The 59,133-nt window shown below is 45.3% G+C and overlaps 4 protein-coding genes across 7 annotated transcripts; 3 read left to right on the top strand and 1 right to left on the bottom strand.

Annotated features, from left to right (window-relative positions):
* Positions 1 to 893: 893 nt before the first annotated feature.
* LOC117860335 (ABC transporter A family member 8) lies at positions 894 to 6,625 on the top strand. Its single transcript, XM_072294642.1, has 17 exons — positions 894 to 1,383; positions 1,615 to 2,142; positions 2,259 to 2,400; positions 2,541 to 2,660; positions 2,763 to 2,887; positions 3,167 to 3,325; positions 3,440 to 3,602; positions 3,682 to 3,807; positions 3,918 to 4,001; positions 4,087 to 4,439; positions 4,520 to 4,720; positions 4,918 to 5,027; positions 5,129 to 5,213; positions 5,387 to 5,515; positions 5,649 to 5,754; positions 5,911 to 5,999; positions 6,097 to 6,625. The coding sequence occupies exons 1-17, from the start codon at positions 1,303 to 1,305 to the stop codon at positions 6,394 to 6,396; spliced, it is 2,901 nt and encodes a 966-aa protein (XP_072150743.1). The 5' UTR covers positions 894 to 1,302; the 3' UTR covers positions 6,397 to 6,625.
* Positions 6,626 to 25,028: 18,403 nt separating this feature from the next.
* On the top strand, positions 25,029 to 29,059 carry LOC117861024 (hypersensitive-induced response protein 1). Of its 3 annotated transcripts, none has more exons than XM_034744481.2 (6): positions 25,029 to 25,348; positions 26,895 to 27,090; positions 27,263 to 27,383; positions 27,567 to 27,658; positions 27,738 to 27,834; positions 28,389 to 29,059. In XM_034744481.2, exons 2-6 carry the CDS (start codon positions 26,902 to 26,904, stop codon positions 28,742 to 28,744), a joined length of 855 nt encoding a protein of 284 aa, XP_034600372.1. In that variant the 5' UTR covers positions 25,029 to 25,348; positions 26,895 to 26,901; the 3' UTR covers positions 28,745 to 29,059. The 3 variants fall into 3 exon arrangements, with proteins under 3 accessions (XP_034600372.1, XP_034600373.1, XP_034600371.1); XM_034744482.2 differs by lacking the exon at positions 25,029 to 25,348 and adding an exon at positions 26,110 to 26,325; XM_034744480.2 differs by lacking the exon at positions 25,029 to 25,348 and adding an exon at positions 26,111 to 26,337.
* A 3,410-nt stretch (positions 29,060 to 32,469) lies between these two features.
* On the bottom strand, positions 32,470 to 34,420 carry LOC117861842 (monooxygenase 3). Of its 2 annotated transcripts, XM_034745373.2 has the most exons (5): positions 34,384 to 34,420; positions 34,200 to 34,271; positions 33,542 to 33,704; positions 33,127 to 33,355; positions 32,470 to 32,892 (listed from the first exon to the last, which is right to left on the bottom strand). In XM_034745373.2, exons 2-5 carry the CDS (start codon positions 34,268 to 34,270, stop codon positions 32,645 to 32,647), a joined length of 711 nt encoding a protein of 236 aa, XP_034601264.2. In that variant the 5' UTR covers position 34,271; positions 34,384 to 34,420; the 3' UTR covers positions 32,470 to 32,644. The 2 variants fall into 2 exon arrangements, with proteins under 2 accessions (XP_034601264.2, XP_072150727.1); XM_072294626.1 differs by lacking the exon at positions 34,384 to 34,420 and having other exon boundaries at positions 34,200 to 34,355.
* Positions 34,421 to 36,505: 2,085 nt separating this feature from the next.
* LOC117860940 (aminopeptidase M1-B) lies at positions 36,506 to 45,225 on the top strand. Its single transcript, XM_034744375.2, has 19 exons — positions 36,506 to 36,782; positions 36,894 to 37,039; positions 38,146 to 38,248; positions 38,452 to 38,638; positions 38,755 to 38,848; positions 38,970 to 39,123; positions 39,216 to 39,320; positions 39,425 to 39,541; positions 40,441 to 40,554; positions 40,932 to 41,114; positions 41,772 to 42,066; positions 42,149 to 42,270; positions 42,382 to 42,479; positions 42,662 to 42,839; positions 42,915 to 43,029; positions 43,122 to 43,189; positions 43,702 to 43,779; positions 44,614 to 44,691; positions 44,784 to 45,225. Exons 1-19 carry the CDS (start codon positions 36,573 to 36,575, stop codon positions 44,967 to 44,969), a joined length of 2,631 nt encoding a protein of 876 aa, XP_034600266.1. The 5' UTR covers positions 36,506 to 36,572; the 3' UTR covers positions 44,970 to 45,225.
* The last annotated feature ends 13,908 nt before the right edge of the window (positions 45,226 to 59,133 follow it).

Genomic DNA, 59,133 nt, shown 5'->3' on the forward strand with positions numbered 1-59,133 from the left:
TGATTCAGATCTTGAGGTCAGAATTGAATGGGAACCTGATTGTGAACTGTGGAGTAATAAGTGGCGATTTCTTTATCTCGGTAAGCGTGCTCGGATTCAATCCATCTTTGAAATCGCAGGTACCAATAAGGATTTGATCATCCTATACCGATCCCTTTCGTGCAGACTAAGATATGGTGACGAACTGGCATGTGTCATGGAGGTAGCTCCAAGGTAAGTAGCACGTAGTTCTCATCAGGAAGCATCTAAACACCTACACATTGTTATTTTTTTACTATCAATGAGACGGGGAGATTACAACGTAACTTCTGTTGTGTAACAGAACAAAAAAGAATCAAATTTATACTGAATAAAAGGGGATAATGTTGTGGCAAAAAAACTGCATTGCTTGAATGGTGAGTCACGAGAAGAACTACAGCCACGAAGGTAATCCGGGATTATCGACCGGTTCGTTGCCAGAAAGTTCTGCTCCTCAGTTCTGAAAATGTCACACTCACTGCATCAGAGTTACCGTTCTATATATGCGCCTGCGACGAACACGAGGTTTGTTACTTATTTAACTCTCTTCATTTGGATCTCGCTTCTTGATCTCTCAGCATGACTTCAGAGATTACTCGAAGTTGTTGCTATGCTTAATGACGCAAGGTAGCAGATGGTATGCTTAACGACATGCTTGGATTTGTACCAATAGCCATTTATTTATATATATACATATATCACTCCAAGCTACTCTACTGCTAGCACTCTCTCTCTCTCTCTCTCTCTCTCTCTCTCTCTCTCTCTCTCTCTCTCTCTCTCTCTCTCTCTCTCCGTGTGTACCTGTAACAGCTGGTTGTGCTAAACAAGCAATGCTCCCGTAACACCCGGCTGAGGCAACGGCCGCAGCAGCATCGATACGGGCACAGGTTCCTTCAGGCGGACGCCATGCATCAGCTTCCATGGAGCAACTGACGAACGCGTCACCGGTAAATCCTCCGCCGCCGCGCTCGCGCCTGATACCCGGACGCGGACTGGCGGCACGGCGCGCGTGATGCTCACGCCGGGAGGCGCGCGTCTCGAGGCATTCGCGGCGGTCTGAAGCCAGCTGCCTGACAGAGCAGCTAGCTGGACTCTCTACTGCTTGCTTTCTCACTCAAGTCTCTCGTGCTCGTGCTATATCAGGAGCAGGTGAGCTCGGTGGCGTGACACGGACGGAATGGTGTGAGCCGTGAGGTTTCAGTGGAGAGTAGAGTGGACTGATCAGTCGCTGTTCGTGGCGTCGTTCTTGCTCTGCCAGAACTCAGAAGGTGCACAGAGACGCTCATGGAATCTCGGCGGTCGCGCGGGCTCGCGAGGTTTTTCAGGCAGGTCCATGCCCTCTTCCTCAAGAACCTCTCCTTCCAGGTAAAGAATTCCCAGCGTCAAGCTGGATAGACCGAAGACCAGATCAAGATCAGACTATTTTTTTCAAAAGAAGTCACAAATTTTCACTTGCTTTTATCACTGTCAACTGTTTAAACCACTACTATTTCCTGAATTGAACACATTTTTGGCACTTCCAGATCATGTTACCATGCCATGCCATTTCTCAAGAAACGCTAACCTTACATGTTTGTTATGCTTTGGTGCTCGCAGAGGAGGAACGCGAGGACGAACACCGCCATCGCCGCGTTCCCGGTGCTCCTCTGCGTGCTCCTCGTCTCCATCCAGCGCGTGGTGGACAGCGAGCTGGCGAGGCCGCCGTTCCAGTGCGGCTGCCAGGGGACGCAGTGCGGCGTCCAGTACTCCACGCCCATCCAGGCGCTCAGCTGCGCGGTGCCGGTGCCGCCGCGGTGGCCGGCGCTGGTGCAGGTGCCGGACCCCGAGGCGCGCGCCCTGACGCGCCTGCACCGGCGGCCGTGCAACTCGTCGGAGAAGAGCTGCCCCGCCGCCGTGCTCCTCACCGGCCGGAACCGCCAGCTTGCCCAAGGTACAGTACAGATCACCATGTCAGATTTTGCATCGAAATCTTGTGCATTTTGGTTGCTAATTACTCTGTTTCTTGGTGAATTTTTGGAAGGCCTTGGAGGGCTGCTGTTCCCACCTGTCCCTGCACAATACGCCCTGGCGCCTGATGCTTCAAATTCGTCGGATTATCTTGATGAGTTCTCGACAGTAGTCACTGTAAGTTGCTTGATCAATCATTGTTCATCGGCGGCATTTTACGCGAAAGTGTGCGTGCGATTTTCCTTTTTCTTTTGTTCTGATGGAAGGAATGACTCTGAATTTTCGGCTTCCAGGGTTCAAACTCGCTGCCAGCACATGTGCTGTTCGTTGAACCGGGTCTTGTTCCACAGGAGACCTTGTATGTGCTCCAACCGCAGTGCCAGTTCGATTCACGCAATGTTTCAGAAAATTTTGATGGGATACAACTGGAATCTGGTAAGTTTTATTTTTGTTCAGTTGGGGAAGCAGTAGAATGCATAATATAGCTTTTTATGCCTGCATTTTGTTCTTTATGCAAATTATTGCATTTAGAATAGCTTCCTTCAACCCAATATATTCTCTGTGATATAGAACAGATATGCAGTGTGTCCAAGCTTTGCCGCTGTGGTGCGATAATTCGTCAGTGATAAATCATCATATGTTCAAGGGTTACAAGGGTGGAAATAAGCGGAGAAGATCAAATGAATTCCTTGCTGGTAGCCTTTTCTGCATTCAGTGTATATATTGTTTTCAGTTGTGATAATAGAGTGGAGCTGCCTATAATGCTAAGTTGAGAAAATATCAAAATATTTCTGTAGGCTATGACTTCCTAGATACGAACAAGAGGCGCCTCCATGTATATGTTTGGTACAATTCCAGCTTCAGCAGGGACAATGGACACCATTCAATGACAGTTTTGCGTGTTGCACGGTTGGTTAATATGGTACTTACACTTGCCAACATCTTTTCTGTTAAGTTTAGATCAACAAATAGCTTATTGAAGTAAAATAATTCTTAATGAAGATATGGTTGCATAACTAGTTTACTACATCCAAAATGACTTTTTGTATATGACAGCTCTGTCTATCATTCACTCTCCTGATTTTTCTGCCAATTGTTTCCGGATTCTGTTCCATACAATAACTTTTCCGATCTTTATGTTATGGTACGTTGAGACATACTCCATACTTTTATGAGTACTAATTATGTGTTTTTATTGTAGGCATCCGCTGCATATTTGAACCATTTTAGAGGACAAAATGTGGAAATGCGTCTCGAGTATTTAAAGGAAATGCCCAAAGCTGCTGTCCCGATGAGGCTGGACCTCACTACCCTCCTAGATGCACTATTCTTCACCTGGACGGTTCAACTCCTACTTCCAGTAAGTTTACTCAATTTTTTTCCATGATGACAAACCGAGTTCCAGTGAAGGACCTTAGTAAATCTAATGATGTTCACCGATAAATAAGTTACGGATGACTTCAATCTAATACAGGTAATGTTAACATATCTTGTTTACGACAAGGAGCGGAGACTAAGACTGATGATGAAGATGCATGGGCTGAAGGATGCGCCTTATTGGTTGATTTCTTATGCCTATTTCTTATCACTTTCAACAGCTTACATGATGTTCTTCATGATCTCTGGGTCCGTTATAGGTACCAAAATTCCTGGATTCCATACGAGCAGCTATGCTATTAATTAGTTAATTACTAAACCATGAGTTTGGTTTTGCAGGGCTAGATATCTTCAGACTAAATAGCTACAGCATACAATCTCTGTTCTACTTCATATGTATCAACCTACAGATCGTGCTTGCCTTTCTGCTGTCTTCGTTCTTCTCTTCTGTCAGGATTGCTACTGGTCAGTAAATGAATAGAGCTCTTTTATGGTGCCTTATACTAGGCTAAAAATATTATGTGCCTCATTGGATGGTCTAACCTGGGTTGAGATGTATTCTTATTGTGTTACAGTAATTGGTTACATATATGTCTTTGGATCTAGCCTTCTTGGAGAAGCTCTGTTGAAGATATTCATCGAGGATGCTACCTTCCCAAGTAACCTTTATAGTTCTTCTGAACAAAGAAATTCTGCAAAATAAAACTTCGAAAGGCGTCACGAACCATTGTTTCATTTGTTTAGGGATGTGGCTTGTAGCAATAGAGCTTATTCCTGGGTTCTCCCTCTACCGAGGAATATACGAGCTTTCTGAGTATGCTGCTGCAGGAAGAAATATGGGAAAGCCCGGGATGAGATGGGCAGACTTGAACGACCCCGTTAACGGGATGAAAGATGTTATGATTCTAATGTCTATTGAAGGGATAATCCTCCTCCTTGTGGCATTTTTACTGGGCCATAGACCTGCATGGCAGCCTCTATTTGTCTTCGGATTTCTATCAACAAATCATTCCTCACCTTCAGAGAAACCAAACAAATTGAAGAGGGGATCCAGGAGGGTCCATGTTGATATGACAAAGCCTGATGTGTTCCTAGAGGTTAGTTAAGCATATAACTGATAACTGATAAATTCAACAGGCTGTCTTTTTCTAATTTTGTTATTATAAAATTATTTCAGCGCAAGGTGGTTAAACGATTATTAAAGGATATGGACATGAGTAATCTGATCATCTGCCATAATCTAAAGAAAGTGTACCCTGGAAAGAATGGTAATCCTGACAAGCATGCTGTTAGAGGATTGTCGCTAGCTTTGCGCAAAGGGCAGTGTTTCGGGATGCTCGGTCCCAATGGGGCAGGGAAGACATCCTTCATTAACATGGTAAGTAATAGTTACTAGTGTTCCTATGTATGTTTGTGCCTGTTTCTGAGAACAGGGTGAGGCTCTGTTTTGTGAGAAACAGAGTGATCCTATATTTCCCAAGAAACAAAGTGATCCTATCATTAGCTCTTCAGCTTCTTCCATAGTGCACCAATAAAAAAAATTATTTACGCATTACTTATGGGATGCATGTGCAGATGATTGGCCTAGTGAAACCGACTTACGGAACTGCTTACATCCATGGAATGGATTTGAGGACAGATATGAAGGAAATATATGCAAATATTGGTGTATGTCCACAGCATGAGTATGATCACAAGAGACTTTGTCAGTGGTGATATTTTATTTTTGGAATGTGATTTTGTCTGTGGTGTGATGCTAACCAAATTATGTTCATTGTGTGTGCAGCTTACTTTGGGAGACTCTGACAGGAAGAGAGCATCTGATGTTCTATGGCCGAATGAAGAATCTCACAGGTGCTGCTCTAACACAGGTAGTTTGAAGCCATGAACTAAAACAAAGTTTGTAATCTACAATCTAGCTACCTTATACTACATTATTCATCTGAAAATGTAGTCGTTAAGAGCAGATCATCTGATTACACCATTATTGCATATAATCACCAAATCTTTTTTGTTGGATCATGACATACATTCCCTGATCCAGGCAGTTGAACAATCCTTGAAGAACGTAAATTTGTTCCACAGTGGTTTCGGTGACAAATCTGTAAGCAAGTACAGTGGTGGCATGAAAAGAAGACTCAGCGTTGCCATTGCGCTCATCGGCAATCCTAAAGTACTCCCATCTGTCGTAGCTCTAGTTCATTCATTTCCTTTCCGAAGACACCCCAACATATACACACATAGACACATAAGATCGTTGAAAATTTTTCAGAACTAATAATCATCATGAAATTCATTATTTGCAGGTTGTTTACATGGATGAACCGAGTACTGGGCTCGACTCAAGGTCTAGGAATGATCTGTGGAGAATCATCAAGCAAGCAAAGAAGGATTGCACCATATTTCTTACCAGTAATCCTCCTTTTATTACTCTTATATCATATTGAGCTGCATGCACAGACCTGTTGTACCTAAAAGACTAAGTTCACGGGGGAAGACAAGCAATTTACTTGTACTACAGTAAGCCAACATAATCTTACATGTAAACCTTCACACTGGATGTTTCAGCACATTCCATGGAGGAGGCTGAGGAATTGTGTGACCGTATCGGCATCTTCATCAATGGAAACTTCCATTGCATTGGAACCCCCAAGGAGGTACAAAAAACAAAATGCTAGAACTCATCTAATGTAGATTCCAGTTTTTAGGAATACTCTTTTGCAGCAAAAACATTATTACATTTGGGCAATGCAGTTGAAGGCTAGGTATGGAGGCACTCGGATCCTGACGATCACAACATCACCGGAGCACGAGGAGGCGGTGGAGCAGCTAGTGAGCTGGCTCTCACCGAGGTACACAAGGATCTACAGCGTGTTGGGCACGCAGAAGTTTGCGTTGCCTCAACAGGAGGTAGGGTTGGGCTGCGTTTTCGGTGCAGTAGAGGCGGCGAGACGTGCATTCCCTGTGCTAGGGTGGGGTGTGGCAGATGCAACGCTAGAGGAAGTGTTCGTCAGGGTGGCAAAGGAGGCCTGTGCGTTCGACGTGCTATCATAGTGAGTGAGTAGCCAGTTGGCTCTATTGTAAGTTGTAGCTAGCTGCTAGTGTCGCTCGGTAGCACCAGTTAGAGGTTTTCTTTCCTTAGGGTTAACATTTGCAAAATGTACAGATTTTTTCAATGGAATAGAGTGATGGATGTGTTAATATGCATTGTTGGGTTAATGTGTATGTTAATATTTCTGAGCTGTGAGAGTTGGTATCATTTTAAAAATTTATTAAAATTTTACGATGACTGAATCTATCTAATAAAATTTGAGGAAGAACACACCATTATACTCATTTTTTCAGGTATCATCTTGAGCTTCCCACCAACTTAAATAGTTTATCCTACATTTTTATCCCACAACATGTGCATTTGCTTCTTTCTCCAACCTATTTGATTATTTGTGCAATGATGCTCAACGATATCTAAACATTCAATCTAGGTTTTGGAAAAAAGAAAAATCAAGCTGACTACTGCAGCAAAAGTTTCTCCATCAAACACATATTCTACCAACTTTAATTAAGACTTGATGTCTTTGCATCTTACTTTCTAGTTTTCTATTTTTGTTTTCTAAAGTTTGTGTCCCCAATTTATATCTCACCCTCCCCCTTCAAATTCAATTCTCTCCACAACAACACCAACATAAGCTAAGAGGGTGCATCACCGAGATATTACTTCTCTCATTACCACGAAATGCCACCTGAAAGAAGGCTATTAATCCAACTTAAGATGCTAGGCACTAAAATAAGGCCACCTGTAGATGGTAAATTTTGGTTGCTCGATGGATCTCCAAAAGGTTGAAATTGAACGGTCAGTGAGAGCAAATTTGAGAAGATAAATTTGCAGAGGTTCATAGTTCATGAAATATTCACATGGATGAAAATTTTGGTGTTGTAATGTGCAGTGTTTGTATCTTGTTGTTAGAAGTATTGGTTGTTATCCCATGTAACTGAGTGCAAGGTTATTGAATTCGGATTGTATCTCTTCGAGACATTGGTTGTTGTATTCTGGTTTGGTTGATAGATTAGTTAGAGATAGATTACTTCTTGATGTACAAGTACACCAACCGAACCAGATCACAACAACCTCCATTGTAATTTGTTGGGACTTCTCTCCTATATAAACATGCAACCGTGGCAATGCCGAGATAGGCAACCACGTTCTATTCTTTTACATGGTATTAGAGCGTCTTCTTCCACAATACATCTACCCGACGTGTTTATCCATGGCGTCTTCCTCAACATCATCCTCGGCGCACCTTGGAACTCCTATAGCTGAAAAGCTCACACGGGAGAACTACGTCTTGTGGAAAGTCCATTCCTTCCTGTTGTGCGTGGTACACTGCTTATGAGGATCCTAGATGATCTATCAAAGAACCGACTAAGACCATGGAGGTGGTGAAGGTCAATGACAAGAAGGAAATAGTGGCCAACCCTGAATATGATTCATGGGTAGCCAAAGATCAGCAATCGCTGAGTTACCTACTCAACTCCATCACCAAAGAAGTGCTTGCACAAGTGGTGGTGGAGACAACCTCGGCAGGAGCATGGAGCGCGCTACAGACAATGTTTGCAGCCCACTCAAGAGCACGCATGACAAATTTGTGCATGAGGCTGTCTACTCTCAAGAAGGGTAGCATGACTTCGTCAACCTATTTCACAAGATGGTGGCCATCAAGGATGAGCTCGCTGCAGTAGGTATAATCATTGATGATGGTGAGATGGCATCTTATTTACTTAACAGTCTTGATTTTGCGTACAATCCCTTTGTTTCTTCGATGCTTGGCCATGCGGATGCTATTCCTCTTTCCGAGCTATACTCTCATCTAATGTCCTATGAGCTGCACCTTGAGGCTTACAATGAAGGTGGTCAGTACTCGTCCTCAACAAATTCAGCAAACCGTGAAGGTTTTCGAGGATGTGGCAATGGTGGCCACAACTGTGGTCGCACCAATGGTGGCCATGGCACTTAGGGCTGAAACAACACCAATGGTGGATTTCAGCCCAAGCAAGGCGGCCAAAGTAAAACTACCTATTAGATATGCAAGAAGGTGGGTCATGAAGCGTCAAAGTGCTGGTATAGATATGAAGATGATGATCATCAGAATACCAAGATGGCCGGAGCTGCAGCTACTCGCTATGGGTATGATACAAACTGCTACGCAGATAGTGGTGCTACATATCATATTATTGGAGAACTTCACAAGCTAACGGTCAAGGACAAGTACAATGGTCGAGAACAAGCTCAAGCGGCCAATGGTTCAAGTATAAAAATTAGTAATATTGGTCATTCAACTTTACCTACCCCTAGTAGAAAGCTGCATCTAAATAATATTCTTCATGTCCCTAGTGCACACAAGAGTCTCATTTTTGTTCACAAACTAGCATTTGATAATAATACCTTTCTTAAGTTTCATCCTAAATTCTTTTTTATTAAGGATCAGGAAACGAGGAAAATTCTCCATCAAGGGAGATGTAGAGGAGGTCTATATCCCTTAGAACCCATCTCTTCGGAAGGAGGAGTTAGGAAAGAAGTCTACGGAATCAATAAACCATCCACTTCTAAGTGGCATAGTCAGTTAGGTCATCCCGCTTTTCCTATTGTTGAACATGTGCTTAGCAATAATTATCTCCCTTGTGATAGCATTGCTAGTTCTGAGTCAGTTTGTGATTCATGTCAAATGGCTAAAAGTCATCAGCTTCCTTATTCTACTTCAATAAATTAATCCAATGCACCCCTTGATCTTGTTCATTCAGATGTTTGGGGTCCTGCACCTATGTATGTTGGTCGTCACTCTTACTATGTGACCTTCATTGACGATTATAGCAGATACACCTAGATTTATCTTCTAAAAAACAAATCTAATGTCTTTCAAGTGTTTCAAAAATTTCAAAGTCTAGTTGAGCCAAAGCACAACAAAAAGATTATATCTATGCAAACCGACTGGGGAGGAGAATATGAAAAATTAAACTCCTTCTTTCAAAAGATTGGTATAGCACATCGTGTTTCTTGTCCTCATGCGCATCAACAGAATGGTTTGGTTGAAAGAAAACATCGCCATATTGTAGAAGTTGGTCTTGCTCTTCTTGTAAATGCATCTATGCCTCTAAAATTTTGGGATCAAGCTTTCTTGACTGCCACCTACCTTATCAATTTGCTTCCTAGCAAGGTTATCAATTTTGAGACTCCTGTATAACACTTGCTTCATGAGAAACCTAACTACTACTCCCTTCACATTTTTGGGTGTGCCTGTTGGCCGAATTTGAGATCCTTCAATATTCGCAAGCTAGCTTTTCGCTCCATTAGATGCACTTTTCTTAGATACAGTTCCATGCATAAGGGGTTCAAGTGCTTAGACCCTACCACTCTTCGGATCTACATATCACATGATGTAGTCTTTGATGAATCTTATTTTCCCTTTGCTCATCTGCATCCAAATGCAGGAGCTCTTCTTAGGAAAGAAATTCTTCTTCTTCCTAATCACCTTCGTAACCAGGGGGATGTAAGTTGTACTGACAATATTACTAATGCTCCTGATCATTTGGATGTTAGCAATGTGCAGGACAATTTGAATGTAGATGCTCAAAATAGCTGGATCCTGGCTGGCACAAAAGATCCATGCAGCAGTCTCCAGGCTGATTCACTCCACACTCCAAGCAAATCAGGCTTGGATCCCGATTTTGCTCCGCCTACGCCTGCCCCGTCCGTCACTACCCCGACAGCGCCCGTCTCCACCGCTCCGAGTTCGACGCGTGGGAGGGAATCCATTGCGCTCGCGCCTGCCACTTCTTGTCCGGCCGTGATGGAGTCTGTGCTTGGCACACCCAGTGCGCTCGGATCTTCTGCGAACCCCGGATCCGCTGCGGATGTCTCTCCGGATGTTGTTGTGCCATCTCCTGTTCCGTCGCCTTCTACTGCATTGGCTCTAGTTTTTGACACAGCTCCTCCCACACCTATTGCAATACCTTGATGATGTACCAGACTTCAGAGTGGGATAACAAAACCAAAACAGTTCAAAGATATGATCAGGTATGGCATGTTTTCAGCTACTGGAGAGCCACAAGATTTTCATGAAGTGTTAAGTGATCCAAGGTGGAAAGAGGCTATGCAAGATGAATTCAATGCTCTCATCAGGAACCAGACTTGGCATTTGGTTCCAAAAAGGAAGGGTAAAAATATTATTGATTGTAAGTGGGTGTTTAAATTTAAAAGAAAATCAGATGGTACTATAGATAGATACAAGGCAAGGCTTGTTGCAAAGGATTTTCGACAGCGGTATGGAATTGACTATGAAGACACATTTAGTCATGTGGTTAAAATTGCAACTGCAAGGCTTGTTCTCTCTATTGCCATTTCAAAAGGATGGTGTCTTAAACAATTAGATGTACAGAATGTGTTTCTTCATGGTGTTCTAGAAGAAGAGGTATATATGAGGCAACCCCTAGGTTTTGAGCATAAAGAAGGTTCACATCTTGTGTGTAAGTTGGATAAAGCCATATATGGGTTGAAACAAGCACCTTGAGCTTGGTATGCTAAGCTAAGTTCTAAACTTATTTCTCTTGGATTTACAACATCTAAGTTAGATACTTATTTGTTTATTTATCAAAGTGTGGCATCATGATTTATATGTTAATTTATGTTGATGATATCATTGTTACAAGTTCATCTAGTGAGGCTGTTTCAGCACTACTTATTGATTTAAAGAAGGACTTTGCTCTAAAGGACTTGGGGAACCTTAGTTATTTTCTGGGAATAGAAGTGCAAAGAGAAAAGGATCGGCTGCTGCTGACTCAAGAAAAGTATGCAAAAGAAATTCTGACTCGAGTAGGTATGATTAATTGCAAACCATCCTCTACGCTGTTATCTACAAGTGAGAAGCTCTCAAAACATGAAGGTTACTTGCTAAGCTCAGGCGACAGCACACGGTACAGAAGTGTAGTAGGTGCATTATAGTATCTTACATTGACTAGACCTGATCTAGCCTTTTCAGTAAATAAAGTATGCCAGTTCTTACATGCTCCCACTACTGCTCATTGGACAGCCATGAAAAGAATACTTCGGTATATCAAAAATACACTGGATATTGGACTGAGTTTTTGTGCGTCTAGTTCTACTTTGATTAGTGCTTTCTCTGATGCTGATTGGGCAGGAAGTATTGATGATAGAAGATCTATAGGAGGATTTGCGGTTTATTTTGGGTCTAATTTGATTTCCTGGAGTGCTAGAAAGCAATCAACTATCTCAAGATCAAGCACAGAGGCAGAGTACAAGTCAATAGCTAATGCTACTGCTGAGATAATTTGGTTAGAATCTATGTTGACAGAACTTGGTATAGTTCCTGATCAGACACCATGTCTATGGTGTGTTAATTTAGGTGCTACTTACTTATCTGCAAATCCTGTGTTTCATGCGAGAGCTAAGCATATTGAAATTGATTTTCATTTTGTTCAAGAGCGTGTCGCAAACAAACAACTGCAGGTGCGTTTGATTCCTTCTAAAGATCAGCTAGTAGATGGCTTTACTAAAGCATTGCCGAGCAGGATGCTTGAAGACTTCACGAGCAATCTAAATCTCAAGAAGAAGAGAAGTTTATATTGAGAGGGGATGTTAGAAGTATTGGTTGTTATCCCATGTAACCCAGTCCAAGGTTATTGAATTCGGATTGTATCTCTTGGAGATATTGGTTGTTGTATTCTAGTTTGGTTGATAGATTAGTTAGAGATAGATTACTTCTTGATGTACAAGTACACCAACCGAACCAGATCACAACAACCTCCATTGTAATTTGTTGGGACTTCTCCCCTATAAAAACACGCAACCGTGGTAATGCTGAGATAGGCAACCACGTTCTATTCTTTTACACTTGTGGATCGGTGTTTGACTCAATAAATTTGTTATACTTGGTGAGTTACATCAATGGCCACTGGGTAAAAACTTGTATTTATGTATGACTCTAACCTGACTTCTTTTGCTGTGGTTCAACCATGGGAGTTCCATACCGCATCTAATCTAAATAAAAGTACATTAGAAATCAGTATAGTATAGTGTAATGATAAATAGTTTAATGGTGATGCAAGGATGACAAGTACTCCCTCTGTTCTGATTTACATGAAGCTGGTTAGCTCAAATTTGAGCTAAGCAACGTCAAATAAAAAAAGAACGGAGGGAGTAGAACGGAAGTTATAGGAATACTAGCGAAGATATAAGCAATATTGGACCTGAAACACATGTAGGCAACATAATGAACATACCAATTAACGATTTTCAAAATCTTATAGCTTTCCATACTCACTTCTCACCTACAAAAATGGCATTCAGGGACTAGTGACAATAAGTCGCTGCCATATCACCACAAGTGTGTTTACACTCTTGTTTGGTGCCAAAAAAAGAAACTAGGACTTAGTTTTAGTGGCAGACACAACCAGGGCAGGGACTTATTTTGATTGAAGGAATTATATAGGTATTTTGGGGGAATTACAAACCCTAGGGTTTGATCTTACCCTGCCATTTGGAATGCAAGAATAGGTTAACAAATTCCTAGGTGTTTCGGCAGGATATCAAAGGACGTACGTGTATGGAATTTGCGAAATGATTAATTAAACTTTTGCGAATATCAGATATGATGCGACCGGAGAATGTCAGACAACGTGACAGGAAGCTGTAGCTTTCTCAAACAAGCGCTATCTCAACACATCCGCAGTTGTCCGCACCATCCGACAGTAGAGGTGAGTGGTGAAAAGAAAATGAATAGGAGGTGGAAGACAGTATAGTCTACGGATTGACCGTCATCAGCATCCTAGTTCCACATTTTCTTTCTTTCTTTCTTATGGTTGTGTATCCTGGTAATGCAGAGTTCGGAAATGTGGTTTAAGGAATATGCATGATGTAAAAATCTTGAATTTAATAAAATTGTCCTATCAAAAAAGTATGTACCTATGGTCCTTCATGTTTCATTATTCCCCTATTGGAAAGGGCAGTCCGTCCGCGCTGAAAGATTTGCCACAGGTGCTACTAGCCTAGGTTTGGCCGGAGAGCAGGTCACCATTGCTTCAGCAAGAACACAGACTTGTGCTGTGCAAGCATTTTGTTTGCATTGTTTAGTTGACTCCCCAATCCCAGCTGAACAAGCCATTAGCCGGAGAGCAAGTCACCGTTGCTTGCAGGCTGTCTTCAGGGAACGCTTTCTGGGCATTGGTGCAGCATGAGGCAAAGGAGACCATCCGTTCAGCAAGCTTGAAATTGTAGGAGATTGCGATGGAGACATTCGCACAAGAATGCATGGAGAATTAATGATAGATTTTGTTTTTCTTAAATCTTTTACAATTATGCGTCCCTTTAGTCTGCTGGATAGCTGAAAACTTTGTAACAAGATAATAGCTGTGCGTATTTTTGCAGAGGCTGGAGATGCCTCCATTTTCTAAAAAACCGTGCCTTGTTTCCCGACACGTACGCATGAGCCATTCCTGGTGCTTGGTAGCAAACGGCCGCGGCAAATAAACCGCGAGATGCTTCTTTGCCATCCTTTAATTTTCGCAGAGAACAAAATGTACATTCGTGCTGCAGGCAGTATCTGGGCAGTGGGCAAAACGTATGGCTAAAGCTATCGCTACAGCCTACAGGTGAAACTTCGAGGCGGAGATATGCGAATCACGTGAGCCGTACGGGTCACCGTCAATCTTTTGCCCAAGCATATCCTGTTTGACATTTTTTATGCTCAAGATACATGTGCAAAAATCTTGTAAGCATGCACCGGCTAGCTTTCAATTTCGTAGAAACTGACTGGTGTTTGGTTCTTAGGTACATGGAAAGTTAATTAGCCGTGTGCCAAAAAGAAAAATAGTGCATATCAAACCAACCCAAATGTATCAAGGACCAATGTGCAACTACTTTGGGACCATGTAAAATCACATCTTCCACCTAAATATATTATCCGTCGCCAGGTAAGCTAGTGGCTTGCAAAATTTTCTATCCTTAGTTATCACCCGAGTGAACTAACGTTTGATTCCAAGTAACTCATGCTTGTGGCTTGATTCTAGATAGGATCCCTCCAACCAAATACATCCTAAATAGGTGACAGTGCACACATTTTTCTCTGGTTGTATGCATGTGCTCTTGATTATATGTCTTCACACTTTCGTTCGAAAGCCTGATGATTCTCTCTGCGATGATTCACATATGAACGAAACCTATAAGACTGCAAATTCGGTTCATTGTGCTTCCCCTATCTAGTCCAGTAGTTGGTTTGATGCTCAAAAAAAATAGTTGATGTATTGTGTCTATGAGAGTGGGCGTTGAGCTGAGCCTCAGCTAGTGGAATGGTAACATGCACTGCTAGAATGCTAACAATAGCCAACAGTGTTTAAACCATCGACCATCTATTTGTACGTTCGGAAAACTAAATTGCCCAGGGTATACCGTCGGCCATCTCCCCTTGGCCATTCGACCAATAGCCCAGCGGATGTCGGCCATTAATTTCCCAACGGTGAAAGCCCGACGGTCTACTCTCAGCCAATGGATACACGCTAACAGGACATATGGACAGCCATTCCATTCCCCGACTGTTTTGATACTCTTAGCTATTGGTTTAACTTTTGCAAAAAAAAAATAATTCTAATATTATTTTTATAGTTATTTTCTTTGTTTTTGTATTTGGGGAAAATCCTGGTAGAATTGTACGTATATGCCTTTCACGGCTGTATGGATTGCATTCTGACACGCTTCGAGGTAGCCAAATATTAATATAATACATATAGCTCTAGAATATGCTTCTCTGTTGCATTTGATAAATAATAAAACTTTGATAACATGTACACGGTTTCTCATGTTCTGAGAAATGAATCAGCACATAGTTGATACGTACATGTTCTCACATGCGGCTATACAAAATCTACAGAAAAAAAGCTGCAAGCCCATCATTTCGCGTGCTCCTTTCACGAATTGTGAATGCTTGACATGATCATTGGGGACAAGACTGATCTGGATTAGGAGAAAATTAAAATTAGATTCCAAATCTGAACACTGATGTCAGAGAGAAGTAATGGGAACAGAACTGGATTTTTAGTAATACCTATCCGGAAGGTAGAAGATCGAGATAGATTAACCAAATCTAATGCCATGCACGTTCTCAAAAGAACACTATTCTAAAAAGACAAACAAAAGATGATTAGTTTAGATTAGAACAAAATAATATGTATTCAAGTCGTTCTCACCTTTGATGAATATCTGCGATGTCTTGTGATTCTTGTCCCTTCCGTCCATGCCGCATCTCTTGAAGGAGATGACCAACAGAGCTTCAAACATGTAAAGGAAAGTGATACATGCGCGGATCGGGAGGGGAGTAGGATGCACACCGCTGCAGAAGGATGCGCCGCCTCGTAACCCGTGTTGCCACGGACTGCGAGGGTCGCCAGATGCATGCTCGCCGCGGGTGCCCGTCTGGTTGCCTTCAGCGATGGCTCTGGGCGGATCAACAAGGACGAGGTGCTGTGTAGAACGGATTTGTTTTGATGGAGAGATGGATTTGACGTCTTGAGCCTTGGTCATTATGTACTGATAACCACCAGTACATATCCTTTGAACGTGTCATTGAGCCGGACGTGTGTGCCTTGCTGCAGAATTACCGAGGGGAATTTGCTAATCATGTACGTTTATGCGCATCTGTCACATCGGATGTTTGATACTAATTAGAAGTATTAAATATAGATAAATTATAAAACTAATTACACAGATGGAGTCTAATTCGTGAGATGAATCTAATTAAGTCTAATTAGTCCATGATTTGACAATGTGATGCTATAGTAACTATTTGCTAATGATGGCTTAATTAGATTTAATATATTCGTCTCGCGAATTAGCCTAGGAGTTCTGCAATTAGTTTTATAATTAGCTTATATTTAGTGCTCCTAATTAGTATCCGAACATATTGACATGGCTAAACTTTACCTTATAGATAGCCAAACGGGCGGCCCGACCCGACCTGGCACGGGCACGAATAGGCCCAGCCTGTTTAGGCCCGCCTAACTGTCGTGCCAGGCCGGGCCGGCCCGCGTGCCGAAAGAGCGGCCCAGGCCCGGCCTGCTACCTTCTTACGCAGGCCGTGTCGGCCCGCTGGCCCGACGGGCCTTAATAGCCTAACCGTGCCCATGCCAGCTTGTGATACGTTTTAAGAAAAACCCCTCACCAGAATCTAATTTATCAAAGTAAGATATTTTCACATTTTCAACATATTCACAGAAACTTACTTTCAATATATTCATAGATTCAACTGATTCACAAAGATTCACACATATTCAAAATCACAATAACACAAACAAATATGAATATTATTTTGAGTTGTTTGTATTGCTGCCTCATTAAAAACCTTTGTAGGTAAAAACTCACACCTCGTGAGAAAACCCTACAAAGGAAAAAAGAGTACAGCCAGCTCATAAGTTCATTGTTCAGATACACAATCACACAAGTTCACAACTCAACTGACAACTCACAACTCACAAGTCACAAGATCTACACAAGCACAACAGCATGAGGCTTCTCACTTCTAAGTTCTAACTTGCTCCTGAACACTGACAGAGCACCAACAGGGCAGCAGGCATCTAGCTTCTGCAAAAAATGATAGGAGGATTAGAGATCTTCAAGTAACAACTAACAAGTATGCTGAATAGAAGTAAATGAGAGTAGAAAACTTACTCATCAAGATACAAATCCTCAAATGACTCTTCAAGTTCGGTATCATCGACGGTATGCTGCAGTCTTGCATCTCCTTGCTCCCAATCCTTGATCAAAGCCAAGATCTCCACCATCTCAGGGGTCAGACGACGTCGCCGCTCCTCAATGATCCTGCCAGTGGTACTAAATGCAGATTCTGAAGATATAGTAGAGACAGGCACAGTCATAACATCCCTAGCTAAGATAGATAGAACAGGATATGATAACTTATGCTCATGCCACCAGGTCAATATGTTGAAGTCATCATCATATTGATTGATAGTGTCACTGTCTAGGTAAGCAGACAGTTCAGAAGCAGCAGCAAGAGAGGCACCAGTTTGAGCAGCTTGCAACAAAGCACTAGCAGATTGTCTCCTAGACAGGGAGGAGGAAACAGAAGTAGAACCCAGACCAGCACCAAGGCTAGCAGCAGAATAAGTAGATGAAGCAGCCTGGGAACCAAAGATCTTACCCCAAGCAGTCTTCTTCTTACCTGCAGGGCCTGGCTGAGTGGCCCTCTGCATCCTCACAGAACCATACTTAGCTTCATATTTGCCAAAGATTGTAGACAATTCAGCTCTTACATCAGTTAAGTAACTAGAATAATCCTTACCAGTTAGCTGAGACATCAGCTGAAGCACATTGCTAAAACCAATAATCTTAGCTCTAGGATCCAATATAAAAGCAAAGGCATAAAGCATAGGTATATCAACCCAATAATCTAAGAACTTAGACTTCATGGGTGCAACAACATGTTTCAGATCAGCATCATCAGCATAGAAATTAAGGTGCCCAGCTATCTCAAGAATATGATGCAAGATTAATGGAGCAGTAGGATAGTAAACACCAGACAGAATAACAGTAGAATCATAGAATTGTTCAAGAAATATCAGAATCTTTTCAGCAATATACCAGTGTAATTCTGTCAGAATTGTTTGACCTTCAACCAAACCATATTGAGTGGTTATGAACTGATGGAATGTGGTCTTATGGGGCAATAGATTCTTCAACGTGAGATAAGTTGAATTCCATCTAACATCCATGTCCAAAGCAAACTTACGAGGATGGACACCAACAGCAATGCAATATGACTTGTATGCCGCAATACGTTGGTTAGAACAATTCAGGAATGAAATTGCAGTTCTAAATGAACTAAGCATAGGCTTGAAAACATCAAGGCCAGCCTTAACAATAAGATTAATGATGTGACAAGCACAACGCTGATGAAAAAAAAGTCTACCCATGTAACCAGTCAGTGAAGGATGAAGCTTACCAATGGCGGCAGTGTTTGCCGATGCATTATCCAGTGTGATAGAAAATATCTTATCATTTAAACCATAATCAGTAGCAACAGCTGTAATGCGCTCAGCAATATTATCAGCATTATGAGAAACATCAATTAAACAAAAGCCTAAGATCCTCTTCTCTAGTTGCCAATCAGCATTCACATAATGAGCAACCACACTAAGGTAATCTTCCTTAGCATTACCAGACCATATGTCAGATGTAAGAGCAACAAAGGAAACAGATTGCAAAGAAGCCAGGAGTTTAGTACGATGCTCATCAAAATACTTAACAAAATCTCTGGTGGTAGTTTGCGTAGACACACAACTGAATCTAGGATTATGAGCAATATTAATATACTCCTCAAATGCATCAGACTCACCAAAGCATAAAGGAAGGTCTAGTCTAGCAATCAATCTGCACAACTGGATACGAGCAACATCAGGATTGTACTCCCACATATGGAGAGAGCCATCAGGATTGTACTTGAGTTGGGACTGAGCCATACGTGAAGCACCTAGCAAGACTGGGCACTTTGGAAGGTGCCTATGCAAGTGTCCAGTACCACTAGCAGACTTACCAGAATAAATTTTCTTGCAATGTAGGCACTTAGCACCAGTTCTTACCCTCTTGTTATTCTTTACCTCGTACAGAGGCTCAAAGTCATCCCACACCTTAGAGGTGCAAGAACGAGTCCTCTTGCTGCCCGTACTCTCTGAGCCCGGACCAGCACCAGAGCCAGCAGCAGCAGGTGGTGGAGAATCTCCAGGACCTGGCTGAGCATCGGGGACGGCACCACCGAGCAGCGCCCGCTGATCCGCCTCCAAATCAGAATCATCACCTCCGGTCTCCCCCATCAACCGCAACTCATCATTGAGGCAGGTTGGATAGTCGTCGTCCATCCTCGAGCACACCCGGAACACACCCTCGAGCCCTCCACCATTGACGTCGTCGCCTCGGCGGCTCCATTCCTCAACGACGCGCGGCCCCTGTAGGAGACCTACACGATACAAGAGAAGAAAGTGAGGGAGGCGGATCTGCTTGGGGTCGAAGAAGAAGAGGAACGAGAGGAGTGAGGATGTTGTTTACCTGCGCAGCCGGAGCCTGGAGCCGGAGAAGACGAACCGCAACGGTGGGGAACCAGGGAGTGAGGCGGATCTGCGAGGGTCGTGGGGAGGAGGCGACTAGGCGAGGAACCGAGGGAGGCGGAGGGCCGGAGGGGCTAAGGGAGAAGCGGGGTTACGAGGAGGGAGGCGGATGGGTGACCGGCGAGCCGGCGGCGGGCGAGGACGCCGGATCTGAGAGGGGACTAGGGGAGGAGCAGTTACAGGGGTAGGGAGGCGAAGCCGGCGGAGGGGCCACCAGCAAGCCGGCGGTGAGCGAGGATGCCGGATCTGAGAGTGGAGGAGCAGTTACGGGGGGGAGGGAGGCGGAGGGGCCACCGGCGAGCCGGCGGCGGGCAAGGACGGTGGAGGATCTAGGGGAGGAGGCGAGGAGCCGGGAGGGAGCGGGGAGGAGGCGAGGAGCCGGGACCGGGAGAGAGCGAGAGAGAGACAGAGGCGGCTCGATGCGGGAGCGGGGGCCGGGGGGTAGGGTTTCGGCCGGGGACGGGTTCGCGCCGGCCTTATATACGGCCGTTGGCCGGGCCGAGGCAGGCCTGGCAGGCCTTAACAGGCCATGCCGGCCGTTGCTGGCCCACGGGCCAAATGGGCCAGGCCGTGCCGGGCCAGCCCACGTGCTGAGGTAGCATACCAGGCCCGGCCCGTGATGTAGGCCGGGCCGGGCCTGCCTGCAAGGCCGTCGTGCTGGGCCGTGCCTGTACCGGGCCAAAATGTCGTGCCATGGGCCGGCCCACGGGTCGCGGGCCAAATGGAAATCTATACTTTAGCTCCTGATATCCAAACAAACGGCCCCTCCATCTAAACCATCAGCCATTGCAGGAACGGTTGGCAATTCTATTAAATAGCCGAAGGGATTTGATTCCGTCAGGAACTACGAAACTATCGGGCAATGATATTTTTTCCAACGGGTCGTCGGCGACTCCTACAAACTCTTGGCTAAATTAAGTTAGAATTAAGTTAGGATTCTAGTAGTGATGGAACCATGTATATTGTCTTTTGTTTCTACTGTTCGTCTTCTATTAAGGTGATGATGTCGTTCCGTGGCTGCGTTGATGTTAGAAATCTTGAATCGTATTTTGTGTTAATTAAAGAATGAAATTAGGTGGAGATATGATGCTCCATCTAGTTGTCAAAAAAAATGCTAAGCACACAAGTACAGCTCTTGGACTACAAACGTTTCTTGAAAAATGAAAACGTCAAAAAATGCTAAGCACACCAGCACAGCTCTTGGACGACAAACATTTCTTGAAAATGAAAAACAAAAAAAATTGTCAAAGACAAAACGCTAAGCACATCATTTATGTGCTCGATGATTTTCCAAATAATTCATATTTGAGTTTGAAATTGCCAACCACATCTTCCACGCGGTCTGATGACAGTAGTTGCACGATGACATATAACCTCTGCTAAACCCATTCCAACGGCCGATGTGGTACAAAGTAAAAGTATATATATACTTGAGCAAAAAAAAAAGTTCATTGAATTCAAGGCTGCATTGTCGGAGTCCAACACGCAACAGCCCACGTAACAAAGCCTTGAAAGCCCAACAAGGCAACACAAAAGCGGCCGATGTTGAAACATTGGACACTCGTGGGAGCATTTTGTTTTGTAAACGGTAAAACGTAATAACAAACGTAAACGGTAAAACTCAGTCGTTGTCTTCCCCGGCACGGCGGCACGCATGTCGCAATGTTTCCAAGCCAACCGCAAAACGCGTCTTTCTTTTTCCGGGGAGCTAGTATGAAAGAGGCTTGCTTTCCCCAGGCAGGCTCTTGGCAATTTCCGGGCAAAACGAGCTCATCAGGGCACGCCATCGTCTGGACCCGAAAAGTGGAAATCGCCGATCGCTAGCTATTGCGCGCAGCGATCCGAGGAATTTCGGGGCAGATGATGGCGGTGAGGCAGAGACGCAGAGTGATGGATCATGACAGTCACGTCTTAATCGCACTACAGGCTTACTGCCCTTGCTCGGCCGCTGCCCGGCCCTCGCGCCTCCTGTGCGCCAACGCGCGGCCGCCACCGGGCCCACGCGCGGCCTCCTCCGAGCCCGCGTCGCCGCCTCCTCCGAGCCCGTGTCGCCGCCGGTTCCGACGCTCGCTGGTGGCACGTGAGCGATACGAAGGCTGCGCGAGGCGGGATGCCACTCCGTTTGGGGCAGCCATGGGCGGCGTGGCTATCGGCGGTGGCACAACGAGGATGCGGCTCTGCGCCGCTTTGGAGGCGTTGTGGTGGTGCAACCAAGAGTGGCTCGCGCGGGTCTCGCTAGCGACACCTTGGTGGTATGGCTGGCACCGGTCCTGCACGTTGGCGTGCCAACAGCACTATGGAGGCGTAGTTGGTAGCGTGGGGCCATCTTTGCGGCGCAAGCGTGGCGAAGACGGCAGCAGAGGGTGCCAGAGTGGCCGCACGCATGGCGGTAGTGACCGAGAGTTGACGTGCAGCAGTAATGGTGGACGGTGACTCTGGAATGGATGTGGTGGATGCCATGTGTGCGATGGGTGGCCGATAGTGTTTGTCTTGGGGGTGTTGGGGCTGTGACAATTGTGGGATGAGGGTTTTTCCATACAAAAGTCTTGCTCGGCCTCAGGCCGGGTTGGCAACGACAACGTTCAGCGGACACCGTGTTCCCTCTTCGGGGTGTTGTCGAGGTGCCCTCCTCTCCCTGGCAGGTTTCTCCTGGTGAAAATCTTGCTTGAGTTTTCTCAAGCGAGCGGCAGGGGCGCTCTCGGCGTCGTTCCTTCCTTGGAAGTATCGTCTTTGGACAACCTGTCCCAGCCTCTTCTGGCGGCTCCTCTTTGGCATTGTGGTGCTCTTGGCTATCAAGATAGTGGGGTTCTGCATGGGGACCAACGGATTTCCCTTCTCTCTCGCCCTCTCCTCCCGCAATCTTTGCCTGTGTTGACGTCCGAGATCCGCATGTTTCGGGGGAGTGCTGCCTAGTCGGAGTTTGGCAGTGCGTTTGCAACTCCACGTTGACCTTGCGGCAATCCGTCACGCATAGCGGCGGCTGGCTCAGTGCTAGGTTCTTCCCCTCGGCGGATTGTCTGTTGTCATCGGCGTATGGTGTTTTCATCCTTCCGGACGAGTTGTTCGTTCAGGCCGTTGCGAGTTGGGATCCAACCGGCCAGGTCTTGCGTTTTGTTGTCGAGTTTCGAGCGTTGAGACTGCGTTGACGACCCAATCCAACCAGTCAGGCTTGAGTGATGCCGTGTTGATATCCCAATCCAACCGGCTAGTTATTGCTGAGTCATGTATTGTGGTCGTGTTGATGTCCTAATCCAACCAGTCGAATTTTAGTTCTTAGTTGTCTTTCCTTTCCTGGCTATAGCCTCACAGGGCTATAGACTTGTATTTTCTACTATATCAATAGAAACTTACACTATCTTGCGCGGTTCGCTAAAAGGAATTGATCGTTGTTGAAGAATAACACAGCTTCTGAGTTGGACAAACTACGGCGACAACTCTAGCTCTGAAAATGCGGATGACCGAAAAAAGAAAAAGAAAAAAAAGCATACAACAAGGCTTATTTGGTCAAATACGAAGGTGGTCCGTCATAATTCAAGTACATGGCTAATGGAAAAGGTAGGCATATTACAATCCTTCACGGAGAATCTTGTCCACACAATCTTTTTTGTGTGGGACTCATGTTCACATGAAGCATCACGCATCAAACATTGTTCGTTGCGTCCCCACAAAATCATTGTACCCGCTATATCTTCACCCTGCTATCTATCTTAATCAACACCTTTGAAATTATGATTTGACACAATTTGGAGACTTTAACCAACCGAATCCAAGTCACGATAGACCACCTCCGACGGGTAACTTTGGTAGAGCTGATATGATATCCACTGCAAGATCATAGGGGTACAATTTCATTCTTGTGCCGTTAAACGTAATTCTTCCGTTGATGTCATGTCAACTCATAATATGCCACGTCAGCCAAATGCCCAAAACCACACTTATATGTGGGTCGACTCTCTTAGTCTCTTTTTATGGGTGGTTCCTGTGTGGCAGCTCAACAACATTCTACGTTGTAGATTCTTCTTCCCTCCTTTTCCTGTGAAATCCGATGGATTTGTATGTCCGATTTGATATTTTTGTACTCGATATAACTATGTTAATTTGGCAGTTTTGCTTAAATTTCAATCAGATCAAAGTGTGACAATGACACATTCACATATCATGCAGATCAGGCGGAGCTAGGCCTATTCATTGGTGTCAACTGACACCGATGGTTTTCTTAAAAACCAGTGGCAAATCACTATTACCTACTGCTTAGCTATGGAGCTGACACCGGTGTTTAAAGGCACTGACACCGGTGTTTAAAGGCACTGACACCGTGAGTCCATCGGCTAGCTCCGCCCCTGCAAATCATGGAACTCCCAAATCCGATAGTCCGATCCCTATCTTAAGTTCCCAACCTCGTAGTGCCTGGAACAAGGAACCCAAAATAGAGGCAAGGAGAAAAACGTAGAAAAGAAATAGGAATACGGTGTTAAAACAGAGGATAGGGAAAACATAGGAAAAGTGGATGGAGTGATGTTTGGAACGTAGAAATGAAATCACAGGAAACTTCATGTTTCATGGTGCCGTGGGGAAAATCTCAACTAGCCAATCAATATTGTCGCTCTCAACTAGTGGCCATAGCCACTGACATCTTGACCAACAAAATGAAGGTGCCGATCACTAGTATGACATGTGAACAAACAAAACAGCTCAACCCCTGTTGTCCTCGTCTCTATCCTTCCGTTGTTCTTATTGTCTCTCTCCCTGTTGTTCATAGCTATGGATGCAGAGATCCAGGTAGCAGCACGTAGAGGATGGAGCAGGGGCTACATGCATGCAGATGCAGCAGTCGGAGCTCCTCCGGAGCAGGCCAACTCTTGGAGGGCAGCAAGTCCATCAACGACGACAGCGGTTCAGTTGGATGGCGGAGTTACAGAGCCACAGAGGTGGCTGCCAGGTTTTTTATTGGGTGCGATTAGCTCGTTCTTTTCTCTCTTCTCATGGGCGTTGCCCGCGAAGGAAAAGAAAATAAGAGGACGGAGTAGATTCTTTTTTCTAGGATTTCAGAGGAAAGGAATTTGCGGTTTTGTTCCAAACGATCATTTTCACTTCCTTTCCTCCGTTTCGTGATTCCTACGGTTTTCCTTTGAAATTCCTGCGATCCAAACCCTTAAGAAACAAATAGCCAAGCTACCGGCTTGCAAAATCCTATAGGAATTTGGTTCCCATATTTCAAAATTACTTACAAGATTCCAAGGTCAGATTTTGGATGCATTTGGGGTTACACAGAAACTCTGATTTCCCGCATCAGACCCGAACATGATCTAAATCCATATATACACATCTGAATTTGATTTTTGAGCACCAGAATATCAACAATCTCGCGCGTACGAAACCTCGGCGCACAACTAAACAAATCGGCCCCTTCCCCGGTCAAACATCATCGCGATCTAAAACAAAACAAAGCGGAAAGCAAAAGAAGGAGGTTTCTTTCAAAAGAAAAAGAAAGAAGGGATATTTTTGCCTCTGGCCCCAGTTCCACCCAGGACAGCCATCGTGTCACCTCCTCCCCCGCCGAGCAGGGTCGGGCCACCCAGCCAGCGGCAGGCAGCCCACGGGAACTGGAAACTTGGAGCAATTCCGTCCCAAATTTCCTTGCCATCCATACTCCATAGCAATCCTCTTCCAATCGCCCTTCCCCTCGCAGACGCGGCAGCGATTCCGCCATAAATACCGGTCGATCGAGGGAGAAAGAGAGAAGGCAATCGACGGAGGAGCGCGCGGAGGAAACGAGGCCAAGCCCTTCGTCAGTTATCGCCTGCGCCTGGGGTTCATCCGGAGGAAGAAGGTAACTGAACCGCCGCCACGCCGCTCCGCCCCTCACTCTCGCAGTCTCGCCCTAACCCCCAGGCCAATTAACCTTCTTCTTGCGGCGGCGACGGCCGCCGCGCCCGGGTAGGTAACCCGCCCCCTCGGTTTCTTGTGATCTGGGGCGCATTTGTCGGGGAATTTCTACTCTGCGCTGGCCGGGTGACGGTGTTGCAAAGGAGGGATTTGTCTTCTTTCCTTTTCCGTGGCTAGTTTCTTGGGGATTTCCCCACACTGGGACGCGTTTCTTGGAAATCTTCACCGGCCCTCTGCCCCATCCTCTCCGTCCCTTTTTGGGTGGCGGCAAGGCTGGTGATTTTCGGCTGCGCCTTCGGATTCGACCCCAATTCTTGTCCTCCGCCGACTACTGGTAGGTCTTGTTCTGGTGTTGGCCGCGGCTTAGAACCAGCCTTGCTGTCTCCGTGGCCTCAACGAATTGAGCAGGGAAATCTGCGGCACCGGCGTGCGCTGATTGTCCTTAGCATTCCACGCGGCACACACACGGCTTTGGAATTTTCAGGTGTTCTAGTCAAGCACACATTTTTATATTTTTTTCAGACTTAGTTGAATGCTATTTTTTTTTGTGCCCACCTTCGCAGCTTATAATTAACTGTATGGTTGCTGGGCACCGTTGGGAAATTTCCACTGGCGTGGAATACAAAGATAAGATAGGCCAGCAAGTCGCCGCAAGTTTTGATCTTGTTTAGTTGTCTATCCGGTTCGGGCCAGGAAGATTGTGACGTGCTTATCACTATTCGTTGGCTGAGCCTTGTGGGTTTGTTCCAGCGTTGGTTCTCTTGCCTTGCTCGCTGGCATCTAGCCTCTTATATGATGTACCCACCTCCCACTTCCTTCAAAATATCCACTTGTATTTACAAGGCTATATATTGTGCTTCTACCTCCTGAAGAGCAAGAAAGCCCTGGAGCTGATAAACCTTGCCTTTCCTCGCTAAGCTTGTATGCACATAGGTTCTTGTTCTTTTCACCTTTCTAGTTCATAGTTTGTCTTAGCTGTGCTAGTTTGCTAATTTTTTTTCCGTGGCTATCTTTTCTGTGGAGTTGATCTTCTAAGTTCATTCAAGTGTGATTTATTGGGCTGTGGTGTGGTAATGTTGAGAATTCAGTAGATTTAAGAACATGGCTATCTCTATCCAGAGAAATTGTTGTCGAGTTCATGCCACTTTCTTAGCATGATCAGTATATTGTTTGTGATATTATTTCCTTGCTGTAAGCGGTATAAATATTGCAATTTGTAAAATCTTCAGTATGAATGAGTTTGACATGCTATACAGCTTTACATTTATCTTGGCTCATTTATTAATTTTGTCCAGTGATGCTATCTACTATTGATAAGTAGCCAGCTGTTTTGTATGATACTGAAAGTAAAATTCTGATCCAGTGAGATCAATTGAAGAAGTTACATCAACTATGAGCTTAAGTCAAGATTGTGTGCAGATATGTTGAGATGCTAGTATTTGTTCTTTAGCATATGACTTGACTAAAATCTACTGTTCCTTCCTTTGTAGATAAGACATGGGTCAAGCACTTGGATTGATTCAAGTGGATCAATCAACAGTAGCCATCAAGGAATCTTTTGGAAAGTTTGATGAGATCCTAGGGCCTGGGTGCCACTTCTTGCCATGGTGCATAGGCAAGCAGATTGCTGGGTATCTTTCACTGCGTGTTCAGCAGCTTGATGTCCGCTGCGAAACAAAGACAAAGGTTTTCTAAAATCTTTTATGCTTTTTCCTTTATAATTTATATTTGCTAAATCAATTACCATGCATTGGCAAAAAAATACGTTATGTTGAATTTACTTTCTTGCATGCTAATAGTTGTTTTTTTCTGCTTTTACCTTTCTTATGCTGAATGCCATGTTGTGAATAATGTGCAGGATAATGTCTTCGTCAATGTTGTGGCATCTGTGCAATACCGTGCCCTTGCTGATAAGGCCTCTGATGCCTTTTACAGGCTTACTAACACCAGGGAGCAGATCCAGTCATATGTCTTTGATGGTTAGACTGCTACTTGTTTCAAACTACAAAATTCAATATTCCACTGCATCCACAGCTTTATTTCGTATTCCTTTTATTCCTGATCTCGTTCTATAGTAGTCACCTGAATATTGTTTGATTCTATTTCTGTTCGCCTTCAGTCTTCCCTTTCAATGCTAATGGAACTCTGGTTCTCATGTTCAGTCATCAGGGCTAGTGTTCCTAAGATGAACTTGGATGATACATTTGAGCAGAAGAATGAAATCGCTAAAGCTGTGGAAGATGAACTTGAAAAGGTGTGTGTTCATCTAATGTTTGTCTTCTGGAACATGGAATGATTTTGTTTTTTGGCTAACTCTTTCATTCACTATATAGGCAATGTCCATGTATGGATATGAGATCGTGCAGACCCTGATTGTTGATATTGAGCCTGATGAGCATGTGAAGAGAGCCATGAATGAGATCAATGCAGGCAAGTTCCACAAGTTTCTTGTCCATAGTTAAAACATCAACTGCATACATATTTCTTTGCCAACTTGATGTTTGAGCAATGCTGCATTGCAACTTAATACATACACTTCAAGAGTGGCACGGCCTTGATAGTAGTGCAGATTCCTGAGAGCTGTCATCAAGATTGCACATGATGATGCTAAGTGCAGTAGTACATCAATACCATATTCGTTTATCTAGATGTATACATATCCAAAATTAATCATATTTTTGGTTGCCATGTACTGTTATCATGGTATAGAAAGTAACTTTAGAATGCTTTTAAATCATGAATCTCTCAGACTTAGGTTTCAAAGGTCAAAGTTCAATTTGTTGTTGATGAGCAAACTTATTTTATTGATGTGCTTACCTACTGAGTACAAATTCAGTAACACTTCGTTAACTGCAGAATCTGCTTTACTCATATAATGATTAAGGAAGATAGGTTGTTACTGCATTATCACTTCACAGCACATCTTGTATGATGCATATTTGTTTGCAGTATCTCTGAACTGTTCTTGTCGTTTAATGAAATAGCTGCTAGACTAAGGGTGGCTGCCAACGAGAAAGCTGAAGCGGAGAAGATCCTGCAGATCAAGAGAGCCGAAGGTGATGCAGAATCCAAGTACTTGGCCGGTCTAGGTATCGCAAGGCAGCGCCAGGCTATAGTGGATGGGCTGAGAGACAGCGTCCTTGCCTTCTCTGAGAATGTCCCTGGGACCTCTGCAAAGGACGTCATGGACATGGTTCTGGTGACCCAGTACTTCGACACCATGAAGGAGATCGGGGCCTCTTCCAAGTCCTCTTCTGTCTTCATCCCTCATGGACCTGGTGCCGTCAAGGACATCGCGGCACAAATAAGGGACGGGTCGCTTCAGGCCAAGTTGGTGTGAGAGAGCATCGGAAAGCGCCTTTGACATTCGCATCAGTAAAGAAGTTCAGAGCCACTACAATTCTACATATCTTGTGAATTGAGTAAAAATTAGGGATAAGGTAGTAATGTGATGAGTACTTGCACTTCATTATAGCTTTTGTTTATTCTGTCTGCTACGTGTGTTTATTATCTAGAGGGAATATAGGATTGCATGGATTGTGCCAGTAAAGGATAAGTGCCAGTTGCTGTAAAAATTCGTCATGTCATCGTACTATTTGGAACTATCTAAGCTGGCGAGGCTGAGGAAACGCCTTCATCAAGCTTTTTTGTGCTACCCTGATGCTCTGTTGTGGTTAATGAGGGAATGTCATGTTCATTTTCTCACAGATTAAGCAGTGGAAATTATATCATCTTTGTGCTTCTTGATGCTATCGTACATAAAATGCTTGAAGAAATCCCATGGTTTGCTTGCATTTGCAGTACTCTGCTTGAAGTTAGCATATGAAAAATTAGTGTTGAGACAGTCGAGCAGCTTCTTTGCTGTGCAATCCGTTCATTTCATTCATGAATCAATATGTGACAAAAAATATAAGTCAACTGAACGAACATAATATCATACTATTAATCTGAGTTTCTGTAATGACCAAAATAGCATACACATATATTTGTCGGCAACGTAGAAAGTGATTTGTTTTCCCCTGTTGCTGCTTTTCTTTCATCAACGCGCATGCACGCGCGCACACGCATGCCTCATCTGCTGCCGTGAGCTTTCTTTTGAATTCACGCAGTTGTGTTTTTTTTTTCAGTTCCTAACACGTTTCTTCTTAACTTTTGAATTCACGTAGTTGTATTTTTTTTTTCAGTTCCTTACTTGTTTCTTCTTGAACTTGTATCCATGTTGTAACGCCTTATTGTCTTGCCGATGTTCGAAACAAGAAACATCAAACTGCACCTCCCGATTGTCCGATATCGTGGATTATCCAATGCTTATAATAGGATATCCGGTTGTTAAGAAGAATGAAGGATGTTTAATTATGAATCTATATTTTTATTTTACGTGCTGGATCTATACTCTTAAGTACGAACTGGGTACTTGTAATAATTTTTATTCGACGTCTAGCGTGAAGTGTCAGTGTTAATGGTTAAGGTCACTTTAGATGTTATTTGTGAACCGTGTCGTGATTTGTAAATAAAGACAAGTATTTTTCATATTATGTTCCTACTTTACGGCTTTGTTTGAGGAACTATTGACCACCATAAAAAATTATCTGATTATTTTAATCCGCGTCCGCTCCAACACCGATCCGATTCCATACCATTTCCGACATTCGAGAAAATCCGCATCTGTATAATATCCGCTCCGCTCCACATCCAACAAAAAAGAATGGATGAGGTTATGGAAAAGGTATGATCCGCTCCAATCCGATCCGCTTTCATCCTGCTTTTTGATAAAAATTCGGTCGAAATTTTGCGAAATTCGATGTTTTCGATGGGACAAAAAATTTCAAAACAACAAAATCCCAATCCCTGGACACGAGAACCTTTAGTCGTGTCTCTTGTAGATCATCGTATGTGTCTTCGGACCAACTAAAGACACCAGTAATCGTTGTCTCCCTTCTTCCATAATTCTACATAAGAAAAAAGAAGTGCTATTGTTAGCTAAGTGATCATGAATTTTGTGCTTATATGGATGTTTTTTTGGCTCGGTGAGACTTCTAGCAACTCCAAAATACTACTAATCTTACCCCTAATATCTTCTTTAGAAAAAAAAGAGAATAAAGAACTCCAACAGTCCACCAAAAACTCCCCGCGACGCGAAAAAAATACCCCTTACCCCGCATATTTTCGCGACGCCAGTCTTCCCAATCCCTTCCCCCTCGCGTTTTTTTCCGGGGGTGCGCACCAGGGTGCTGGCCGCCCTGACGGCGGTGGGGTGAGGGGCTGTGGCGCCGGTGGGGTGAACGGCGGAGCGAGGGACGGAACCCGACGGTGCCGCGGCAGAGCCACCCAAGCCCAAGGTGCACGGCTGCTCCATAAGCCCAAGGTGCGGGGGCTTGATGAGGATACTGTGGCGCCACCGGCGTTCCTCAAGGGCAAGGCTTCCTCCGCCTCCGCTACGGCCGCAGCCGCGCTCCTCCTCCACCACCACCACACGGACATCCCGATGGACGCCAGCATCTGGGCGGGGCTCCTAGATGACCTGCTCCTCGAGGTGCTCGCCCGCGTGCCGCCCTTCTTCCTCTTCTGCCTCCGCCTCATCTCCCGCCACTGGGAGGCCATCCTCCGCGACCCGGCCTTCCCCGTGCGTGCACATCGTGGTGCCCTCCCACAGGCCCTGCCTCCTCACTTTCTCCAGGGGTGGCAGCGGCAACACCCACTCCCCGATGCACTGCAACGTGCTCAGCATCCATGCTCGCTACAAGCTTCCCTTTAGCTTCCTCCCGCCCTAGGACATTTGGCTCGTCGGATCCTCAGGAGGGCTCGTCTGCTTCTCCGGCTTTGACAGCGCCACTTTCCGCACCGTCGTTTGCAACCTGCTCATGCAGACCTGGCGACTGCAGAACTAGTGTGCGCAGTGGAACTGCTATGATGCAGAGCCGATGATGGGTGAAATGGATGCGGGACGGTGAGGGGAAGCAGCTGGTGCGAGGAATCGAACGGAGGCAGCCGGGATACAGCGGATTTGGCTAGCAGCGAGCTCTGCTCGAAGGAGCGATGGAGCTAGGTAGAGGGGACTCTAGTTTGGATGTAGGCCCAATTATGATGACGTGGCAAAGATGAAGAAGCTGGATGCAAAGATCGATGACCTGAAGGCCAAGAAGCAGGAGATTGTGGCTCGTCTCCTCGAGCTCGAGGGGACGGCGGCGGCCGCTGGTGAATCAGCTGCACCGCCGGTGACAAGCGGGTCTGCGGGTGAACACAGCTTCCAGCTGAATGCTGGGCCCAAGTTTCGAGCCTTTGAATCACTGATCGAGAAGGCCATGTAATAGAAGAAACTGTACAAGCAAAATGAATGGACCATACGCATTTAAGCGTTCACTGTATATTATAAAAAAGGCCTGTCTAAAGCCACATAGAATTTGCAAATTCCTAAATCAGTTGTTCCGAAAATCGAGATGTGTAATGTGATAGTCCACATGAACATTTTTCACCTTAACACATCTATAGGCTTTGAAAGACGATGTAGCAATTTTTCCCCCAAAATACTGTTGAACTTTTTCTCGAGCATGCATGGTCTCACTAAATGAGAGGGCCAAGATAATCTTTTTCCCTAGCCTGTTTCTTGGCCGTAAGTCAGATACATTACATTTTCACATCCCGCAAGCAATGAAGTTAACAAAGCCGATGCGAGCATTATTAGGGGCTATTTGGGAGCACTTCACTTCAGAAAAACCAACTCCACTCCACCAACTCCACACTTTCCTAGCTCCACTCCAACAACTCCAGAAAAACATGGAGCTGTTGCACGTGTTTGGTTGGTGGCAGTGCTCCAGCTCCAAAAACATGAGCACTTCTTGTGAATAGCCTATTTTACCCTTTGTGACGGACCCACATGTCTGTCTCTCCTCTCTCCTCCCCTTCTTTCCTCCTGTACATGCCAGCATATGCTCAAGTGGGAAGTGCAGTAGTAGCAGCAGACGGTCATCCTGCGAGCGGCAGGCAGCGGCGGGCGCGGCAGGCGGCGGGCGGCGGGTGGCGGGCAACGGCAGGGGCGGCGCGGTGGGGATGCTTCTTGAGAAAACAACGGCGTCAGGTTGAATCAGAGGACCTCAAGAATCACACAAAGGCAGGCAAGGCTAGCTCACACTCGAAGCAGCAACATTACCTGGAGCTGTTGCTGCTGGTATACAACTTGAGAAAATGCATTTTGTTCAAGGATAGCATGCTTAGAACAGGGAGGAAATTTCAGCGGCGCTCCTCATGTCAAAAATGCCAAATGCAAGCCAAAAGAAAGGGGAAAACTTTCGCTTTGGGAGACTCCAAAATCCAAATCGAGTAGAACTGATTCAAAGCTCTGATGGGGGAACCACGCGCGGTCCACGAGCGGCGTCCGCACCACGGCGCCCTCGGGCGTGCTGCGCATCACGGCCAGGAGGTCCGACGGCCAGCCGCGGACGAGCTCCAGCGCCTCGCTCTTGAGCGCCACCGGGTCCGTGATCTTTGGCCCTGCCAGGAACACCATCAGCAGCAATGCCATGCACGCGTTGTCAGCAAGTGATGGGCTGATGGCTATTGCAGGCTTGCAGCTGCCATTTAGTCATGGCCATGCAGTGCTAGAAAACTGTTCACATTCTTTTATCTTCGTGTCAAAATTGCAGACATTTTCTCTTGTTTCTTTTTTATTTAGTGAAGCTCGGATGCTGGATCTGTGGAATCATAGCATTTGTGGTGTGAACATACCTGGATCTTGTCTGTTGAAGCAGATGAACCAGTAGACTTTGGTAGGGGAGACGGGGACAAAGCCGGCACGGACCCCTCGGCCGTAGATGTAGTTCACCTTGGGCTCGAACGGCTGGCCGTCGGCGTACTCCGCGAGCCCCCGGAACGCCATGTGCCCGACGTACCGGGGCTCCGAGAAGCCCATCCACCTCGCGATCGGCGAGTTCACGCCGTCGCAGCCGATCACAATCTGTGTGCCGCCACAGTTTTCATTTATGTCAAAAGGGTTAAAAAAAAAAGACCTGCTGATCTCTATTAGCAGGGTACCTTCAGGATTATTCAAGCAGTATCTGAACATTTCTAACTCAGCATTGCTTGCCCTTTGAATGGACTGAGTATGAAAACCAAATTTACTCGATGAATCTTTTGCACTAACCTTGGAGAGAATTTGTCTCCCATCCTCGAGTTCCAGCAGGGTGCCATCAGGCCCTTGCTCTGCAATTGATTTCAGTTTCGATGAGAATGATATCGTGCCTGGTGGCAGCTTAGAAGCAAGGGTCTCGAGAAGCACTCTTCTTTCCACCGCTCGCACTTCCTGCCTGTCCAAGTTGCCGGCAGAGGGATCACTCAGTAAATAGTCAGCATGCATACATTGCATATTCAAAATCGAGCACTAAGTTCGAGTCTGCAGTCAGAATCGGAGCATAAAACTTGACAAGTTGACTGTAAAAGTACCAAAAACAGTAGAAAACTAGCACAACCGTGGGGAACTTCTGACTACTAGGGCATGATTGACTGAAGCAGTCAGTGGTAACAACCGGTTCAGGCTGATCAAACACTCTCCTTGTCCTTGACAGTCAAGGGGAGTGTGTGATCTGTCAAGATCTCAAGGAGAGTTTGTGATCAGCCTCAATCAGTTGACCATTATTTGCAGAGCCCCTTTGGTCCAGAGTTCAGAAATGCTATCTGCCTGGGTATGCTAAAGTCAGTGACCACTGTCTGATAAACTTATAATTTGTGTGTCTCGTTAACAATCTAGTATGGAAAAGCCACCAAGGATGCTCGACGACAGGAAACGGGGATCGCACACTTACCCGGGGGCTTCTTCCTCGAAGGAGAACTCGCGCAAGTCCCGCCCGCCCGCCGCCGGCGACCGCATCCTCATCCTGCGCTCAGCTGGAACTTCACACATGCAGCTCAGAACACGCAAAGTTTTCCATGAACACAACAGAACAACAGTAGCCTGAATCGATGGTTTCGCGAGAGAGAGGAACGCACCCCTGGATGCGGAGGTACTTGGCGCGGAGCTCGTCAGCGACACCGACGGCGTCCAGCACGCGCCACCCGTTCTTGAACAGCGTCAGCGACGCAGAGGCGGGCGGCGGCCGGGCGGCGCGGCGGGGCGGCGAGCGGTGCGGCAGGCGGTGGGCGGCGGCCGGGCGGCGCGGCAGGCGGCGGGCGGCGCGCGCCAGGGAGCGACGGGAGCTGTTTTTGTTTCGCGAACCGTTATTGTGTAACGAGTGGCAATGGTGGTAAATACCCACCAACTCTACGAGGAGGTCTGTACAGGGGGTTTTTGGAGCACCTCTTGAGGTACTAAAAAAACGTGGATCTACCCCCTGCTCCACCTTTTTCCTGGAGCCGGAGTTGCTGGAGCTAGACGTGTTTGGCTGCGAAATTTTCGGAGTTGGTGGAGTGGAGCAATTTTTCGTGGAGTGGAGTGCTCCCAAACACCCCTTAATTCCAATCGGAGTGGCGCGTCGTGGCGTGCTCCAGCTTCTAGTCGTCCATAGGCAATAGTGTGCCGACGTGGGGGTGTCGAATGCATGCACGCATCAAGATCTGCCATTTTTCAAATCAGATCATTCCTCATCTCGATTAAAAAAATAAAAATAAGATTCATTACAGATAGAAAAAGGGAAATTATTAAACATGCTTGATGCGTATAAGCTCTAATTAGACATTTGTTTCGGTTACTAATACTTTTTTTCTCCATGGAAATCGAGCTGTATATGCGAGTAGACACCTCTAACATTGAGGTAATGAGGTCACTGCACATTGAAAAAAAGGCCACATCTCCCCCTCATACGTATAAGCTCTAATTAGACGTTTATTCATGGGAACAAGGATGTAATAAAAAAACAACAAGAAGCCATTTTACGATGTTTTTTCTCAACAAAATAAGGTCCTGTTTAGGGAGCGGCAGCTTCTCCAAAAGCGCTTCCTGGAGAAGCAAACACCGCTGCACCAATCAGCTTTTGGGAAAAGCTATGCGTGCGTGGTTGGGGGAGCTTCTCTGATAGTGTGGAGAACTTGGCAAGGATGGTGAAGGCCCAAAGCAGCGGGGCCGCGCATGGAGGGGAGGAGCGGCACTGGGCTGGCTCGGAGGGGAGGGGAGGAGTGGTGGCGGGCCGGCGTGGAGGGGAGGAGCGCCGTCGGGCCACACGAAGGGGAGGAGCTTCGACGGTCGGCGTGGAGAGGAGGACTGCTGGCGGGTCCGCGCGGAGGGGAGGAGCGGGGGCGGTCCGACGCGCAGGGGATGGGCTGCGGCGGTTCGGCGCGGAGGGGAGGAGCGCTGCCGGGTCCGGCGGAGGGGTAGAGTTGCGAGGGCCGGTGTGGAGGGGAGGAGCACCGCCGGGTCCACGTGGTGGGAGGAGCGGTGGCGGTTCGACACGGAGGGAGGAGCGTTGGTGGTCTGGTGTGGAGGGGAGGGACAGCAGCGCGCCGGTTGTCTGGTGTGGAGGGGATGGACGGCAATGGTCGACGCGGAGGAGAGGAGCAACAACGGTGGCTCTCGGGTGAGAAGAGACGAGGAAAGAAGAAAAAAACGGTTCGATGGAATAGCTCGGGAAGCCGCGCGAGATGAGCTTTTGCATTCGTAGTGTAAAATGAGCTTTTTTCCAGTTTTTGCTTGTTGAGGTAGCTAACCCTGTTTGGGGGAGGTTTTGGTTTATGAAGCTTCGTGGAGAGGCAAAAGCTGCCAGAAGCTCCTAATCTGGACCTTAGGCAAAAAAAAAAAAGCTCTTCTTTGCCAAGCCACTAGGCAACAAAACTAACATTCCTTCGCATCCTTATTTAAAAACTTTCAGCCTGTTCGCTTCAGCTTATTCAGCCGGCTTATCAGCCACCAAATAGTATTTTTCTCTCACAACAAATCAGCCGTTTCAGCTTTTCAACCGGCTTATAAGCTGAAGCGAACAAGCTCTTTGATCGCGCGCTTAGTAAATTTGGAATTAATAAATCAATTTAATTTCCAAATGGCACGTGATTAGCCAATGGGCCCATCTGTCAGCGTAGTCAAGCCCAGCGCCGCCCCCAACTCGCCTCTCCGGCTCTGCCCAACAAGAACTGACCGTGGGTCCCCCCCACCCCCGTCCCCCCAGTACACCACTGCCCCCCGCTCCTCACTCGTGCGCCCCGCCGCCTCCGACAAACCCCCACAACCCGAACCCTCGCCGCCGCTGGCAATGGCGGACTCGCCGGCGCAGTTCCGGGGCCAGGCGCGCCTCCCGCGCTTCGCGGCCCCGCTCCGCTACGACCTCCGCCTCCGCCCCGACCTCCCCGCCTGCACCTTCTCCGGCGCCGCGGCCATCGCCGTCGCGGTGTCCGCGCCCACCCGCTTCCTCGTCCTTAACGCCGCCGAGCTCGACGTCGACCGCGCCTCCATCCGATTCCAGGCAAGTAGGCCCGCCCGAGCTCGGGGTCCTCGTCTGCTTCTGCGCTAGGCCGATCGATCGAGTTTCGAGTCTCATCTCGCTGCTATGGTGGGGGGTTTTGGTTCGTCGCAGGATCTGGTGCCGTCTGAGGTTGTCCAATTCGAGGAGGATGAGATCCTGGTCCTCGGATTCGATCGGGAGCTGCCCATCGGCGAGGGCGTGCTAACCATGGACTTCACCGGGACTCTCAACGATCAGATGAGGGGATTCTACAGGAGGTATGCTGCGTTTTTACCAATTCTTGTGCATGTGAGGTCCAGATGGACTCCAATTATTGGTAGTTGGCTATGTAGGTCGTTAGTTTGAGTTGCGGAAAACGTGTGTCTTGACCCAATCTATACAATTGCTTCAGTAGCATGGTAATAGCGTACAGCAAGGGCATCTGGAGGGTTTCTTGTTGCTATCTGTATCGTGTGCAGGTAGTTACAGAGCAGTGACCTATATTTCGGAAATCTCTAGTATCACCATCTTGATCTGGCAATTCGATCATGATTCTACTGACTACAACCCGCTATTTGGTTTAACTGAAAATTGTCTTTATCATCCAGAAAACGTTCACGAGGATTTAGCCAGGATGCTGGTTCTGATAACCCTGCCCAATACGTTACCTGTACCATCTGAGTCACCATGCTAATATAGCTACCATACATGTTCCGCCTAGTTTGCTGGATGGGTTAAGCAGCCAGGGATACTTATAACCACCCCTCTCTGGTTACATGGACTCTCTTAACTAAACTGACTACATAACTTGCCTAAACTAACTTGTCTCTTTCCATAGCATGGCTGGCTTCGTGATTGTCATATTTCTGGCATATGTAACAATTAATAAGTCAAATATAACTAGCACAAACAAGATGCAGTTAATGTGTGTGTGTGTTAATCATGCCACAAGGTTTATGATTGTTAAGTGAAGGTGAAGGAGAGAGACCAAAACTATATCCATGGATTATTTAACCTTTTAAACAACACTTTATAAAAATAAACTTGATCAGGGGAAGAGACATTCCCCTTGACATAGTTCTTGAGGAGGGGTCCACCGACGCTGGAGTGGCCAGGAGCAGTGCGCTGAAACTGCCTTCACTGCCACCATTTTACTCAGCGACGTGGACACACGACATGTGGCAACATGGGTTCAAATCTAGGCTGGTGGCACCTCCCCTGGATGCTCTACCACTTGCTGTTAATGTGTTCTCTAAACTACACTGTATAATTTTTTATATATCCGATGCTTGGTGAATACTGTGACGCCAAATGCACATGATGTTACTATTTCTCGGAATAAAATGGCTCCTCCTTTTATTTCTTTCTGGTTGTATTTTTTCAGTAAATATGTGTACAATGGGGAGTCAAGAAACATGGCAACTACACAGTTTGAAGCTGCTGATGCGCGGCGGTGCTTTCCATGTTGGGATGACCCTGCATTTAAGGTGACTAACATGCTATTTATATTTACTGAAAAAATGTTTTGGTATATCCCCAAACATGAAAATAAACAAGAGAATCCAGTTTGTGTTGAATCTTCATACAGGTCAAAACACCCTCTAATGCTACCTCTTTTTAGAATTTTTAAATTTTTTTATCTTCTATTTGAAATTACTTATTAATGATCTTGGTATGTGGGTTTTTTCAGGCTAAGTTCAAGCTAACTCTAGAAGTTCCATCTGACCTGGTAGCATTATCCAACATGCCAGTGGTTAAGGAGACAGTCAGTGGACCTACAAAGACTGTTTATTATGAGGAATCTCCACTTATGTCAACCTATCTTGTGGCTATAGTTGTTGGCTTATTTGATTACATAGAGAGCTCAACATCAGAGGGTACAAGATTTGTTTTCGTTGTCCATTTTTTTTCTTCGACAATTTCTTTCAAACTGCTGTCTTAATGTTCTTCTTTCCTTACTTTTACATTTCAATCAAATTGTTAATTTCATTAGGGACCAAAGTTCGCGTGTATACTCAAGTTGGCAAGACTAATCAAGGAAAGTTTGCGCTGGATGTTGCCGTGAAGTCACTGGATCTATATAAAGAGTAAGCTCCAATTTTATATTTCTACGAATTGCGACCAAATGGGGCAGAAGGTTTTTTCAGTAATTCTATAAAAGTGGATGTGCACTATGATCAGAGTCACTAATGGCAATTTTCTTCCCAGTTATTTTGCCACTCCTTATCCGCTGCCTAAGTTGGATATGATTGCTATTCCGGATTTTGCTGCTGGGGCCATGGAGAACTATGGGTTAGTCACTTACCGTGATACAGCTTTGCTGTATGATGAGCTACTGTCATCAGCATCCAACAAACAACAGGTTAGGGATACATTTGAATCAAATTCATTTATTTCATTGGCTGTTGCACATAGTATCTTTGTTTGAGCCCTTAATATCTTCTTTATTTATAGGTAGCAATAACTGTTGCACATGAGTTGGCTCACCAATGGTTTGGCAATCTTGTGACCATGGAATGGTGGACTCACTTGTGGCTAAATGAGGGTTTTGCTTCCTGGGTAATCAATTCTGCCACCATTATTGAGCAATTATAACAAAATAGCTCATTACTGTGTAACCTTAATTCCTTATAATTAAGTCCTATACTCCTATGTTTCAACAGGTAAGCTATTTAGCAGTGGAATCTTTGTTTCCTGAGTGGAATAACTGGACACAATTCCTTGATGAGACGACCTCTGGCCTCAGACTGGATGCACTTGCAGAGTCTCATCCTATCGAGGTATTCTTCTTTAGAGGCCCAGTTCCAGTTGATGAAAATGGTTCCTTTCCTGCTTACTATTATTTTGTGTAAGAATATTTTTCTGATAGTTCTACAGCATTTGTTGTATTATATTTGTGCTGGAGATACTGCAATAAAGACAAGATTCATTTATGTTACATAGTAGATTATTAGAAGCACTTATGTTAGATATCCAGCGATTGAATCATTACTGCCCTTTGACATTATTATGGTTCAATCAAGTTCTAAAAAAAACTCACCATGGGGGGAGACTCCCTGCAGGCTTTGTAATAAGAAGGTGCCGTGCTTCGAACCCAAGTCGGGACAGGAGTTTCAACCACTCCTGGAGTTCAATGCTCTAACCAGTTCACCGGAGTTCTAATGTTTAGAATGTTTTTCTGATTGAACTATGCATTTTAAACACACTATAAGTAGGTATAGTAACTTTGGCTGTATAGCATATGTTGAACTAGGGTTGGCCCAACAGGCATGACTGTTGTACACATTCCTAATAGTAATGGAATAAAGTGTGCAGATATGTAGGTAACATCTCAGACTAAACCCCAACCGTCTTTCTCCTCTCATCACTTCACCACTGCCATCTTCTTCAGTGGTGCTGTTGCCATTCCGGCAGTACTGCCATAATATTCTATGCTGTCTTCTTCCCGAACCACTTCCTGTATCATCTACTGTGAAATTTTGCCTGCGCTGGATTTGGTGTCCCCAGTCTTGGAAGAGCTGCCACCTCTGATGCCAGATGTTTAGTATATTGTTATTTTAGAGGAATTGAGCAATGTGGCAATATATTGTCAATCATTTACTTCACAGCATTAGCATGTCCATTTGTCTCAGTTGTTAGTACTTGTATTTATTTAAACCAATTAATGTTGTTTGTTCAGGTTGAAGTAAACCATGCCAGTGAAATTGATGCAATTTTTGATTCCATAAGCTATGACAAGGGAGCCTCTGTTATTCGTATGCTACAGAGTTACCTTGGCGCAGAGCGTTTTCAGGTTTGATGGTGTTTCTCCAATGAATTCTATCGTATTCTTGTAACTTTGCTGGTTCCAACATTTTATCTTATCGTTGCATGTTATTTATTACGTTTTCTTTATTAACCTGATTTCTGTGGAGTGCATCTTAGCTAAAGGTATCCTAAAATCTGTAAACCAAATTTCTTTAGGGAATCATAATTATTTACTATAATTCTGTTACTGAACATGTTTAAATTCTGCCTGATGCACCTGCTGAGAAAAGCTTGAGTTTATTTTTCCTGATAAGTGAAATGACCATAGTTCATGTTTCTAATTTATGTTTGCCTATCTAGCTCTGTTCCTACTTTTATTCTGCTGGTGCCAACTTTTTTTTTTGCAAATGTTTACTGTTTCAGAAAGCTTTGGCTTCATATATAAAGAAGTATGCCTACTCAAATGCTAAGACCGAAGACCTATGGGCTGTTCTTGAGGAGGAATCCGGGGAGCCTGTAAAGGATTTGATGACTACATGGACTAAGCAACAAGGATATCCTGTCATTTATGCAAAACTTAATGGGCATGATTTGGAACTTGAACAGGTTTGTTGACAGATATTTCATTTTTCACATGTCTTCAGACTTCAGCAATATTCATGGAGAGCTCAGTACATGTAATAGATATAGCTTGTTCATTTCCTTTGCTATTTTTTTACCTATGCCGTAGTGGTTGGTGTTTCTTGTTTCTGGGACCTCTATTTTCTTGGTAGTAGTTTTTTGTGCCATCAAATAGTATCTTAGGGAAATAACATGTGCTACCCTGAGAAGAAATTCAGAACAATATTGGCGTCAACAGCAATGTAATGATAAAAAAAAGCTAGACAAACCTAGGAGGCTAGGAGGAACTAGGCGGCTTTGTAATAAGAAGAAACAGGCACCCAAGTATGCCTCATTATTGATCTTGGGTGTCATGCGTACTTCCACACCCTCAACTAACTGAGCTAGGCTCAGTTAATAATAATCTATAACCAAATCCAAGTGTTTGCATCCCTCATAAGTACATAGAGCACACTGTGAAGCCATCAAGATACATTCAGTCATTTGACCATGCAACATTTTTGTTACCTGGCATATAGGCTGCGATGTAATGTCTCAGAAGGAAGCCAAATGTAATGGCATTAACTAGCAAAACACATCTACTTGTCCACCTTGATATTTACATTATACTGAATGGTTGCTAAATTATTTATCCCCTGGCAGGCACAGTTTCTGTCTGACGGATCCTCTGGTCCTGGCATGTGGATTGTTCCTATAACATCTTGCAGTGGCTCGTATGATGCACAGAAAAAGTTTTTATTGAAAGACAAAACTGATAAGATTCATATTAAAGAATTCACTGCCTCTCAAAGTTCTGATGGAGAGAAGGGTGAAAACATTTGGATCAAATTGAACATCGATCAAACTGGATTCTTTAGAGTGAAGTACGATGATGAACTTGCAGCTGGACTTGTAAATGCAATCAAAACCAAGAAGCTCTCACTAATGGATAAGATTGGTAAAGATAAGACAAATTTTAGCACTATTGTGTACTTTTTTTAAAGTTTTTTGCCCGACAAGGTGGTATATTATTCTTGCAGGTATTGTGGAAGATTCATATGCCCTTTCTGTTGCTCGCAAACAAACACTGACATCATTGCTGCGACTGCTGAATGCTTATCATGATGAGTCTGATTACACTGTGCTTTCACATGTAACCTCTGTAAGTAAAACCTTGCACCTCCACTGAATTCTTGAACTTTGTATCTCCTATCGATTCTGGCATCGGATGTTTCCACTAAAAGTTATATACATGTGTCCTCTTTCTTTCCAGGTGTGCTTAAGCATTTCTACAATATCTGTTGATGCCACTCCTGACCTGAACAAAGATATCAAGCAGCTTTTGATCAACCTTCTTCTTCCAGCTGCCATGTATGCCAACAAGCTTCAGCTTTACTTGTTTTCACCATCTTGATTTATCAGTGCGCTGCTCGTGTCTATCCTTGTGCATGTAAAAACAGAAATGTTGTTGTGTTAATTTCTGTTACTACAAACATTCTCGCTATTCTCTTATTGTGACGGTATTAAAAGGCTCCATATACCTAACATTTCAGAAAATTAGGCTGGGATCCGAAGGATGGCGAGAGCCATCTTGATGTAATGCTTAGATCACTGCTCTTGATTGCCCTGGTCAGACTTGGACATAATGAAACTATAAATGAAGGAGTTCGGCGTTTCCATATCTTCTTTGAGGACCGCAAAACTTCCCTTCTTCCACCAGATACTAGAAAGGTCATAGGCTTTCCTTTTTTCCTTTACATGCCATTGCAGAACCCTTTTTGATGTCTAATATGTTACATTCTTCAGGCTGCATACCTTGCTGTGATGCGGACTGTTAGTACCTCAAAGAGATCCGGTTATGATGCTCTCCTCAAAATCTACAGAGAAGCAGCTGAACCCCAGGAGAAATCCCGTGTCTTAGGTTTGTGTACATTCTTTTAACTTTCCAACTTGTACAACAACATAGATTTTTTATGATATGGGTTAACCTGAACATCTTCTCTTCGTTTCCAGGCTCCTTGTCCTCATCACCAGATAAGGATATTGTTTTGGAAGCATTGAACTTTATATTCACTGATGAGGTTGACCTCAAACCATTTATATTTATTCTTCAAAATGATTCCATATAGTTACTGGTTGCAGTAGCTTCTTTACAAAACCAGTGGGTTAATTAAACCAGTAGGTTTTATGGTCCAACAACTAGCACATTGATTAGCATGTTTGGGAAGGTGGTTTTGGGATCCAAATCCTATGGAAAAGGTGGTTTGGGAATACATTTCACTACACGAATTGGTAACCTAGGATTGCTCAGTTGGTTAACAAGTGGTGGGAGCTCCTTTGACAGTCTCTCTCTTGCATGCCTCCAATTCAGTTCCACGAAGTAATGCTTTGTTTTACCCATGCACTGTAGTCTGTTATTATGTCAGTTTAATGAATCTGGTTTGTAGCAGTTTATTTGCTGAAACAGTCTTTTATTCAGACTGACTCGTTCCATTTTTTTGGTTCTACAAATGTAGTTCCAGCTTTTCTAGTTGAACTGTCGGTCCAGTTGTTTTTTTAACAGAAAACATGGAATCTGTTGCTTGCTTATTAGGTACGGAATCAAGATTCGTATTATATCCTTGGTGGCATTAGCTTGGAAGGACGTGAAGTTGCATGGACCTGGCTGAAGGTATGTTATTGTTGCAGGACTTCTAAATTAGTTTTGTTGATAATATCCGATGGATATGCACATGTTTCCTGTCTTCCTGATTCATTTAAAGGTTTGCATCCTCTCTCTTGATATATTGTGATGCATGTATTAAAGTTATGTGCTGATTCATGCATTAATGAATTAAGAGACAGGACCCATTAGAAGCTTCCAAGGCAATTTTCTGAAAGAACAACCACTTAATATGGTGCATGGTATCCATACTACTGCAAGTTGTAACTAGTAGTCTGGTACATTGTAGACTTGTTGGTACCACCTGATATTTGATTGAGAGCAATATGAATAAAGGATAGGCCAGATTTCAGACGAAGATATTCCAATTAATGTTTCTTAATATTTACAACAAATGGTCAAAATAACTATAAAATAAGAAAGAAAAAATGATGCACTTCAGAATTAGTACCCTTAGCGCTATACATATCTGTCAGTTAGCCCCTTGTCTGTTGTCCAACATTAGGACAATTGATCCATATTGAAAGATACAAGGCTATAAAAATGAAATCCTGTTTAACTGAAATTGTTGCAGTTATGTTCATCTGCTATAAAATTAGTTGTTCTGCATTCACTTGGCATCTAGGTCACATAAAAATACTGATAGCTGAGCATTTAAAGCACCCAAAAAAAAAGTAAAAGATGGATCATGAATTGGTCCGGACAATAAAAGAGGGAGGATTGGCATTTGGCAAGGCAATACTGGTTGCATAAGATAGCACAGCAGTAGATTTTTTTTTTCCTTTCAAATCTTATTATTTTTAGCCACTATAAGTGAAACCATGCTGGTATGCCCAATTACAGAAAAACTGGGATCATGTGTTGAAGACATGGAAATCAAGCTCGCTCATATCGGACTTCATCAACTCCATTATTTCACCGGTACACTGGAGAACATTTATCTTTGTTATTCTTCGCACTGTATCATCCAGTTTGTGACCCATCTTTTTAACCTTTCTGTTGTGCATGGTCAGTTCACCTCTGAGGAGAAAGCTGCTGAGGTTTCCGAGTTCTTTGCTGGCCGCATTAAGCCGTCCTTCCAGAGAGCTTTGAAGCAAAGCCTCGAGAGGGTGCGGATCAGCGCAAGGTGGATCGAGAGCATCAGGAGCGAGCCCAGCCTTGGTCAGACAGTGCAGGAGCTGCTGCAGGCCGGAGCATAAACATGCGTTCAAAATAGCAGCTCCTTGGTGTGATAATGTCGTGGGAGTCCGCATGACAATGCTCTTGAAAAAGTTCTTCCGTGCGTGGTTCTGACTTCTGACGGTGTACTGTCGTTTGCTTGTATATGATCTGTTGCGGAAAATTGAAGTGGTGACGTTTGTTTAATTGTTTCTAAGAGTGGTGTGCTAAGTCCACGATTAACAAACATTAATAAAGAAACTAAGTCTGTATTTGTACAGAACTGATTTACTTTCACATGGCAGAAAGGTCACATAAGCACTTAACTATGCAATGCGCATCAATGTATCAGGCATAAAAATAAAAACGCTGTACGACATAAAAAATGAGCGACTGATGAATGCCATGTTCGCTCACCGGAGAAAGCGAATGGTAAGAATAGATGACTGGAAGAATAATTTTGAATAATTAGCTGTAAATCAAATATGGACGCACGTGCTAAGTCGAAAACTAAAACCAAATGAACAAGTTCTATTACCGTGAATCTAACCAGCTGAGCTCTACTCAGTTTGCATTTCTACAGCATTACGTCAAGTCTTTTGTTTCCTGCCTTATTCATGTAATCATAGGTGCACCGTCACACGCGGTACGGCGGTAGCTAGTCATCTCTTTAAAAAAGACGGCGCTGTGCTTAGACGAAGCAAGGTTTAGGCCCAGTTTGAATCGGGTTGTGGGTTTTGAAAATCTGGATTTTAGATGGATTGTCACTTGTTAGGATCTGGATTCTAAGCAAAATTTGGATGGTGTTGTTTATTCTAGAATGATTGTATGGTTGTTTGTTGGATAGATGTCTTTTATGCCCTTGCTACTCAAAAGAGTGGAGAGTGGTAGATTGGGTAGATTGGTGGACCTACTACTAGTCTTCCACGTGGACCCATCTTTGATTCCTTTCCTCATAAGCCACTACAGGGTATAATGGGTATAATGCTTGTTTGGTTGATTGGACATAGCAAAATAAAAGTAAAGTGATACATACATATGTAAGCTCCCGTTGTCTCTTCTGTAAGGGTGAAAGAGAATGGTCCGGGCCGTCCTTTGCGATTGCACGGCGGTTTGAAATTTGGCAAGTGTGTGCTTGGCATGTACTTCCTCCATCCCTTTTTATTTGTCGCTTAGGAAATGTCGCTGCGACAGATAAAAAGGGACGAAGGGAGTAGGAGCGAAAGAGATCAAGGAGCTAGCAGGCTGTTGCCGGTAGAAGAATATCATCTGCAGCTATCTTTAGTTGAGTCATTGCTGCGGGACCGAACCCACGTATAAGTGACTTAATTGTAGCTACATCTACTGCAGAGGAGTCTCATCTTCGTGGCTAGCTCGCGGGACTAGCTGATGGATCACCATGGCAAAAGTAAAGAGAGTGCCAGTCGGATCCGTTGCTCGGCTCGGTCGGACCTGGCTTCATCGGGTGGCGTCGCGCCACCAGGCGCCACGTGGCAACCAGACACGCTGCTGCTACGAGACCAGCCGGTAGCCGTAGCATAGCAGCGAGCAAGTGCCAGTCCTCTCGGCCCCACCCCCCACCTCTTCCTCCTCACGCGCTCGTCCGGCACCAAAAACCCCAATCGCCTCCACCACCTCGTCGGTCGCCGTCGCCGCGGAGAGGCGATCTGTGCTCAGGTGAATAGCTAGTCCGCTTCCGCTTCCACCGCTCGTCTCCGGCCTCTCCCGGCACGCTTCGGTTCTTGAGGTGGCGGCTAATTCGGTTTGGTTGGCGGGGATCAGGTCAGGTCGTTTGCTTGCAGGGTGGATCGCCGGTGGTGGGGATCGGGAATGAGCTTCTACTTCGACAGGCTCGAGGCCGCGCGGCGGCAGCAGCGGATGACGGCGGGGGGCGCGGCCGTGGGATGCGCCCCGCCCCCGCGCGCGTGGCCTTATTATTACCACTACCAGCACGCCGCTCTGCTTCCTCGCTCGCCGACTCTGCCCGTTCCTCCTCTTCACGCCGGCGAGGGCGGCGTGGGACACGAGCGCGGTGGTGGCCGGCGGGACACGTGGCGCGGCGGCAGCGTGCCGAGATGCGAGGCCGGGCCGGTGAGCGCGGGCGTGGGCGCGGCCTGGGCCGGAGGGAACACGGTTTCGGTGGGCGGCGCGGATGGGTTGGACGGCGACAGCGTGCGGGGGGTGGCCGGTTCGGTTGCGACGGCGCCGGGGCGGGAGGAGGGGGGAGGCGTCGGCGGACGCGAGGAACGCGAGGTGAGGAGAAAGAAGTGCTTGGTGGCGCCGACGCCGGACGCGCGCTGCGCGCCGCCCAAGCGGAGGGCCGTGCCCGCCAGGCGCCGGTTCCCGCCCGGCTGCGGGAGGGACGCGGCGGCGCCGCCACTCACCCTCCGCGGCGCCGGCGCCGGCGGCTCTGGCGCACTGCAGGAGTCGGGTGCTCCTCCTCCTCCCCTCGCGGGCGGCAGGGACAGAGTCCTGTTCGAAGCCGCGGCGTCTCCCAGTGCTGCTGCTGCAGGTTCGAGCGCGCTGAACAAGGCGTGTGCTGCGGACGGTGCCGCCGGCGCAACGACGGACGGCGCTCACCACTGTCCAGGGGCGGCGCTGGAGAAGCCATCAGAGGCTCCGGGCAAAAATTCTGTTGCTACCGCTAATGGTGTTGCAGGGCCAGGGAGTGGTGAATCGTCGAAGAGCAATTGTAATTTGGTCCCATCCGTGCGTTTCCTACCGAAGCCGACCATGGTTTCCGCCTACCGCCGCTTCCCACCTGGCTGCCGGAGGCTTGCAGCGCCTCTGCCCGTTGGCGGTGGCAGTAGCCGAGAGTGGTCGCCGTCGTCGTCGGAGGCAGTGCCTTCAGACCGAGATGACATGGAAATAGTAGCTCCTCTGTGCAGTGGTGCTGCAAATGGAGCATCACAGAACGAAGGATTGGAGGAAGGGGAGGTTGCATCGGAGGCCCAAGAATCTCCCAGTGCTACTCTGCACGATGAGGCTACAGCTTGTAGGCATGGAGCTTCTGTGGAAGTCTATGCAAGCCATACTTCTTCCAGTGAGGAGATGATTGGGAACGCATGGAAGTGTGAGGAGAACAAGTCTGTTGGGAGTTCCTGCAATTTTGTTGCTGAATCTTTGGCTCAAGGTCTTGCCAAAGAGCATCTGAACGGTGAGACGAAATCGGTGAAGCCTCCCAAATTGATTCAGAAACCTGCTCTGAACACTCAATGTAGGCCCTTCGCCAAGGAAACAGAGCAGGAGACTGAATTTGGAAGGCACACCACGAATGCCTCTGAGGACACTGACGAGTTTACAGACCAAGCTATACAGGATCCTATTTCTGCAGACAAATGCCACTGGACAAAGGGAAAGGATGCTGCCACAGTTAGCAACTACTTCGGTCCCAAGAAGAAGGTGAAGGATAAAAAGTATTCCATCTTGGAACATGATGACATTGTCAAGGCTATCGCTGTTCATGAAGGCAAGTTTGAACACGAACCCCAAGATGCAGACGCTCGGAGCAAAGTCAAGATGCTGTGCAGAAGGTTCGAGTCCATCTGCAGGGCCATAGTCCAATCCGCGGAACAGCGTTCGCTCAAGGTGAGGAGGATCGACCTCGCAGCTGACAAACTGATGAGGAAACTGCCAGGGTTCACCAAGCTCGGCCCCATCGTCGGAACCGTTCCCGGAGTCGAGATCGGCGACGAGTTTCTCTACAGGGTCCAGCTGGCCCTCGTCGGGCTCCACCGCCCGTACCAGGGCGGCATCGACACCACCAGGGATGACCACGGCGTGCTGATCGCCATTAGCGTCGTCGCCTCCGGTGGATACCCTGACGAACTGTCCTGCCCGGGCGAACTGATCTATACAGGATCTGGTAAGGATGGTTGTGATCAGAAGCTTGAGCATGGGAACCTCGCGCTGAGGAACTGCGTCGAGAGGAAGGTCCCTGTCCGGGTGATCCAGGGCTTCAAAGGTCTGAACAGGGAGGGAGGCAGCCATTCGAGGGCCAAGGAGATCACGACGTTCACGTACGACGGGCTGTATCGTGTGGTGGATTGCTGGAAGGAGGGCCGGCCGGGTTCGAAGGTGTTCAAGTACAAGCTGCAGAGGATTCCTGGGCAACCAGGGCTTCCCCTGCACGTGGATAAATTCGTGAGGAAGAACAATACATAAAAGCTCCCGTGTATCTTGGGGGTGCTTGGATACACCCCACTGAAGTTTAGCACCTATCACATCGGATGTTTGGATGCTAATTAGGTCTATTAAATATAGGTTAATTATAAAACTAATTGCATAGATGGAGTCTAATTCGCGAGACGAAACGAATCTATTAAGCCTAATTAGTCTATAATTTGACAATGTGGTGCTACAGTAACAATTTGTTAATGATGGATTAATTAGCCTTAATATATTCGTCTCGCGAATTAGACTCCACCTGCACAATTAATTTTGTAATTAGCTCATATTTAGTCCTCCTAATTAGCATCCGAACATCCGATGTGACCCTGCTAAAGTTTAGCACCTCGTATCCAAACACCTAATTCCTTATCAATGCAACCCAGACAATCTCTCCTGGATGACAAGGGTTTTAATAGTAGGACAGCAGAGGGGCCCGCAAAAACTGATTGTAACCTAAAAAAATGATGGTATAAAGAATATTGTTGTTCTACTTCCGAAAGAGTTGTAATGCTTTTTTACAGGTTTGATTAAAAATAAGGATTAGACACTCGACGGACGATACGCTCATTAAACGCACACTACCGGAGAAGTGAGGGTTTGGGCCGGTATCAGTGCATGGAATTAGTACCACGTTCAAATTTGAGCTATTTGGAGGCCACCCGGTACTAAAAGATAGCTTTTAGTATTGGGCAACTCTGGGCAAATTACCCGCTACCCATTACCCAAACCCGAAATACCCGGACCCGGATCCGAAAAACCCGAACCTGCATGCCCGATGTTTAGTTCGGATAGTGATTCCTATTACCCAATTTTAATTTGGATAATTTGGGTAACTACACCCGGTACCCGAACTATCCGCAATTTGAGTCATAGCCCAATAGGCCAAACATCCCCCGCGGCCCAACAGGCAACAAGCCAACAGTGGCACAGGTCACTCGTCAGGCCGCACAGGCGCACAGCGGCACAGCGCAACCTCATCCTCATTTCCTCACCTCACTCCCTGACTCCCTGTATCCTCCAAAACCTAGCCGCCACTCCCGCCGTCCCGCGGTCCCGGGCTCCCGGCGTCCCGCCCACCATCCAGAGTTCTGCCGCCGCGCTAGAGCGGTACCGAAGGGGCGCGGGCGTGGCCGCGTGTAGGCGGTGACGGCGACGGCGTGATGCGGAGCGAAGTCGTCGGCTCGTCGACGCCGCCCATACTCCGTTGCCCACCTCTGCACCTCACTCCGACACGCGACACCTCGCATCCCCGCGCGTCGACCTCGTCGGAGATTGGAAACTGGAGAGGGACACCGACGCCCAGCTACTTGAAGATTGAAGGACGGCTGCCACATCAGAATCCTCGTGCAATGTATGTATTCCCTAACTCCTATGGCCCTATTCCCCTTAGTTTTTTTTTGAATCTATGGACTATGGATCTGTTATTTGTCTATTTGATATGATCTGTGATTTTTGAATTTTGATAATATGGTGATGCTGATAATATGGTGATTTTTGATATGATCTGTGATTTATGATTAATAGAGGCAGTGAGGCACATGATTTAGTTGATTTGTTATGATCTGTTGATATGATCTGTGATTTATGATGTGTTATTATGATCTGTTGATATGATCTGTGATTTAGTTTGACTTATTATCTTAGTGACTGATTATAGTGTTCTTTTTATTTCTGTAGATGCCAGAACCAGAGGATAATATGGAATCAGTGGGCACTGGCACTCAATTTGATAGTCAGGAGACTCAGGCAATGGTAATGGTGCCAATGTTAGTACATGAACAACCATCACTGTCACCGGAGAATCAGGAACAAGGTAAAACCGAAGGAACTAAAAAAGTGGTCATTGATGTGGATGAGAAGGAAACTGAAAAATCTCAGAGAAAGGAGTTGGCGTCAAGGTCTGAGATGTGGCAACATTTTATCAAGATCAAGGACGACAAAGGACTTTTGAAGGCTGGAAGGTGCAAATATTGCCATCGTGACATCAAGGCTGACACAAGAGGATATGGAACATCTGCATTGAAGAAACACTTTGGTACATGCAAACGCAATCCTCATGTTTTCATCAAGCACCCAAAGCAAGGCACCTTGCAAGCATGTCGGGGGGAAGCCCCTACCACTTGGAGGTTTGATCAAGAAGCACTTAGAGAAGCCTTTGCTGAGATGGTAATAGAAGATGAGCAACCCTTTTGTTTTGGTGAGAAACTTGGCTTTAGGAAATTTATGTCCAAAGCATGTCCTCGATTCCAATTTCCATCTAGAAGAACTTGCACAAGGGACATTGTACGTCGTTACTTTGAAGAGAAAGCCAAACTGAAGAAGTTCTTCAAAGATTCTTGTCAAAGAGTATGCCTCACAACAGATTGTTGGACTTCTCAGGTTCAAGATGGATATATGACTATTACAGCAACTTTTATTGATGAAAACTGGAATCTGCATAAGAAAGTGATAGGTTTTTTTATGGTAAAGGGTCACAAGGGGGAGGATATTGGGAAGAACTTCATGAGATGCTTAGCTGATTGGGGTTTGGATAGAGTAATGACTGTAACAGTGGATAATGCAAGTGCCAATGACTGTGGTGTTGATTACTTGAGGAGGCATCTGCAGAAAACCAACATTGCCAAGGGCAAGTTTTTGCATATGAGATGTGCAACCCACATTGTGAATCTTATTGTAAGAGATGGATTGCAAGAAGTGGATCTCTCTATTAAGCGTGTTAGGGCTGCTGTTAGATATATCAAAAATGAAACTTGATGTTCCGACAAGGTGGAATTACACATATTTGATGTTGAAGGCTGCAATTGTGTATGAGAAAGTGTTATTAAAGTTAGCTGAAGATGACACTAATTATGTTATTGATCTGTCTGAAGCAAGGGATGGTTTTGGGCATCCTGATGAAGATGATTGGGACAATGCAAAGAAGATGGCACAATTTCTACAGCATTTTCATGACCTTATTGTTCCTATCTCTTCTTCTCTCCAAGTCACTTGCAACACTTTCTTTCATGAGATTGGAGAAGTCCATCTGTTGATTCAAGAATGGCTGAACAGTGAAGATAATTTGCAAGTATCAATAGGGATGAGAATGAAAGAGAAATTTGATAAATACTGGGGACTTTGGCACACCAACAACAAGGACAATGACAGGCAGCAACACGAGCAAGATAGGGATAAAGGGCGGAGCAAGGGCAGGGGGAAGGAGAAGGAGAAGGACAAGGAGAACATCAATTTATTCATATTTGTGGCTGCATTCCTTGATCCAAGGTACAAGTTATCTTTGTACACAAAGATTAGCGTTGAAGAGATATATGGTGAGGAAAGATGTGAATTGGTTTGGGCAGCAATTAATACTTATGTGAGAGAGCTGTTTGAAGAATATAGGAACATGTATGCTCCAAGTGAAGAAACAACTCAAGTAATTGATGCTGATCAACCTAAGGGAGGTGCAGGAGGAATGCTTAAAGAAAAAATCATCAAGAGGATGAAACTGAGCAATTGTTCTACCAGCACCTATAAATCTGAACTTGAGAAATATCTTGCTGAAGAAACTAAAGACACAAAAAAGAAAATGGACATTCTTGGTTGGTGGAAAGTCAATTCAAATAGGTTTTCAGTTTTGAATCACATGACTCGTGATGTGCTTGCTATACCCATCTCAACAGTAGCGTCAGAGTCCGCTTTTAGCACAGGTGGACGTATCTTGGATGACTTCCGTACCTCTCTTACTCCATTCATGCTAGAGGTACGGAGGAATTGGCCATAATAGAAAAAGGTATCATATTTTCTTAGTTGCTTGCATTTGTGTATTTACTGTATGTAATATGAAATATGTAACTGTGCTGTGCATTTACAGAGTGGATAGAAGAATATGGCAGCAAAGGGAAAAAGAATGAGCAGCCTTCTGTCGACGACACCTCCAAGTCACAAACGCCAAGCAACATGGAGGACTAGAGTGTGGACTCTGGACACTCGACAGTCACTTGCTCTTGTGCCAGTTTAGTGATGTGTTTCACTATTTTGTTTGAACTTCTGTTCTTGTGTGATGCGTTGGGCGTTGGCAGGCAGCAGGCTTGAAGCCTTGAACTGTGTCTTTGTGACTGTGTCGTGGACTCGTGGTTTGCACTTGCATTGCATCTGTGGTTGAAAACTTGAACTTATATTATTCTGTCCAGTTTAAATTCAATGCAAATTTTGTGATGTTTGCTGTGATTCTATAATTTCGGGTATATTGGGTATACCTGAACCCGAATCTGAAATTGCGGGTACCCGAAATTGCGGGTACTATTTTTTCGGGGCTGTTATTGGGTAATACTGTTCATTACCCGAATTTCGAAAAACCCGAACTACCCAACCCGAATTATTCGGGTAACCCGAACGCCCAGAGTTAGTACTGGGTAGTGTTGTGAAAAAGTATTGGGTGGTGTTGTAATGAGACTTTTAATACCGAGTCATAACATGACCCGAAACTAAAGTGTACCCTTTAGTATTGGTGGTGTTATATCCGGTACTAAAAGGTTATCCACGGGTTACTTCAAAAGAAAAAGTTTCAAAAGGAAAATTATCTCTTTGTCCATCACTTGTGCTGTGTAGGTGAGATGGTAAGGAAGGATTGCACGTGGTTTGAGGTCCTAGGTTTAAATCATCGCACCGCGTACGTGCATATTTCGTGTGACTTGTGACTTTGGGGCGTTGCGCGTGTGTGGGAGCCTCCTAGCTTTTCAGAAATTTTTTTCTTTATTTTTTTTGGATGCAAGCCGTTTAGTACCGAGTTTTTTCTTTATTTTTATGGGTGCAAGGCATTTAGAGTATCGGTTGATCTGCCCGATACTAAATGCAAGAAGGACCGGTACTAAAGGCAATCATGGTACATATTTTGGAGTAGACTTTGCAAATCGAAGGAACTTCTTGTTGTGTTATACTTGTATACGTATTTGTACTCCATTCGTTTGGTTTTTAACAGGCAGATTAAAATTTAAAATGGTCTGGATATTATTTTTTAAGGCAGGTCCGGATATTATTTTTGACCATCAATTTCTCTTATAATATATCATCAATGTAAATAAATCAGCAATATATTAAAAGAACTTTGAAATACTAATATATTCATCTAACAATGTCCAAAGTGGCAAAGTATATGATCTGACTTATCACTGGTTCTTCAAAAATCTTAATACGCCTAGTAGGGAAGTACGATCTGTCCAAAGACGTGGTATCCCAGCCGTGGACCATGGGAGCCCACGGCCCACCCGTCGCCACGCCATCATCATCAATCCGGTGAGGCCGATCTGCACGCCGCCGCGGGAGGCCTTTCTTTCTACTGGTGAACGGCCGTGCTCCGTCCGGCCCACGCTGCTGCGGTTCAAAACCTACGGTTCGCGAGGTGCTGTGCCTACTGATTTGGGGGCACTTCCATTTCAAATTGTAGCTCCTTCCATTTTAAATTGTAGGTTATTTTGGCTTTTTAAGATTCGTAGGTATTATTATACATCTAGACATATGATGCATAATAATATCTATAAACTTAGAAAAATCAAAATGACCTATAATTTGGAACGGAGGAGTAAATCTTTTTGCTTGATCCTCTTCCACCGGAAACGTCCTAATAGCTGACAACCTCGACCTTAGAGGATGGCCACATGCAAAGCATTTCGGTTAAAATTGTTGCAGCTACGGCTTATCTTAGTCTTCTAAATGGGTGTTTGGATCTTTAGTCCGGACTAAAATTCATGTCACATCAAATATTCGGATGCTAATTAGGAGGACTGAACATGAGATAATTATGAAACTAATTACACGGATGGAGGCTAATTCGCGAGATGAATCTATTAAGCTTAATTAATCCATCATTAGCACATGTTTACTATAGCATCACATTATCAAATCATAGACTAATTAGGCTTCGGAAAAGAAAAGAGGGTGGCCTGGCCCCTTTTCTTCTTATCATATCACAAGGGCGCGGCTCTGTATGGGGCTCGTACTGCGGAGCAAGTCTGGGAGTCCTTTCCACTCATTGAGGATTCTATCTAAAAAAGAAGGTCAACGGGGGAGACTACAGTAGCTCGAATTTTGCCAATTCGTCAGTTCGATCTATGATTTCGAACAAGGGAGAGGGATATGGAAAGGATGAAGTAATGCGTGAGAATAGCAAACTCCTATCTCTTATAAAGTTAGATTTGGCGATGCCCCTTTCGGGGGGCATTCCGATTTCGCTATCCAAATCCTGCCTCAATATTAATAGATTCGTCTCGCAAATTAGCCTCCATTTATGCTATTGGTTTTGTAATTAATCTATGTTTAATACTCCTAATTAATATCTAAACATTCGATGTGACAGGAATTTTAGGAGCTTCTAAAGAAACAAACACCCCCTAAAACTAAAACTACAGGAACTAGAGTTGTTGATGCTGCACCCATAGCTGCAAAGAATCACAGCCGAACATAGACACCATCTGTATCCAAACTGTGCAACTCCTTACCCCCTGTCCATTTATGCATGGACTACCCTTTTCACCCGTACGATGTGGGCATGGGCAGTCAATTGACTCGACCTGTAAATCTATAACAATTGTAGCCTATCCGATTAAGAATCCGGTCCAAGATTGTCAAAAAGAGCACAAACCATCAGGCTTCCTAATTTTTTTAGTTAAATGTATGGGAGGAACAAAATCGACGAACCTTTGGATAATAAGAATCACAATAAGCTGTAGGAGTAGCTTAATTATCTAATCCAGGAGGATGTCCAACAGTTTCAAACACGTGGCTTTTGCATTTCCTCGGATTAGTTGTACTATAAACTGCTAATGCTCTTTGTTTTGTGTTTCTTTGTTGTGGTTTGGTTGCCTTTGCTGCTCGTGGCAATTGTGCCGCCGCCTCCCTCTTTTGTTTTGGTTGCCTAGATGTTGTTGAGCAGCTGTGGCGTTGTAGTGGTCCTGGATGCGAGGGGAGGGGCTGGACTTTTGCTCTTTCGTTTAATAACAATTATGGCAGATCTTTCGCCATTCTTTTTTTTAGAAAAAAAACTGCCACTAGGGATAACGTGAAGCGAGCATTGTCCGTTCTTTGTATACCGGAACGAGGTACAGGGAATTAAGAGAAAATATGCGTTGCAATGCGAATCATAATTTTTAACAAGTTAATTATTAACAACCTTAACTGTGGCTCCAAGAATTTGAAATTAAATAAATTAATCTTCTGCATCACCAAAGCCCGTTAGTTTTATCTTAGTGACATGTCATTGGGAATGTGCCTTCAGTACTGGGTCCAAACCCCCCTTTAGTATCGGTTGTGCAACCGGTATTGCTATTTCGGTACTAAAGAGGGACATTTAGTACCGAGTCAAATAACTGGTACTAAAGGGTATTAAAAAATAAAAAAAGAAATCCGCCGATTGGAGCCCCAGCCGCACCCCGCCGCCATCCGCCCGAGTGCCGGAGCTCCAGCTGCACCCCGCCGCCGTCCGCCCGAGCGCCGAAGCCCCAGCCGCACCCCGCCGCCGTCCACCCCGCGGCTGAGCCCGGCCGCACAACACCTGAGCCCCGCATCAGAGAGAGAGGGAGGGAGGGAGGTAGCGTACTTATGCTGCTCAGCCACCATCGCTCCTCAGCCCGTCAGTTGCCACCGCCGCCAAATCTGAGGGAGAGGTGGCCGCTGCTCCAAGATCCATGCGCTCCTTGCCCTGCCACACCTGCCGACGCTCCGCCGCTGCACCCTCCCGCCGGAGCTCCGCCACTCCTTGCTCCGCCATGCCCTGCCGACGCTCCGCCGCCTCGCCACGCCCTCCCGTCTTGCCGACGCTGCTCCTTGATCCGCCGTCGCTCCTCGCCACATGTAAGAGGTGAGGGATGAGCGGAGGGGGGAGGAGAGGGGCAACGACGGGAGGGGCGGCGATGGGATCTGTGTGGGGGAGAGAGGGAGGGGTTTCAGCTGGGGAGAGAGAGGGGATTTGGCGGGGAGAAGAAGAGAGAGAGGCGTGGGTGAGATGTCGGATGAGGGGGACGAGCAGATAAGTATGGGGAGGAGGGTGAGCGTGGGGTGAGAGAGAGAAGGGGAGGCTGATGAGGTACTCCTTTAGTACCGGGTGGAGGTGTCACCCAGACCTATTAATACCGGGTGACACCTCCACCCGGTACTAAAGGCCCTCAGGTACATTAGTACCAGTTGGAGGCTTCAATTGGTACTAATGGGTGACCTTTAGTACCGGGTGAAGCCTCCACCCGGTACTAAAGGGGCTCACGGGGACTCCTCGAGGACTAGCCGTCAGGCCCGATACTAATTCTCACATTAGTACTGGGCCAAAATACAACCGGTACTGAGCCTCGGGACGAATGCTGAGTTTTCCAGTAGTGTTACGCAATTGTTCGCGTCATTAATACATGGCTTATCTCGTTCTCTCATAAAATTTTTATGGCAATGTCTCAGCTGGCATTATGTTTACAGTTTGTTTGTCTTCTTTTTTATCTTTCTTCATTTCTATCTGTGTAGGTAATTGATATAACCTCTTTACATCATTTTATTATTTTGCTCTTTTTTTTACGAAATCATTAGCAAGGGAGACCTCTACCCATATATATATATATATATATATATATATATATATATATATATAAATATATATATATAAAAGAAAGCGTGTAGGTACAATGGATTTTACATAGGCTCCAAGCCCAAAAGAGAGAAAGTAGAAAGTATTAAAGACTACTCAACCAACAAAGAATCTTATCCCTGGTAGCTGCATTGGCCCATAGGGTCATCAGCTGCAACTCCTCAAAAGTGCGCCTCCAGGATGCAAAAGATAGGGACTCTCCATCAAATAATTTCATTACGCATGCACCAAATAGCACAACATGCTATGATGACAATTTCTCTGAAGATGGCACTTGCAAATTGTTGTCTTGCAAGGATAATCATGTTTAGAGAGTCAAGATCGGTGTCCCCGTTGTTGCCTAAGAAAATCCAGCAGGCTTGACTGAAGGGGCAGTCAAAAAACAGGTGATTTCTAGTCTCCTCAACATTTTCGACATATAGAACACAACTATACCAGGTACATGTGTTTCCTCCTTAGCATATTTTTTATGTTCAGCCGATCTCTCGAAAACAGCCAAAAGTAGAACTTATGTTTGTTCTGCACTCTCGATTTCCACATCCATTTGAAGAGAGGAGAAGTAGGAATTGTACCTCGCAAGCAGGAGTAAGCCTTTTTGGAAGTGAACTCAGATGATCACATTGCTGATCATCAAAAAGCTACCCAAGAAGCAAACCCTGGAGATCATTTAACTGATCTGATGCTATTGCAGAAAGGGGTAAATGGAATTTTTTGTTCATGGGATTAACGAGGAACCCTTTGATAGAAATCTTTTCACTCCTCTTAAATGAGAATAGTTGGGGGAATCTCCACCAAACAGCTCCAAGATCCCAAAGGTCCTTCCAGAATAGTAGCGAGTCTCCTTTCTGAACTTTACATGAGGCAAGCATGAAAAAGTTTTTAGTCATAGATATGATGTCCCTCCACCAGAAGGATCCAACTTGAGATCTAGCATGAGGGTGTGTCCCATTTTTATATAAGTGTTTCTAGGTAAGATGGACCTAGGGAAGATTAACATTGTTATAAAACTTGTGTAAGAATTTCAGTAGCAAAGCTGTGTTTTGTGTTCTAAGATTAATAATGCCCAGACCCCCTTCATCTTTAGACCTGCATGCATATTTCCATGGAACCAGGTGACCACCCCTCATTGCGACATCTCCACCATTCCAGAGGCAGTGCTTTCTGTACTTATCAATTTGATCTAGGATTTGGAAGGGCAATTTCATAGCACACATGTAAAAAGTAGGCATAGCTGAATATACGGAGTTTACCAAAATTAGTCTCCTAGAATAGGATAGGAGCTTTGAAATGCCCATTAGATGCTTCTCCATTCTATTTAAGATTGGCATGTATTCATTCGCTGATGGTCTTGTGGTACCTAGGGGAAGTTCCAGATATGTGCAAGGCATTGTGCTAATTTGGCATCCAAGACAAGTAGCCAATTGTTCCATTGT

The sequence above is a fragment of the Setaria viridis genome, chromosome 6 (genome assembly GCF_005286985.2).
Source record: "Setaria viridis chromosome 6, Setaria_viridis_v4.0, whole genome shotgun sequence".
In the NCBI taxonomy this organism is placed as follows: Eukaryota; Viridiplantae; Streptophyta; class Magnoliopsida; order Poales; family Poaceae; genus Setaria; species Setaria viridis.

What these genes read in the sequence shown, in the direction of transcription:
- LOC117860335 (XM_072294642.1), top strand. Translation starts at nt 1,303, where the DNA reads ATGGAATCTCGGCGGTCGCGCGGGCTCGCGAGGTTTTTCAGGCAGGTC. An exon ending in GGTGTATGTCCACAGCATGA is followed by an intron (nt 5,028 to 5,128) that starts GTATGATCACAA and finishes TTGTGTGTGCAG; the next exon opens with CTTACTTTGGGAGACTCTGA. An exon ending in CAGGTGCTGCTCTAACACAG is followed by an intron (nt 5,214 to 5,386) that starts GTAGTTTGAAGC and finishes TCCCTGATCCAG; the next exon opens with GCAGTTGAACAATCCTTGAA.
- LOC117861024 (XM_034744481.2), top strand. Translation starts at nt 26,902, where the DNA reads ATGGGTCAAGCACTTGGATTGATTCAAGTGGATCAATCAACAGTAGCC. An exon ending in CCAGTCATATGTCTTTGATG is followed by an intron (nt 27,384 to 27,566) that starts GTTAGACTGCTA and finishes TCTCATGTTCAG; the next exon opens with TCATCAGGGCTAGTGTTCCT. An exon ending in TGGAAGATGAACTTGAAAAG is followed by an intron (nt 27,659 to 27,737) that starts GTGTGTGTTCAT and finishes TTCACTATATAG; the next exon opens with GCAATGTCCATGTATGGATA.
- LOC117861842 (XM_072294626.1), bottom strand. Translation starts at nt 34,297, where the DNA reads ATGTGTGAAGTTCCAGCTGAGCGCAGGATGAGGATGCGGTCGCCGGCG. An exon ending in TTCGAGGAAGAAGCCCCCGG is followed by an intron (nt 33,705 to 34,199) that starts GTAAGTGTGCGA and finishes CAACTTGGACAG; the next exon opens with GCAGGAAGTGCGAGCGGTGG. An exon ending in GGAGACAAATTCTCTCCAAG is followed by an intron (nt 33,356 to 33,541) that starts GTTAGTGCAAAA and finishes GGCGGCACACAG; the next exon opens with ATTGTGATCGGCTGCGACGG.
- LOC117860940 (XM_034744375.2), top strand. Translation starts at nt 36,573, where the DNA reads ATGGCGGACTCGCCGGCGCAGTTCCGGGGCCAGGCGCGCCTCCCGCGC. An exon ending in GGGATGACCCTGCATTTAAG is followed by an intron (nt 38,249 to 38,451) that starts GTGACTAACATG and finishes GGGTTTTTTCAG; the next exon opens with GCTAAGTTCAAGCTAACTCT. An exon ending in TGCTTTCACATGTAACCTCT is followed by an intron (nt 42,271 to 42,381) that starts GTAAGTAAAACC and finishes CTTTCTTTCCAG; the next exon opens with GTGTGCTTAAGCATTTCTAC.